Source organism: Talpa occidentalis, unplaced genomic scaffold, assembly GCF_014898055.3.
Source record: "Talpa occidentalis isolate TD23 unplaced genomic scaffold, MPIMG_talOcc4v2.1 talOcc4.7, whole genome shotgun sequence".
NCBI classification, from domain to species: domain Eukaryota; kingdom Metazoa; phylum Chordata; class Mammalia; order Eulipotyphla; family Talpidae; genus Talpa; species Talpa occidentalis.
In genome coordinates, this window is record NW_023605083.1 from 78,231,930 (window position 1) to 78,297,077 (window position 65,148).

A 65,148-nucleotide genomic window follows, 5' to 3' on the forward strand; every position below is an offset into this window, starting at 1 on the left:
GTCCTTTATCATTAGTGTTGGGTGCAAAAATGTTCTCCCAGTTGGTGGGTTTCTCTTTGTTTTTGTTATTGTCTCTTTTGCTGTGCAGAAGCTCTTTAATTTGATGTAGTCCCAGCTGTTTATCTTTCTCTTCACTATCACTGCTTTGGGTGATGTGTCTGTAAAGATGTCTTTGATGTGCAAATCCCGTAGTGTTTCGCCTATATTTCCTTCTATGTATTTTATGGTTTCAGGTCTTATGTCTAGTTCTTTAATCCATTTTGAGTTGATTTTTGTGTATGGTGTGAGGTAGTGGTCAAGCTTCATTCTTTTGCATGTAGCGACCCAGTTTTCCCAGCACCATTTATTGAACAAACTTTCTTTGCTCCAATGCATAGTCTTTGCCTCCTTTGTCAAAGATTAGTTGACCATAAATCTGTGGGTTTATTTCTGGATTTTCTATTCGATTCCATTGGTCTGTATGTCTGTTCTTGTTCCAATACCATGCAGTTTTGATGATTATGGCTTTGTAGTATAGTTTGAAGTCTGGGAGGTGATGCCTCCATTTCCTTCTTTTTTTTCAGTAGAGCTTTGGCTATTCGGGTTTTTGGTGATTCCATATGAATTTCATCAATAATTGTTCTATTTCTTTGAAGAATGCCATTGAGATTTTGATTGGAATAGCATTGAATCTGTATATTGCTTTTGGTAGGATGGCCATTTTAATAATGTTTATTCTTCCAATCCATGAGCAGGGGATGTCTTTCCATTTCTTTGTGTCTTCTTCTATTTCTTTTAACAGTGTTTTATAGTTTCTCTGTATAGGTCCTTTACCTCTTTTGTTAGATTTATTCCAAATATTTGATTTTTTTTGTTTCGATAAAAAAGGGTGTTTTTTTGATTTCTTCTTCTTCAGATTTATTGTTTGTGTATAGGAGGCTACTGACTTTTGCGTGTTGATTTTGTATCCTGCCACTTTACTGAATTGATTGATGAGTTGAAGTAGTTTTTCTGTGGAGATTTTGGGGTTCTCTATGTATATTTATCATATCGTCTGCAAATAGTGATAGTTTGACTTCTCTTTTCCTATTTGGATTCCTTGGATGTCTTTCTCTTGTCTTATTGCTCTGGCTAGGACTTCCAGTATTATATTGAAAAGCAGTGGTGAGAGTGGACATCCTTGTCTTGTTCCAGATCTTAATGGAATTGCTTTCAGCTTTTCACCATTGAGAATGATACTGGCTGTTGGCTTGTCATAGATGGCCTTTATGATGTTGAGGTATGTCCTTGTATCCAAGAATTTCAAGGGCTTTTATCATGAATGGGTGTTGCACTTTGTCGAAAGCTTTCTCAGCATCTATTGATATTATCATATGGTTTTTATATTTCTTTTTGTTGATGTGTTGGATAACGTTGATTGATTTTCGGATGTTTAAACATCCTTGTGCCCCTGGAATGAATCCAACTGGTCGTGGTGAATTATCTTATGGATACATTGTTGGATTCTGATAGCTAAATTTTATTGAGGATTTTGCATCAGTGTTCATTAGGGAGATTGGCCTATAGTTTTTCCTTTTTGTGTTGTCCTTATTCGGTTTTGGTATTAGTGTAATATTGGCTTCATAGAACGTGTTTGGTATTGTCCCTTCCTCTCAATTTTTTGGAAGAGTTTGTGAAGGATAGGCACTAATTCGTCTCTGAATGTTTGGTAGAATTCATTTGTAAATCCATCAGGTCCTGGCTTTTTTTTTTGGGGAGTTTTTTAATTACCATTTCAATTTCGCTGCTTGTAATTGGTCTGTTTAGGTGTTCTATTTCTTCTTTATCTAGCTTTGGGTGATTGTAGAGTTGTAGGAATTTGTCCATCTCCTCTAGATTGTTGAACTTGTTTCCATATAACTGTTCATAGTAGTTACTGATTATTCTTTGATTTCTGCTGTGTCCGTTGTGATTTCTCCTCTTTCATTTATGATTCTGTGTATTTGCTTTCTCCCTTTTTTCCTTTGTGAGCCTGGCTAGGGGTTTGTCTATTTTATTTTTTTTCAAAGAACCAGCTCTTGGTTTCATTGATCTTTTGGATTGTTTTTTTTAGTTTCAATTTCATTTATTTCTGCTTTGGTTTTTATATTTCTTTTCTTCTACTGGTTCTGGGGTTTTTGTTGTTCTTTTTCTAGATCTTGAGCTTCGAGATTAGGTTGTTTCTTTGAGTTCTTTCTTGTTTTTTGATGTGAGCTTCTATTGCTATATATTTTCCTCTTATTACTGCTTTTGCTGCATCCCATACATTTAGAATATGGTGTCCTCCTTGTCATTCAATTCAAAGAATTTTTTAATTTCTTCTTTGATCTCCTCGTTAGTCCAGTGGTCTTCCAGTAGTGTGGTTTTTAATCTCCATGAGGTAGGATAGTTCCTTGCCTTCTTTTTATGATTTATTTCTAGTTTGATGCCTTCGTGGTCAGAAAAGATGGTTGGTATGATTTCAATCTTGGTGTATCTGTTGATGTTTGTCTTGTGCCCAGTATGTGATTGATCCTGGAGAATGATCCGTGTGCGCTTGAGAAAATGTGTACTCCGTTTTTTTTGGGTTTAGTGTTCTATAGATGTCTGTTAAGCCCAAATGCTCTAGGTCCTTATTTAGAGCTTTAGTTTCTTTACTTATTTTTTGTCTTGTTGATCTATCCATTGTTGATAGTGGTGTGTTGAAGTCTCCCACTACATATGTGTTTTCTCTGATGTCTGTTTTCAGAGAGGACAACAGTTGTCTGATATATTTTGGTGCTCTTTCCTTTGGTGAGTATATGTTAATGAGTGTTATTTCTTCTTGAAGTATTGTCCCCTTAATCATAATGTAGTGACCATTGGGGTCTCTTTTTATTTTTTTGAGTTTGAAGTCTGTTTTATCTGATATATATAGCTGTTCCTGCTTTCTTTTTTGGCCCAATTGGTTGTAGGATTGTTTTCCATCCTTTGACTTGAGCCTATTTTTATCTTTTGTAGCTAAATGTGTTTCCTGGAGACAGCAAAGGTTGGGTTTTGTTTCTTAATCCAGGCTGCAACTCTGTGTCTTTTTTATTGAAGAGTTTAGTCCATTTACATTTAGAGTTAATATTGATATGTTAGCATCTGTATTTGCCATTATGTTGTCTTTCCTTTGATTTTTTATTTATTCTTTTAATAACTTTTTTTTTTTTGGTTTCTTTCGTTGTTATTCGTCCTCTGAGGTTCTGGCTTTAGGATTCCTGTAGTATTTTTTGGAGTGGGGGTTTAGTCGCAATGAAATTCCGGAGTTTCTCTTTGTCTGGGAAGGTCCATATTCTTTCTTCATGGAGGAAGAGAGCTTTGCGGGATAGAGTATTCTTGGTTTGCATCTGTTTTCTTGGAGTCTGTTGACTATGTCCCTCCACTCTCTCCTTGCCCGTAGTGTTTCTTCAGAGAAGTCTGATGTCAGCCTGATTGGTTTTCCTTTGAATGTTATCTGTTTCTTCCCTCTTGTCAGCTTCATTATTTTTTCCTTGTCCTGGATTCTTGGGAGCTTTACTATTATGTGTCTTGCTGTGTTTTTCCTTTCGTCGTGGAAGTTTGGTGTTCTTCTTGCTTCTTGTATATCAATTTTCAGCTCCTTCTTCTCATTTGGGAAGTTTCTCTTCAATTATATCCATGAATATTTCTCTGTTCCTACATCTCTCTCCTCTCCTTCTGGAATTCCTATAACTCTTATTTTCCTTTCCTCATGGAGTCAGATAGTTCCCGAAGTCTTTCTTCATTCTTTTTTCCTTCGTACTTCTCTTTCTTTTCTGTTTTGGTTCTTTTTATTTCTGTGTCTTCAAGATTACTTATTCGTTCTTCCATTTCATCTATTCTGCTTTCATTGCTTTTCCCAGAGTTCTTTAGTTCCTCCATTAATTCTTTGATCTCCTGCATTCTCTTACTTCCCTCTTTAGGGACTCAATTCCTTCTTCTGCTCTATCACTTTTTAATCATGGCAATTTTAAATTCTCTTCTGGAAGGCTCAGAAGTTCTTCCAAGTCGCTGTCGTTGCAATCTGGGGAGTGGTTTTCTTTTTGTGGTGTGCTTCTTTCCTGAGGAGTTTTAGGTTGCGTGTGGTTCTTCTACTCTACTGTCTGTTTTCTAATTTGTCGTATGCGTTGGGACACTGTGTTGCTCGGACTGACTGACATCTTGGGTGAACTTCTCCGCTCCCCTCTGGCTCTTCCAGGAGCCATCTCTGTCTTCTGGGGGAGCTTTTCTGCTGGTTTTAGGCAGTTTTTACTGAAGAAATGTCCCTGTTCTCAAATGGCGAAGCGGGATGCAGTCCCTGCGCCTCCGGTTTCAGGCACACTCTTCTGCGCCCCCGGTCTGCCCCGGACGTGGGTTGCTCCTCTGTGGGCTCAGACTGCTGGTCGGAAGGGGCTGGCGTGGATAACTTCCCGGCTGGCCACTGGGTCCTCCAGAAACCTTCTGCCCTTTTCAAGCAGTCTTAAGAAATGTCCTGTTTTATAGGGTGTTAGTGACTTTTTTTTTCCTGGTCGCTAGGTGGCGCCAGATATCTCTCCTATTGTCCTTGGGGGGCTGTTTTCGCCTCCCCATCCCGTGGGACAGAGAACAGAGCGGGAATGGTAGGGTACACCTCAACAGCTTTGGGGTGCTGTGTCTGCCTTGTGCCCCACCGTCGTGGAGAAACCACGCCCCGAATTTTCGTGCCCCGGGTCTCAGTTCAAAGCCCTCAGTTCCAGGACGCGGGCTGTAGCCCAGTTCAGTGGCGCGGGAATGGCGCCTTTGCACTGCTCCCGTGCCTGGGCGCCTGGTTCCTGCTCACTCAGGGAGGGACCTTCACCTCAGTGAGGACCTCCGTGCGTCTCCCCGCAAGCCTAGGTCGTCTCCCTGCAAGCCTAGGTCGCAGGCGCGGGGACCTGGGCAGCCGCGATCCAGGTCTGCACTTGCTTTTCAAGCGCGCCGAGCGCGCCGCTTTCCCGTGCCAGCTTACCGGCAGCCCAGGCTGTGTGCGCGTCTCCCGGGTCTTTGTTCTTCTCTAATGGCGCCCGAGCCGTTCCCTCACCGCCGCGGCGGATCCTGCAGGGTTCTCCACAGCTCCCGTTCACGGGGTGTGGTGGCTGCAATAGTTCCTTTCCACTCACAGTCCCGCTTGCTGCTTCGTTTGTTCTTGTTGGCCGTTTTGGTTTGTTGTTTCCTCCTCTCTGCCGGTCGGAGAGTGCCGCCTCTGTGGGCGGGGAAGGGAGCAGGGTTCTGTGCTTCCCTCCCCTCTAGTCCTCTTTTATGGCCACTTTCTTCTTCGGGCAGTTCGCTGGCGTCACCCGTTTATCTTCCGTGTCCGGTTCTCACTGGGACCTGCTGCTTTTCCTCCCTATTCACTTTTTTTAATGGGAGATCTTACTCGCAGCGTCTCCTCGCCGCCATGTTCTGCTCCGCCCCCTTAAATTTGTCTGTTTAAAAAGGCCTGTCCTAAATTTTAAAGTTATGCCCTTATACTTTGCATTAAAATTCTCTTTGTTTTAAGAAATCAAGGTTAAAAAGACAGTTTAAATTTTCATTTTATTTTAAATACATTTATGTCTTTATTTGAGCAACCCTTCTACCCACTCCCGAAACAGCACAGCCTAAATTTTGGTGTATCAAGTGTTCTGCATGTCCACTGGTCCAATCAACATTAAGGTCTAGGTCATTGCTCCAGTTACATCCAACCCCCATGTGCTGGCAGTAAAGCTGATTTGGGTGGAGGCAGAGAGCTTCGGGCTTGTATCTGGGTGTTGAACAGAGGAGGTGCCCTGGATCCCTCTGTATTCATGGGTAGAATGACAGTGATCTCCTCTGGATGTCAGCAGAGCAGTTCTGGGAGCTCTGCAGGGTTTCCTGGGAAGAGAGGGCAGTGGGGCTCCTCTGTTTAGTTCTTGTGTGTGGCGATGACTCCGGGTACCCACCTGTGCACTTACATGACCAAAGGTCCTCACAGAATGGACAAGGGCGTGAGGTTCCTTCCAGCCACCCTCAGACTGAGGAGGGCATCTGTGCAGCCAAGGGAATGCCTGGGTGGTGGTGGTGGCAATGCTGGCACCTGCACTAAAGTTTCAGGAAAATGTGCTGGTAAAACCAGTGACGCGCTAAGACCAGTAAACGCCACATATTTCCAAGAAAATGCAGAATACAGAAATACAAACCCTCCAGAAATGATGAACCTGACCTGAAGCTTTTTTGTATATGGAGGTACCTGGCAGCAACAATTAGCAAAAGAGGTTTTTATCAGCATCTAAGGCTCAGCATTTCCCGGGGTACATTGTACCCTGGTTTACATCATAGAAACATAAAATCCTATACAAATGAAAGTGTCTTTTGTCTGAGCACTCAATATTTTTTTCAGTGTATTTCTGGAGAGTAAGGACCACAGAAGATGACTCCTTTGCTTCTGGATAAACTCCCTCTACAACCCCTTTCCATAGGGACATTATGTTGGGGGACCTTTGGGGGAAAAGCAAGGAACCCTCCCCTTTCTGCCTTTTTGCCTGAACTGATGAGAAGACTTCTGCTCACATCAGGGCCTGGAGCACCCCTGCATATATCACAGAGGAGACAATTTTGAAGCCAACAAAGGAGCCATTTCAGGTATTTGTGCTCAGCAGAACACATCTCAGGGGTCTGACACACATGTCACAGGCAGCAATTCACTGATAACAAACCAGGGGTTGAGGCCAAAACCAGGGATCACCTTTACTAAAGAGCCAGAGACCATGCTGAGCATCTCACACGAATGAGGTGAGTTACGCGTGTCCTCAGCATATAATGTGGAAAGTGTCAGAGAGGTAGAGTGAGAGGGAGTCAGGATTCAAACCTGTGTGGCCTTGGCTCTGACTTTATTGATTTGTGCACCTTGGGGTGTGTGGGGGGGTGTCCTGCAAACAAGCCCTCAACCCCTGTCACGACAGTGAGTACCTGCCCGTACACTAGATGGCCTGCACGGTTCAGCCTGTTGTTCATACACAGCACAGCTCATTGTGTCCCTGTGTCCCAGACAGCCATTGCCCTTCCCCAGCTGGGCTGGCTTCACACACTGGGCTTGTCAGGGAAGTGCCGCAGGAGCTGGTGGATTGTGGTTGGCAGTCCCCAAGTGTCCTCAAGTGTTCAAGGAGGGTATGAGAGGGGATTCCTGTTTGACTGGGGGAAGGTTGAAATGTCCCTTCTTGGGGAGGAAAATGAAATGCTTTTCAATAAAGCTGGAATTTGTGTTTCTTCTTAAAAGGAGGGGAAAATGCAAAGCACGCATTTCTCACAGATGGGTTTTTTATGAATTATTTTATTTTATATAATTCTTACATCATTTTTCATTTTTGCATAATGTATGCATTTTCATTTTGGTTATATTCCCATATAATTCCCACCACCATTTTCTGACCCTAATTCCTCTTCTCTTCCCCCCCCCTACTGTAGTGTGTCTCTGGTCTATAGTTGCTTGTTGATTTTGATTTTTACTTTATTGCAATTAGTCTTTTCCTGGGCCCTTATTTAGGTTTTCTAAATTCCTGCTATGAGTGAGACCATCCGGTATTTTTCTTTTTCTTTCTGGCTTATTTCGCTGAGCATGATCCCTTCCAGCGCCATCCATGTTGCTGCAAATTGCAAGAGTTTACCTTTTTTGAATGCTGAGTAATATTCCATTGTGTGTATTTACCACATCTTTTTGATCCAGTCATCTACTTTGGGGCATTTGGGTTGTTTCCATAGCTTAGCTATTGTAAATATTGCTGCTATAAACATAGCGGTGCAGGTGCCCTTTTGAATTAATGTTTCTGTGTCCTTTGGATAAATACCTAGGAGTGGAGTTGCTGGATCATATGGAAGCTCTATGTTTAGTAGGTCAAGAAATCTCCACACAGCTCTCCATAGTGGTTGGACCATTTTGCACTCCCACCAACAGTGCAGGAGAGTTCCTTTTTCTCCACATCCTCACCAACATTTGTTGTTGCTGGTTTTTTTAATATGTGCCATTCTCACTGGTGTAAGATGGTATCTCATGGTAGTTTTGATTTGCATTTCCCTGATTACAAGTGATGTTGAACATTTTTTCATATGCCTGTTGGCCATTTGCATTTCCTCTTCAGAGAAGTTTCTTTTTAGCTATTCTGCCCATTTTTGACTGGATTATTTGTTGTTGTTGAGTCTCATCAGCCCTTTGTCGTTTTTTGGGATCAGTCCTTTATCATTAGTATTGTGTGCAAAAATTTTCTCCCAGTCATTGGGGTTTCTCTTTGTTTTGGTTATTGTCTCTTTTGCTGTGCAGAAGCTCTTTAATTTAATGTAGTCCCAGCTGTTTATCTCTGCCTTCACTATCACTGCTTTGGGTGATGTGTCTATAAAGGTTTCTTTGAGGTCCATGTCATTTAGTGTTTCACCTATATTTCCTTCTATATATTTTATGGTTTCAGGTCTTATGTCTAGTTCTTTAATCCATTTTGAGTTGGTTTTTGTGTATGATGTGAGGTAGTGGTCAAGCTTCATTATTTTGCATGTAGAGACCCAGTTTTCCCAGCACCATTTATTGAACAAACTTTCTTTGCTCCAATGCATATTCTTTGCTCCTTTGTCAAAGATTAGTTGACCATAAATCTTTGGGTTTATTCCTGCATTTTCTATTCAGTTCCATTGGTCCGTGTGTCTGTGCTTGTTCCAATACCATCAGTTTTGATGATTATGGCTTTGTAGTATAATGTGAAATCTGGGAGTGTGATGCCTCCATTCTCTTCTTTTTTTTTTTTTTCAGGAGAGCTTTAGCAATTGGAGTTTTTGGTTATTCCATATGAATTTCATCAATAATTGTTCCATTTCTTTAAAGAATGTCATTGAAATTTTTATTGGAATAGCACTGAATCTGTAAATCGCTTTTGGTAGGATGGCCATTTTGATAATGTTAATTCTTCCAATCCATGAGCAGGGGATGTCTTTCCATTTCTTTGTGTCTTCTTCTATTTCTTTTAACAGTGTTTTATAGTTTTCTTTGTATAGGTCCTTTACCTCTTTTTTTAGGTTTATTCCCAAGTATTTGATTTTTTTTTTTTTCAGTAATAAAAGGGATGATTTTTTTTATTTCTTCTTCTTCAGATTTATTGTTTGTGTCTCACAGGTATTTTTGTGGTTAAACCTCAGTCAAGGATAATGCCATGATCCCTGCCTCATAAGCTAAAGCACCACATTCCTCGGGCCATGGTGATGGGCTGCTTAATGTTTAATAAATATTTCTGTTCCCTCTGAGGTGCTGAAGCATCAATGCCTGATGAACTTCCAGGTGCCATTTTATACTGAGAACTCAGAAGAGAGCAGCTATATTAGAAAGGTCATCAGCAATCCATCCTGTGAGTCAACTGCCCCTCTATAGCCTGGTGCCTTCTAGGGCCTGAGAAAGAAGAAACCATCCTCATGCCCCTCACACCACCCTATTCCTGCATTTCTATATAACCTTCCTTTCCTTCTGTGCTGGTGCCACATGTTCAAGGACTTCCTGTGTGGAAAACATCTTGTAGTTCAGTGTCTGGATTTCTGAGTCTGAACCCTATCAGTTTGGTAACATTTTCTCAAAATTGCCACCAGTCAAAGCTTGCTTTTAGGCTGTTTCTGTGAGGCTGTTCTGGTTGTCCTATTGCTGACTTTTCTCTGTTGTCAAGTTCGGGTGAGATCTACCTCCCCTGGCTTACATTCATTGGCTTTTTAAACAATTTCAAAGAGTCCCCCTGGTGGCCTAAGGCTTAAGTATCAGTGCTATCACACTCTCACCACTGTGGCCTGAGTTCCCTTCCAGGTCAGGAAACTAACCCTCAAAGGACACAGCAGCCCTCTCCTGTCTTGCCCCCTTCTCCCCTTAGCAGTGTATTTCAGTAAATCCGCTTGTTCTGTTTCCACTCTGTCTCTGGTGAATTCCCTTACCTCTGTATCTCTGGCCTACACCCAGTTCTTCTGTGCAAAAAATAAAATAATAATAAACAATTTCAAGTAGGTAACTTTGGGCTTGTATGTCATCTCAGAATAATCGTTCTTCCACTCTTTGTACTCTCCCTGACCTTATACCTGCTCACCGGGCTCTAGGATCAAACTTGGAATGGATGTTTATTTGCTAATAACAATATTTCAACTTTCATATGGTGAAATCTTTTTCATTACATCCGTTGAGCTAACTTGAGATGCAGACTAGGCTAGGAACTTTTGAGAACATATATTTGCAAGATGAAGAATTAAGGCATAATATATCATGTGTTCACATATCATATATTTATATACATCCAAACCAGAAGTTCTTTATTGCACAGTTATGTCTGTTTCATTAATTTGATTCCCTTGTTTACAGTTCATTTTAATCAGTTGCTGTAGGTGGCGCTACCCATGATGTCTCTTGACAAGGTCTGGACATTGGGGGAGACTCCCAAGAAGAGGGGAGTTTCTACACTTCCCAGAAGATGTGAACACAGGAGTTTCCACAGCAATGCTTACTAATACTCTTCTGTTTGTTTTTTGGTTAATGCAAAAATAAGTTAGTTATAAATTGGCTTGTGAAAACCTAATTCGGATTAAGATGTTAATTGCCCTGTTGTTCTTACGCATGAACTATTACAAAAGAAAGAAAAATTGCTGAAGATATAGTTAGGAAAGAAATGTTTTGGCCCTGAGAACTATGGAGAACAAGCTGCCCTGAACCAGCTGTGCTTGGAAGCCATGGCCTAACCCAGGGGGTACATATTTGTGGCAGCAGTACATTTCCTGGTGTATGCAAGAGGTCAATAGTTCACAGGTTGTATGAAGGTTAGGTATTTCTAGTTAAGAGTTAGACTTCTGCAGAAATAAAATAGATTTGATGAGTTACTTTAGGCCACCTTGAAGTAATTGATAAATTAGCTAGACTATTTGAGTGCTAGGGAAATGAGTTACTTTAAGCAACAAAGTATAGGATAAGACATCCACGCCCATTCTGGTATAAAGGAGTTTGAAAGAATGATTAATTGTTTCCAAATATTGTGCTGTCTTAGGTGATTGATCATGCTGGGAAAATGAGTTGCACCAAGAAAACTAATTGTCCCTGATGTTTTTCTTAAGATGATGGAATACGTGCCCTTTTTGGTATGAGACCAAGGGAGTCTCCATATGCCCATGAGAAAATATGTAATGATTGTCTTTGTTTTGCTTCATTGCTTATGTTAATGTAATCTCCCTGCCCGCTTTGCTGCATAAATAAAGACTTGCTGAGACCCTCAGAAGGAGATACTTGCACCCTGATCAAGAGTCTGTGTCTCATTCCCTCATCCCTCCAGGGACCCCTGATACGACATTTTGCTGGAGCTGGGTCCGGCAGTCAATGGCCAATACTTTTCAATAGAAAAAAATTAAGAAAATTAATTAGGTTTTTTAAAAGTAAGCCATTTTAGTGTCAATTAAAATAACAAGCATATAAAGGATTTAGAAAATCACCCTGGCACACAAAAGATTAGATTCTAACTAGAGATTGTAGAACATGAATTTCATAGCCAATCCTAAATGAGAGATATATGTGCACATTTCATAATAATATATTTATTGTAACCTTGACAGTCAAGCTAAAAATATTTTTATTATTTTATTTTCATAATTATTAAAAGATGTCTTAGTAAAAACAATCTAAGAACTCAACCTATTACAGAAAATTTGCCTATTTGATGCATTATTATAATTATTTTCATTTCAGTTTATTGTCTCTTTTGCATGTACAGGTTTCCCTGCTATCTGAAAATGAAATTTCTATTGGGTTTGGTTTGGAAAATTATTTCTGGGGTCTAGGAATATTTAAAAAATTCTCTCCCTACAGGTACTACCAAATATATTTTATGAAGCCAAAAACCAAACAAGGACAACACAAGAAAAGAAAACTATAGGTCAGTCTCTCTAATGAACACTGATGAAAAAATTCTCAATAAAATCCATGCCAAAAGAATCCAACAATGCATCAAAAAGATAATTTACCATGACCAAGTAAGATTTATTCCAGGGACACAGGATGCCTCAACATCCAAAAATCAATTAATTTAATCCAACGCATCAACAAAAAATTGAAAAGATATGATCATATTGACAGATGCTGAGAAAGCATTTGACAAATTTCATCATCCATTTATAATAAAGGCCCTCGATATTCTTATGATAGAAGGAAAGTACCTTAACATAGTAAAGCCATATATGACAAACCCATTGACAATATCATTCTCAATGGTGAAAAACTGAAAGCCTTTCCCTTAAGATCTTTAACAAGACAAGAATATCCACTCTCACCACTGCATTTTAATATGATACTCGAAGTTCTAGCCAGAGCAATAAGACAAGAGAAAGACATACAAGGAATCCATATAGGGAAAGAAGTAAAACTATCACTATCTGCAGATGATGTGATGATATGCACACATAACCCTAAAAACTACATAGAAAAACTAATGAAAATAATCAACCAGTTTAGTAAAGTAGCAGGATACACAACACACAAAAATCATTAGCTCTTCTATATGCAAACAATCTGAAGAAGAAGAATTTTTTAGCTAAGCTTTGGAAACAGCCCAAATGCCCAAAAATAGATGACTGGATCAAGAAGATGTGGTACATATATACCATGGAATATTACTCAGCATTCAAAAAAGATAAACACATGCAATTTGCAGCAACATGGATGGCGCTGGAAGGGATCATGCTCAGCGAAATAAGCCAGAAAGAAAAAGAAAAATAGCGGATGGTCTCACTCATAGCAGGAATCTAGAAAACTTAAATAAGGAACCAGGAAAATGAATAACTATAAGAAAGTGAAAATCAAAATCAACAAAAAACTATGAACCAGAGACACTTTTTGGGGGGTGAGGGGCGGGAGGGGAGGGATTGGGGTCAGAATTGGGAAAAAAAAAAATAAAATAAATAAAATATGTTTTATTGCAAAAAAAAATCCCCTTTTATAAGGGAAACAAAAAAAAAAATCAAATACTTGGCAATAAGCCTAACAAATGAGGTAAAGTCCTAGACAAAGAAAACTATAAAACATTGTTAAAAGAATAGAAAAGACACCAAGGAATGAAAAGATATCCCCTGTTCATGGATTGGAAGAATTAACATTATCAAAATGGCCAAACTACCAAGGGCAATCTACAGATTCAATGCTATTCCAATGAAAATTTCAATGACATTCTTCAAAGAAATAGAACAAATATTGATTAAGTTCATATGGAAATTCCAAAAAAACCTTGAATAGCCAAAAATCTCCCGACTGAAAAGAAGGGGAACAGAAGTATCACAATCCCTGACTTCAAACTATACTACAAAGCAGACTAATTGAAACTGCATGGTATTGGAACAAAAACAGACACACAGACCAATGAAATCGAATAGAAAAACCAGAAATAAACCCACATATTTATGGACAACTAATCCTTAACAAAGGAGCAAAAAATATGCCATGGCACAAAGTTTGTTCAACAAATGGTGCTGGGAAAATTGGAATGTTACATGCAAAAGAATGAAGCTAGATTTCTACCTCACACCATTCACAAAAACTAACTCAAAGTGGATGAAAGAATTAGACATACTACTTAAACCATAAAATATATAGAATAAAATATAGGCTAAACACTACATGACATACATCTCAGTAACTTTTTAAAGACACATCACCTAAAGCAAAGAAAGTGAAGGAAAAGATAAACAGCTGGGTATATATCAAATTAAAGAGCTTCTGTACAGCAAAAGAGATGGCCCATTGATTGGGAGAAAAATTGTGCACTTCATACAACTGAAAAGAGACTGATCACAAAGACCTACAAAGAACTCACATAACTCAACAAAAACAAAGTAAACTATCCAGTCAAAAAATGGTGAGAGAACTTAAAAGACACTTCTGCAAAGAGGATATGCAAATGGTGAAAAGGTATATGAAAAATCATTCAACATCCCTCATAATCAGGGAAATGCAAATTAAAACCACAATGAGATACCACCTTACACCAGTAGGAATGGCACATATTAAAATAACTAGTAACTACAAATGTTGATAAGAATGAGATGAAAAAAGAACTCTTCTACATTGCTGGTGGGAATACAAACTGGTCCAACCACTGTGGAAAGCTGTAAGGAGGTTCCTCAGACTACTGAAAATGGAGCTACCATAATACCCAGCAATTCCACTCCTAGGGCTCTACCCAAAGGATTCAAAAACAGTAACACAAAAGAATACACGCATCCTTATAAATGTTGCACCACTATTTATAATAGGTAAGACTTGGAATCAACCCAAATACCCCCAAAAGACGACTGGATCAAGAACATGTGGTATATATACACAATTCAGCAATCAAAAAAGATAAACTAATGTCATTCACAGCAACATGGATGATGCTTGAAGGGATTATGCTCAATGAAATAAGTCTGAAGGAGAAAGAAAAGTGCTACATGATTTCACTTATAGGAGGAATATGTGGATCAAGGGGAAAAATAACAACAAAACAAAACAAAACAAAAATAAACAGACAACTATAAATCAGAGACATTCTGCAGGGGAGGGGGAGGGAAAGTAATAAAAATGAGGGTGGGATGAGAACAAGGGACTATGGAGACTGTGCATAGGGGAAGTGGTGGTGGAAATTCTATGGGGACTACACTGAGAAAAGAAAGAAAACATTGTACAAATAAATAAACAGATTAAGAAAAAAAAAGAAAAAAAATAACTTTCCCTACAAATTAGTAATAATTCCCTTGTTAGATTCCCAAAATAACCTACCAAATCCTAACAACTAGGAAATTTGCACTATCAGATAGTTGGGTAATAAGCATAAAAGTAATGAGTCTATTGGTGCAGGGGAGGGGAGAAATGACTGATTTTTTAACAAGTGTGTCTCTGGTTTATAGTTGTTGTTGATATTGATTTTACTTTATTATAATCAGTCTTTTTCCTGGTCCCTCATTTAGGTTTTCTAAATTCCTGCTAGTATTTAGTGATACCATCTAGTATTTTTCTTTTTCTTTCTGGCTTATTTCACTGAGCATGATCCCTTCTAGCTCCATCCATGTTGCTGCAAATTGCATAAGTTTATGTTTTTTGATAACTGAGTAACATTCCATTGTGTATATATACCACTTCTTCTTGATCCAGTCATCTATTTTGGGGCATTTGGGTTGTTTTTGCTTGTTTGTTTGTTTTTAAAGATTTATTTATTTATTTATACAAGAACCGGGGTACAGGCCAGATGCTCTGGAGGGTGAGAGGATTCACCAGAGGCAGAGTGGGGAACAGAACAGGCAGACTGACGAAATACATTGCCAAGGGGATCGGCAGGCGTGACAGGAGAGGTCTGCCTCACCATGTGGGACCCTCGTGTGCCACCGGATCAAAGCGGCACTGCAGAGGCTGGGCACAGCTTCACATCTTTGTGCACAACCACCTGCACCACCAGGGGAGGCCTGCAGTTGGGTTGTTTCCATAGTTTAGCTATTGTAAATAGTGCTGCTATAAACATAGGGGTGCAGGTGACCTTTTGAATTAATGTTTCTGTGTCCTTTGGGTAAATACCTAGGAGTGGAATTGCTGGATCATATGGAAGCTCTATCTTCAGCAGGCTGAGGAATCTCCACACAGCTCTCCATAGTGGTTGGACTAGTTTGCACTCCCAACAGCGCGCAGGAGAGTTTCTTTTTCTCCGCATCCTTGCCAACATTTGTTGTAGCGAGTTTCTTTAGTATGTGCCATTCTCACTAGTGAAGATGGTATCTCATTGTAGTTTTGATTTGCATTTCCCTGATTATAAGTGATGCTGTTGGCCATTTGCATTTTCTCTTTGGAGAAGTTGCTTTTTAGCTCTTCTGCCCATTTTTTGACTTTATTATTTACTTTGTTTTTGTTGACTCTCTTCAGCTCTTTTTAGATTTTTGGGACTACATCAAATTAAAGAGCTTCTGTTCAGCAAAAGAGACATTAACCAAAACAAAGAGACACCCCACCAACTGGGAGAAAATTTTTGCACACAGCACTAATGATAAAGGACTGATCACAAAAAAATCTACGAAGGAGCAATTTTTTTTCTTTTCTTTTGCTTTGTTTTTTAAACTTTTGCACTTTGTTTGCACTTTTTTTAAATAAATTTTATTTTTATATTCCCCATACAATTGCAACCCCTTTATTTTGACCCCAATCCCTCCCCTCCCCGCCCCATCCCCCACAGAGAGTCTCTGGTTCATAGTTTTTTGTTGATTTTGATTTTCACTTTCTTATAGTTATTCATTTTCCTGGTCCCTTATTTAAGTTTTCTAGATTCCTGCTATGAATGAGACCATCCGGTATTTTTCTTTTTTTTCTGGCTTATTTCGCTGAGCATGATCCCTTCCAGCGCCATCCATGTTGCTGAAAATTGCATGTGTTTATCTTTTTTGAATGCTGAGTAATATTCCATGGTGTACATGTACCACATCTTCTTGATCCAGTCATCTATTTTTGGGCATTTGGGTTGTTTCCAAAGCTTAGCTATTGTAAACAGTGCTGCTATAAACATAGGGGTGCAGGTGCTCTTTGGAATTGATGTTTCTGTGTCCTTTGGGTAAATACCTAGGAGTGGAATTGCTGGATCATATGGAAGCTCGATCTTTAGTAGGTCCAGAAATCTCCACACAGCTCTCCATAGTGGTTGGACCAGTTTGCACTCCCACCAACAGTGCAGGAGAGTTCCTTTTTCTCCACATCCTCGCCAACATTTGTTGTTGCTAGTTTTTTTAATATGTGCCATTCTCACTGGTTTAAGATGGTATCTCATGGTAGTCTTGATTTGCATTTCCCTGATTACAAGTGATGTTGAACATTTTTTCATATGCCAGTTGGCCATTTGCATTTCCTCTTCAGAGAAGTTTCTTTTTAGCTATTCTGCCCATTTTTTGACTGGATTCTTTTCTTTGTTGTTGTTGAGTCTCATCAGCTCTTTGCAGATTTTTGTGATCAGTCCTTTATCAATAGTGTTGTGTGCAAAAATGTTCTCCCAGTTGGTGGGGTTTCTCTTTGTTTTTGTTATTGTATCTTTTGCTGTGCAGAAGCTCTTTAATTCGATGTAGTCCCAGCTGTTGATCTTTGCCTTCACTATCACTGCTTTGGGTGATGTGTCTGTAAAGATGTCTTTGATGTGCATATCATGTAGTGTTTCGCCTATATTTCCTTCTATGTATTTTATGGTTTCAGGTCTTATGTCTAGTTCTTTAATCCATTTTGAGTTGATTTTTGTGCATGGTGTGAGGTAGTGGTCAAGCTTCATTCTTTTGCATGTAGCAACCCAGTTTTCCCAGCACCATTTATTAAACAAACTTTCTTTGCACCAATGCATAGTCTTTGCTATGAAGGAACAATTTTTTGTCATGGAAACCGGATACTCAAATTGTCTGGGGCACATGTGACGTGCATCCATAATGGCTGATGGCGACCTGGGTTCAAACTGTAGGTTTGCTGCAGTTCTGCAGGGCTGACTGAACTGGAGGGGTGAGTGAGGGGGCACTTTCACACATCATGACAACAAATAACACCCAACATTTGTCTGGTTTTGGACTTTAGGGCACACTGAAGACCTTTATTTCAAAAGATTAAATAAGGATCATTTCCTTTCTCCCAATAAAATAGTCAACTTGACTAATACATCCCACTCTTTGTACAGCATTTTCCTTTGTGGTTGAATTAACCTTATTTATAACATTGTATGGGTTTCAGGTGTGCGGATATGTATATCAACGTCACATATACTGCAAAGCATTTCCTCAAGGAAACTTTTCCCTAATTGCTTCTATTTTGTCCTCTTCATTAAACTTAAGGTGATCAGAGGAGGCTTGCTCTCAAGATGTTCAGAGCTAGCCTCCCCAAAAAGACCCCATTTTTATGCAGATGGTTGCCAAATAAGGTCAACAGAGACCTAAAAGAATAAGTGAACAAGGTACCACCTCACTGACTACCTAGAAGAATGAAAATTTGGGGTGTTACCCAGGTTAAAGTTTCACTCCAGAAATAACATTTCTATCAGGGAAATCTGTCTCCATACCAGGGCAAAGTGTAGAGAGCACAGGTTGACGTCAGATGCGTTCGCCCTCTCTTTCCATGAAGTCCCAGGCTCCCACCCCATTCCTTAGCTCAGGATGTCTACCCTCCAATTCCACACTGAAAACGGAGTCCTTTTCTCTGTGTAGATCACCCAAATGTATGCAATTAAGTGGATCCTTTCCTTAGCTCATCTGTCCAATGTTGTTTTCATGACTTGTTCAGCCCAAAAAGAACCTAGAAAAGAAAAGGAAAGCGTATCCAAAAATGTATCTGCATGGGTCACAGGTAAAATAAACAATGCAATGCACTAGACTACTCAAGGACACCCATGACTCATCGCCCATCATTTATGATTCAATGGCATCAGAAGGGAGTAGGCAGAGAAATAGTCACAAATCTGCATATCATGAGAATCAAAGAAGGGAGTTTAGTGTGGAGCAAATAGGCCAAAAGAACACTTATGTCAGCTCTGCTCCTGCTAGAGAAAGGACAGTTACATGCCTGCTCAGTGGATAATCTGAGAGACCTACCTGATTTTAACAAGGGCAAGGAAAAGGAATTGCTTATAAGCAAGAGCAACTCCAGATGCCTTTTGCTGCTCATTTTATTCCTAGAGCTTATTTCCTGCAGCAGGCATTAACTTATCATCAAAAGAAAGGGGTGAGCTTCCTTGAGGTCATATTGGGCCCCCTTGAATTGAAAAAATATGACTTTGACCCCATTTGGATGATAGTGAAAACTGGACAAATGCATTATTTTCTCTACTTAGTGTTGGCAGAATTTGACTCATGTTGAAATATGTGATTCTTTGAAGTGTGGGACAGAGATCAGCCTAATGAAAAACTGTGGTAGAAAAGGTTTTTACAAGTATACATGTCAGATACACAATGCTTAGGCTCAGAGACAATGCATGACAAAAGGACAACAATTGGTGTGCCCCAAGCAGGGAGTGCCAGATGGAGCAACACCTATGGGGTCTGAGTGTCTTGAGGTCTCCGGGCGGGTCCACGGAGTCACTGATCCTCCTCCTGTGCTGGCAGCTGGCTGAGTCCACCCTCTGTGAAGCACCTGCCAGTGGAGGATGCTCAGGCACCCGGAGAAGGCCCGTGAGGTTGCGCCAGGTCTGTGAGCAGGCTCTGGGTGGAGGGCTGCGTGTGGGAACCTCTGCCTGGGGTCTCTGTGCAGGCCTGGGACAGGGCTTGGTGTGTGTCTGCAGGGGTCTCTGTGTGGGTGTCTGCCCAGGAGGGGCCCAGCACAGGCTTCAGGGAGAAATTGGCCAGAGCCTGTCTGTGTCCCTCTGCCCGATATCCTGGTCCAAGTCCCAGGTGAGGGTCACTGACAGGTGCTGGGGGCAGGCTGATCCCCCTCATGGGATGAGGAAACTGCTGGAGGGAACCCAAAGTGGGGAGTGATGCCCAAAATGGGCCCACTGCCCCATGCATGTGACACTGCAGTAACATTCTATGTATTTCCAGCATCCAGGAGCACAGGCAGTTAGGAGACAGGTAGGCCAGTGTAGGAGCAGCTCAGGGTCACCCTCACCTGCGCCCATTTGGACAGGTGCCTCAGGCCTGTTGTGACAGGTCCTGTCTGAAGGTGTCTTTCCACACTAGTCTCTGCAGCAAGCGGAATGGAAGCCCAAAGAGACATGCCATGAAAGGCCAGCCCCTCAGCCATTGAGGCCTCTCCTGTCCTCTGGGAGCCATCCTTGGTGGGGAGTGAGACCCGTGAGTCCTTCCTGAGCTCCCCAGTCCCTTTCAGATTTCTTAGATGTCCTTGAGAGGGTGTGACCCTTCCCTGCTTGAGCGCTCTGCTCCTCTGGGAACCTGACGTACTCTTAGGAGCTGCAGGTGGCTTGTCGGATCTGGGCTCTGGTGTTGGGCTGTCTGGGGAACCTGGGGGGCCATGCTGGTGGCTGGCCCCAAATGTCTCCTTCACACTCTGCTTGTAGCAGGCAGTGGGATGAGAACTGGGTCTTGCAACTATTTCTGGGCCACCCTGGGCCACCTTGTACCTGCCCACACGACCCACTCTGTTCACAGTGATCCACACTCAGAGGGAGACAGGGCACAGTCTCACTACTGCTCCATTGCCCAGGAGGGTCAGACCCTCCTCTGGGGCAAGTGGACATGGTCCTCAGCACCTCCCTGCACTCCCACCACACCCCTGCCTCAAGACCTCAATCCTTGTCATCATGGAGAGAAGGGATCCCCAGCCAGGTGCCACCTATTCTCAGAGACATGGGGGTAGATTTCTCCTGATTCTGGCTCAGGCCAGCACCCCAACTCCATGCAGCCACCTCCCACACTTGTTGAGGCCTGAGGGGAATTTCAGCCTGTGCACACCTGTCCCTTAGAACAGCACCAGTTCAAGCAGAGAGAAACAGGACACAATGGCTGAGTCAGCTCCTGGCCTGAGTCAACTCCTGGTCTTGTTCATCTTGGCAAGTTCTCTCTCTTCCCATTGTTTTTATCAGTAGGGTGATGTGAAACCCTAGGGTGCACAAGGGTCTAGGATGAGGACAGGCAAGCCCCACAGCGGTCAGCCTCCCTCCACGGTGCCATCCCACTGAAGTCAGAGCAGACACTAAGAAGAGGGAACCTGACCCTGCCCGTCCACACAGACAGGGGCCACCACCACATCTCAGGGCTCCAAAAATGTATTTTGACAAACAAATATTGGGATGTTAAAACAACTGTAATATACAGATGTGCTCATACGTGTATCCACTGTACTTCTGTGCATGGTACACAACTGACCCTGGAGGAAGCATTTTCATTGGGAAAGCTGGGAGAAGTGTGATGTTGATGGACATAGTGCCTTGGGCAGTGGGGGTGGTGGCGCAAGGCCCTGGCACCCTGGACCTGTGCTGGCAGCGTCTGGCTTGGGGCCTGGGTCCCTGCATGGTACCTCCATTTTCTGCTCCACTCACTAATCTTCGGGCAGCTGTGGCCTGAGAGCTGTCCACTGTTGCCACGCTCCGAGAGGAGTCAGGTGAGCTGCGACCCTCACTCTCCTCCCTGGGTCCTCTGCGGCCATTACTGAACTCGGGCTTGCCTCTCGGCAGCCTCCCTCAACCCCTAGGTCATTCCGTCTGCGCCAGAGCCTGCCCACCCCGTTATGTGAAGACCTGAAAAAGGACCATTCTTTCCTGCCCAGTAGCAGGGGCCGCTGAGGCACCGTGGCCACCACCAAGGGTCCCTGCCCGAGCCTCCTGGGAGGCCTCACCGGCAGGTGAGGGGGCTGGGAGGGAAGCCACCCAGGTGGGGGTGGGAACTGACATGTATTATCAAGTTCTCCCTCAAAGGCCCCAGTGGGTGGGACTCCCAAGGGCCTGATCAACTTGCCTTTTGAGCCAGCCAGATTATGGAAAGGGTGAAGGTCGAACATTTTCCACTCGAAAAGACTGAGGAACTTGAGTATTTTCAGGGCAAATACCACTCATGCCTCACCCAAAGCCTGCTGGTATGTTCTTACAGGAGAGTTCGGGTGAGTGGGCTAAGCACAGACCATCCCAGGGAGGCGTTCTTGTTACATACCTCCCCAGTGAGGAGACCAAGAGTCCGCCCCAAGCCTCTTGCTCCTTACAAGCCCCGGACTGTCTGGGAAAGTACAAGGCATGGCTGGTCCCAGCTTGGAGAGATGACCACCCCGGGGGACCTGACCATGTGGAATCTGCCTGAACTTCCTGACCAAACGGGCTTGGAGGGGTCTTCTGGGGGCACCTAGGCGAGGGCCTCATTACCCTTCTTTTGACAATGACCTTCAGGCTTGGGATTCCCAAAAGTCCTGGGAGCTTTAGGGGGTTACTTTGCTGGTGGATTCTATGATGTTTTTATGCACAGGAGCTGAAGTCCCAATTTCTAGCTGCTTCTGCAAGTGGTGACATTGCACGTTTGAATTGCCATTGGTATGAAGAAGGGTGAAATATTACGGGCAGCAAGGCTGATTAAACTACTTGTCTCTAGCTGGACTTGGAGGACCCACGTCCCTGGCCACCCACTGCTGGTCCACTCCTGCTGTGTGTCCCTGCCCGCAGCACACATTTCCTAGCCTGTCTTCTGTGCCTGGAATCTGGGAGGTGTCAGGGCTCCATCTCATCCCATGAGCCTCCCCCATGGCTCTGTGCCTGAGGTATGAGCCCTGGCATCCTTGGAATTGGGAGTAGGGACTCAGAGTCAGGAGAAATAGGGTGACACTCAGTCAAGCTGACCTACAGCCACTTCCCTTTCAAAACTCAATGTTTCTTTCAGCTTCTATCCCTCCCTTTCAGCTCCTTTTGATGCTGAGAAATGAGAATAAAAGAGAGATGGGATCCATTTCTCACTGTCCTCTCTAGCTGCAGACAGTCAGTGCACATGAACGTGACTTTCCACATTGCTTCTCCCTCTCCTCATTTCTAAAGTGTTCCTTCGTGGAATATCACAAAAAGGATCTTCTGTGTTAGACCCATCATAGGTCTCTCCAGCCCTACCCAAGAAACACAAATCCTCAGACCTCCAGGTGCTGAGCTCCATGAGTTCAGATAGGACCTGTTTCCGCTGACCAGCGCTCTACTCTGTCCTGCTCAGAGGCTCCAGGGTCTCTGCACAACCCCCAGACCCCATTAACCTCAGATGAGGATAAGCTGGCCGCACACACCCGCCACAGCAAGGCACCTGGGGGACAGTGCTCAGGGCCTGGCTTCCCTCAGAGGTCACCCCTCTCAGGCACCCTGTCCCTGGGCGCCATTTGGGACTTTGCCCTGGAACCTCTACTGACCTGGACCCCTGGTCTGACACCTTCAGACAGAAATCCTAGTGAGCCACTCACACCCCGGCTGGCCTGGCTTGTCTCCAGGATCATGAGGTTCTATTCTTTCCTGAGAAAAGATGATCTGTTCTCTCCCTTCCCAGGAGTCTCTCACATGACTGTGGACAGAAGAGAGAATCCTGTGGCACTGGGTCGGGCCCAAGGGCTTCTTACCTTCCTGGAGTTTCTGTCCCTCCAAGGTGGTGGTAAGGATGGAGTACTCTGGAGGCAGGCAAGTAGCAGGAAGTAGAGCCCCCACCCACACAGGAAGACGAAGATGGGATCCGTCACCCAGCCACTGCAGTTGGAGCTCAGCCCACAAGGCACAGCGCTCTTCAGAGACAAGAGATAATTCTCCATGGTCTGAATCGCACAGCTGCTCTTGAGCAATTGAACCCTGGGAGTGCACTTGGGGCCTAAACCCAGGCCCTCATCATAGGCTCCTGAGGACAAGGGGGTGAGAGTCAGAGGAGGAGGGGAAATCCCAGCCCCTCCCTTAGTTTGCTCCACCCTCTGCTGACCCTTCAATGCCGCCCCTTACCCTGTTGAGAGTCCACAGTCACAGTCACGTCACTGGTCATTCCACCTGGAGCCCAGTTGTTCCTGGATCCTTTGCCATCGCTGCTTGAGCTTCATCAATTTCATATCTTTGGAAAATCTGGGGTTGCTCCTGGAAGTTTTACTTATGTCTCAGGGACTATACTCTCAGGAAACTGTCTTAAAGGCCACCTTTTCCCCATAATGGTTTCATTGTCCCTCATAATGTCCTTTCATTGATGCAAACTCAGAATATAAATTTCCTTTATATTTATTTGTGAACTTTGAGGGAAAAAAATACAAACTTTCATTGCAGTTAATCTCCATTCTCTTTAACAAGAGAATAATTGAATAATTGCCCAAAACTTAGAAAGATAAAGACATAAACAATTAAAATATTCAAACCTTCTCTCTCTCTCTCTATATATATATATATATATTCATAAGTTTCTAGAATTTTTGCTTCTGAAATTAATAAAAGTTAAACTGAAAATATTTCCAACACTCTGTACTCATAGACATATGTCACAGCCCCCCACACACACACACTCAAACACAATCCTCTAAAACATCCTGCATTTTCAAATAAGAATCAAGCATTTCAGTTCAAAAGGCCTCCTGCAGTTACTCTTGTAAGTGGGACTGCAAGCAGCTCTTTGAATATCTCATCCTTCCCACCAAATTTCCTGATTAGAAGTTTGATCATTCTTATTGTGGTCCCTCTGGATATGAAGAACTGTTTTACTCTTGCTATTTAAAAATTAACCCTTTGTTTTCCCACAGTCTGTCCTATAACAGTTTGACTATGAGACAAAAGGTGGATTTCTTTGTTTTTATCTTGCTAGAGGTAAACATTGTCTGTGGATTAATCGTTTTCATCATATTTGTTAAGTTTCCAGCCAGTAATTCTACAACATTTTATTTTCTTTTCCTTCCTTTCTTTCTAGCACTCTCATTCATATGCGTGGTGTGCCTAAGGATGTCTCACAGGACAGTTTTTTTCAAACTCTTTTCTCTTTGTTCTTCAGAATGCTTAATTTTTATTACTCCACCTTCAAATCTGATGATTCTTTTTTCTGCATTTCAATGTGCTGTTGAACCCCTCCAACCAGTTTTTCATCTCTGTTTTTGTCATGTTCATTTCCAGATCTCCCCCCCCCTTCAATTCACACATGCCCACACCTTACCTCTCCAATTCTCCCATACCCTCCTCTCTCTCCCCTGCTCACTCAGGTAACCATTAGCTTCATCTTGATAAGTTCAAGATTTGTTCCAACTCTTCAGTACAAAACAAGTGTTTTGTGTATTTATATTCCACAGATAAGTGAAAGTGGTATCTGCCTTTCCCTGTTTAACTTGTTTTACTTAACATAATCCCCTCAAGGTCCACTGATTTTCTTTTATCCCCAAATGCAAATATTTCATACTTTAAAGAAGATCTAACCTCAACCCTTCAAAAAATCATTGAACAGTAAGGAAATTTCCATATCACATTTTAAAAGGCCAAATTAGCTTGGTCTCAAAACCAAACAATGACAGTACAAATGGAAAACATAGGTCAATATCTCTGATGAACATAGATGCAAAAGTCCCCCAGAGAATTTTGGCAGATTAATCCAGCAATACATTAATTGAATAATTCATCATGGCCAAGTAGATTTAACTGCAGAGATACAAAATTGTTTCCTATACATTATGCAAGCAACGACATTCACCACATCAACAAGGGAGAAAATTCACATGGTCATTTCAATAGACACAGAGAAAACATTTCACAATTTCCACACCCATTTATCAGTGAAGTTTCTCATAAATTGTGAAGGGGACATATCTCATCATAATAAATGCCATATAGAGAAAAGCACACTTAGTTAAAAAACTGAAAGATTTGGGTTCTCCCTGGTGGTTCAGGGGTTAAAGACACAGCATATCAAGTTATCTCAGCCACTGCAACATGAGTTCGATCCCAGGCCAGGGAAATACCCACATGGTGCAGCAGACCTTTCCTATCTTGCCTGCTGCAACCCTCAGCAGTGTATTTTATTTTATTTTATTGGAAAAAATCATTTTTTTTTCATTTTATATAATTTACATCATTTTTTCATTTTGTACAATGTGTGCCTCTTCATCTTGGTTATAGTTTCGGTAAAATTCCCACCATCCTTGTTTTGATCTGACTCCTTTCTCCCCTGCCCCCACAGTGTGCCTCTGGTTTATAGTTGCCTGTTGATTTTGATTTTCACTATATTAAATTAGTCTTTTTCCTGATCCCTTATTTGGGTTTACTAAATTCCTGCTGTGAATGAGACCATCTAGCATTTTTCTTTCTCTTTCTGGCTTATTTTACTAAGCATGATTCCTTCCAGCTCCATTTATGTTGCTCTTCTCCCCACTCTGTCTCTGGCGAATCATCTCATCCACCACTCCACAGGCCTACACCCAGATCTTGTACGCATATTAATTTAAAAATACTGAAAGGTTTTCCCTAAGAATAGGAACAGGACAGGTATGTCGGGATCTCATCAGTGATATTCAACAAAGTACTGGCAGTCCAGTCAGCACAGTCAGTTAAGCAATGGATAGAAATAAAAGGAATCCAAATCAGAAGTGAAACCAACAATATTTGCAGTCCTAAGATACTTAACCTGTCCTTTTTGTCCCTGACCACTTGGGACTCAAGGATTGCCAAAGCCTTGAGACTCTCAGCATGGTCACAACCTGGGTCCCTTTGACAGCCCCTTCCCAGCCCCCTATCAGGTGCACTATTCTGGGTAGCACTAGAAAACGACAGGTGGAGGCTGGTAGCCCAGGTCAGCCAGGGGCAATGGAAGGAGACTGGGATACGGGTGCCCATGCTGCCTGTCCTGCCTGGGCCTCCTGGTTCCTCTTCTCTTGGCCATAGCTTGGGCCTCCTGTCTTGTGCAGCCACCTGAGGATGCACCATGAAAAGGGCACTGCCATCAGCCCTTAGGTCACGACCCCCTGAGCAATGGGTGGAAAGCAGCATCTGCCAGAGCCCACCAGCATTCAGGGAAGTGTGTGGAAGTTGCTACTCCTGCCATGTCCCTGTCAGCTTCTCTGACCATGCACTCCTTACCTCTGGCCTCCACCCACTCATCAGGACCCATGTTTTCCTTACTTTCTGTTAGTTCAGAGTCATACTGACCGCTTCTGAGCCATCATACACTCCTCGTCCCCTGGAGAGCCTTTGCCCCCATTTACCTGCTCCTTCACCTCGCCACTCAGCGCCCCCTGGTTCAGAGGCCTGGCCTCCATCTCTGATGGCCTTTGCTGGCCACCCATCTCCAGGCTCCAGCTTGACTCTTCCTCAGTGTGACTCGTTGTCACTGCCAATGGGCACTGCCCCATACTCTTCTCCCATATCCCTTGGACACAGTCTCCCATCTAAACCATCTCAGGCCTAGGATGCTCAACCCGTCCTTTTACGTCCATGTCCTGGTGGGATTCCAGAAGGGCCAAAGCCTTGAGCCTCTCAGCGTGGTCACATCCTGAGTCATTGAGAGGGGGCCTTCCAATCCCCTAACCAAGGGCCCCATTCTGGGACAACACTAAAAACCACCAGGTGGAGGCTGGTAGCCCGACTTTCATCATCCCTGACTCCCGGAAGCTGAGAGTGCAGCTGAAAGGACAAAGAAGCAGCAGAAGGGTCAGTCACCTAAATTCTTCAGGGAATATGCTCAAGTCGCTGGATGACACAGAGGATATCATGGGTGGCCCGCCATTCTGGAGCATGAAAGACAGATTAGAGCAGCTGCTGGGTGCTAGAGAGCTACCATGTCCTGAGATTTTGGGGGACCACTTACAGAAAACCTTGGGATCTATGAATCTGCACAGTGAGTCCTTAATGGATCTGTCATGGTCTCTGGATCCCCAGATCTTCCCTCCATTCTGTTGGAACAACTGTTTAATGTCTTACCTGGGCAAATTCATGAAGTAGTAGTAGCTTCACATCACTCTCTGGTCCAGCCCTTAGTCCAGTCCCCTGTGGTCCAACCCCAACACTAAACTCCTTCTGCAGCCCAATCATGGGCTGGATATAAGGCTCAGGTTGAAACTCAGCCCCACTTCTAATGCTCCTTTCCATTCCCACCAACTTCACGACCAATCTAGAGGGGTTGCTGTAGGGTATCTAGCCCTGTGGCTCAGAACAGGTCACAATCCTTCATGCCAATGACAATACAAAACCTGCAATGTCACCTCTAGCAGAAGCTGCTAGGAAGCAGGAATTCAGCCTCTGTGCATAAATAATTGCAAGAAGCCACCAGGAAAGCCACCAACATCTCCCAGCATTTTGGGGACTCCCAGGCTTGAAGGTCATTGTTAAAAGGAAAGATAATGAGGCCCTTAAACAGTTGCCTGCAGATAACACAGAAATCATCCTGGAAGCCCATTTCATCAGGAAATTCTGGCAGTCTCTAAAGGGTCAGATTCCCCTGGAAGGTCATTGCTCCAGGCTGGTGACCAACATGCCTTTTCCCTTCCCAGACAGTCCACCCTCCCAAGGAGCCTGGACATGAGTCTCCTCCGCCAGCGAGTTACACAACTGCCTGACTGCAGTTGTCTGTGCTCAGCCGGCTCACTAATACAAGTTAGTGTGAGGCCCAGGAGGCACTTGCCCTTCAGAATACTGAAGTTGCTAATCTCTTCAAGTTGAAAAAAGTTCCAGCCTCAGCCCATCTGCAGTCTTTCTTTTCTAGCTTAGCCTTCTGTGTATCAGGGATGGGCTCCAAAGGCAAGTTAATTAAGCCCTGGTATCAAACCCTACACCATTAGAAGCACAGCTTGATAATAAAATATCAATTCCAACCTCACTGAGGTGCCTTTCTTCCCAGCCCCCTTTCCTGCCAATGAGGACTCCCAGAAGGCCCAGGCAGGGACCCCATGTGGTGATGACCACAGCACCTCAGAGACCCCTGTTACTGGACAGGAAAGAAGGGCCCAATCCCAACCTTAACGTACCCCTTGGTGGGCAGGCTCTGGGGCAGATGGAATGTCCTGGGGGTTGAGGGAGGCAGCCTAGAGCCAACCCAAGTTCAGTAATGGCCACAGATGAGCAAGGGAGGAGAGTGAGAGTCTCATCACCAGACTCCTACCAGAGCGTGGCAACAGTGGACCTCATGTTAGGATCCCAATGTGCAGAGGTCAGACAGCAACTTACATGTGAAGGGATCAAAGATGTCCCTGCTGGTAAGGAACCATGAAATTGAGTCACACCAGCAGTCACCTGAGTACCCACATCCAACCCAGGGGATCCAGAAAGAGCCCCGCAACACCCAAAAAAATCTACGGAAGCAGATAGGGAAGAATCATGTCTAGAGGTGTGGTTCAGGAAGGGCCAATATCAGAGGTTTACAGCGTCTCAGAACCAGTCTCCAGGCTGCGTCCCTGCTGTGCTCCTTCAGGACTGTGCCACTGACAGGCATCCCCAAGACTGCCAGGCTGAAGAGTTCCCTGCTGCAGACACCTGGCTTCTCAGGTATCAGCCATTTTCCGAGCTTAACCGGTGGAGACGGGCCAGGATCTTGGGGGCGGGATGCATCTCATCCAAATGAGAGAGTTGCCAAAGGCAGCACAAGTCCCAGCACCTGTGGAAAAGTAGCAGGGGTCAGACTCATGCACCCACTCATGAGGAAAAACATTCCTAGCGGTCCCAAGAAGAAGAACTAAAGTTGGCAGGACAGAGGGCTCTAAATCCAGAGAGATGCGATACCCTCTTCTGGGTGAGGGCAGCGACCCCAAGAAGCAAGCCCTGCCATCTCCTGCAGAGCGACAGGCACCTCAAGAAGTCCCATCAGGAAATAATGAGCAACTTTCTGCTGTGGGTCTTTCCTGGCAAAGACAAAACAATGGAAGACACCCAGCAAGCCTGCCGCCACCCCTACCCAGCTCCTCGGACCACCCAGAAACAGTTCACTGAGGGATGATGAGGGTGCTAATGCCCTGGAAAAGAAAATGGACCTTCACCAAGGTCATCCTCCCTCTGAGAGACTCCAGGCCCCAGAGGGTGGGCATTTGTCCTGCCACAGAGCTCTCACCTATCAGAGCAAAGGAGAGGGATGAGCAACAGCCCCTATGCTCACCAAGGCAGCTCTCAGGTCCATAGCTGCCCTAACAGGAGTGGGTGGAGCAGAAGTAGGGAGGTGCCACCCAAGGACCCAGGACACCAGCCAGACCCTGACAACACAGGTCCAGGGTGCCTGGGGCATCAAGCCACCACCCCCACACCCTAAGGCACTCTTTCCATCAAAATCATGCTTCTCCCAGGTTTCCCAATGGGACAGATTCCTCCAGGGACAGATGCACACCATGCACAGTACGTGGTGACGCATGTGAGCATGTCTGCAGAGTAAAGTGGTTTTAGCATCCCAATATTTCTCAAAATACATGTTTGGTCCCCTGAAATATGGTGGTGGCCACTGTCTATAGAGACGGGCAGTGGTCAGGTTCTCTTTTGAGGCCCCTCTCTGACTTCATGGGATGGCACCTTGGGATTTCACAGCACCCTACTGAAAGAATTGAGGAAAGCAGGTAGAAGTTGACAATATGAGCAAGTTTCTTAAGACACAGGCCAAGAGAGGGTCTGGCATCATCTCCTGCTGTCTCTCTGCCTGAGCTGGTGATATTTCAGGGAGGATAGAGCAGAAACCGAAATTCCTCTCAGGTTTCAACAAGTGTGGGAGATGTCTGTATGGAGCTGGGGTGAAGGGTGCTGTCCTCAAGCCAAAATGTAGGAGTACTCTGCCCCCATGCCTTTGGGAGAATAGTGGACATCTTCCCGGGACCTCTTCTCTCCTAATGACAAGGATTGAGGGTAAGAGGCAAGGTCTGTTGGGATTGCAGGGAGGTGCTGAGGATCATGTCATCAATTGCAGCAGAGGGTCTGACCTTCTTGGGCAGTGGAGCAGGGATGATCCTAAGTGCAGTCCCGTCTGACTGTGGAACACAGCAAATAGAGTGGGAGGTGGGTGATGGAAGCAAAGTGGTTCTGAGTTGCTCATAGTTAGTGCAGTGAGGGAGGCTGGCACATCACTGCATTCAACAAGCAGAGAAGGGAGGAGACATTGGGGGCCCAGCAAAACCACAGACCCCCTAAGGTCCCCACAGACTACCACCAGCATCCAGAGCAGACTTGCCTCCTACAGCTCTCAAAATAGGTCAAGTTCCCGGAGAAGCAGAGCCCTAAAGCAGGGAAGTTTGATGTCCCTATCAACAGACCTCTGGAAAATCTGAAGGGGGACAGGGAAGCACAGTAGGTACTCACAGCCTCATGCTTTCACTTAACACCAAAGACAGCTCCCTGGAGACAAATTGAGACCTCATGTGTTGAGTTAATTTCTCAGAAAGTGGCAGAGGCCCAAATAGCACCATGACAGATTCCCACAGTGACCACCAACAGACTCAAAGGGAATCCTGCCAGAGATCTCTGACTCAGGTGTGCAGGTGCCTCTGACACAGTCCAACACTGAGACCCCTAAAGGCTCACACAGAGAACCCCAATCAGAGCTTGCATGCAGAGACCTCATGGGTCACCGCTAAGTGCCTGAGTGTCCTCCATGTCTGGTCCTACACAGAGGTTGGACTTAGACAGCGAGCACAAGAAGAAGAGTATCAGTGACTGTGCACCCCTGAGACTCGGATCATGGCAACAATGGACCTGACATTAGGGCCCCGATGTGCAGAACTCAGAGAACATGGGGGGGATGTGGACATCAAAGAGGTCCTTGCATTGGAGGTCACCATTAAACCCAGTCACTTCAGAAATAACCTGGGGAGTCACATCCATAGCACGAATATGGACCTTAAGAGATCAAAACCTCCAGGATCCAGGAAGAGCCTCACACCAACAAACAGTTTATACAGCAGATGCAGGAGAATGATACTCAGAACCAGACACTGACAGTGTCCCAGAGCCAGTCTCCAGGATGCCTTCTTGCTGTGCTCCTTCAAGGCTGTGATGTGCTTCTTGAAGTCCACCAGGCTGATGTATTCAGTGCAACAGACCCTTTGCCTTCCCCAGGATCAACCAACGTCCAGAGGGCGACCAGTGGAGACTGGCCAGCTTCTCAGGGGATCGATGACTTCTCATCCAAAGGAGACAGAAGCCGGGGTGGCTTGAGCCCCAGTGCCTGTGGTAGCAGAAAAGGAGCCGAGGCCAGACATGTGCCCCTACTCATGAGGGGAAAAGTTGCAAGAGGTCCAAACACAGACAACAAAATGAAAAAAAAAAATTGCAGGACAGAAACCTTCTGAAGCAGTGAGATGAGTCATTCTTCACTGGGTAAGGAATCAGAGTCCCCAACAAGCAAGCCCTTCCATCTCCTGCAGATGAAGGGACAGACACCTCAAGAACATCAGGAAAAAAAAGAAGAAATTTTCTTCAGTGGATTTTCCTTCGCCAAAACAAAGGTCCGGAAAATGCCCAGCAATATCATAAGCATCAAACCACCATTGCCTAGAGCAGAGACCAGTGAGAAGCAGCTCCTTTATGGGTGACTGGGACACTGATGCTCAAGCACTCATCAGGCTTCTTGGGCATATCCTAGAGGGGAAAATGGCCCTTCACCAAGGTCATCCTGATTCTGGCAAAGGGAGACTCCAGGACACAGGGGGTGGACATTCTCACTACCACATGTTTCTGTTGTTTCAAGAGCAAAGGAGAATTATGAGTAACAGCCCCTAAGGTTACCAAGTCAGATCTCAAGGCCAGAGTATTTGTAACAAATGGGAAGACCCAGAAAAAGAGTCTTGCCACTGAGGCAGTCCAGGCCTCCAGTCAGAACCTTCCAGACAGGTCTAGGGTCCTATGGGACTCAGGCCACCACCCTCAGTGTTCATGGCACTATCTCCTTCATAATCATGGCTCTCCCACCTTTCCTTGGAGGACCACTTCCCTTTTCAGTCTGCAGAAACTATGATTTTTTTTGTCATGTGAGCATATCTTCTAATATTAATGTCATTTTTCTGTCACATTATTGATTTTCAAAGGAAATTTTTTTTCTCATGTGAAGTGGTAGTGTCATCTGTCACTGGGGAGGGGAAGGAGTTAGGGTTCACTCTTCTGGGGGCCTGCGCTGACATCAATAGGGATGCCACCATAGGGGGAGGCTTTCCACAGGGAGCCAAGCCTGTCTTCACCAAATACAACATTTGCTGGTAGGATTTCATATTCCCCTACTAAATAAACAAAGGAAAGCAGACAGAACTTGCCATAATGAGCAAGACTTCTTAAGAAACACGCCAGAGAATGGGTCCTCAATGCTTTCCTTCTTTTTGCTTGAACTAGTGCTGCTGTGTGGGAGGAATGTGCAGAAGCTGATATTCCTCATACCTCAACAGCTATGGGAGATGTTTTCTCTGTGTCATCAAATGTGACATTTCTGACACATATCTTTGTGGAAATAGATGACCCTGAACGGGGTCCCTTCTCTCCTGATGAAATGGACAGAGGTTATGAGCATGGGTGTGGTGGGAGTGATGAGAGGTGCTGAGGACTGTGTCCACCTGCCCCAGAGGAGAGACTTGCCCTCCTGGCCAGTGAAGCAAAGGTGAGACTATGTGCAGTCCCCAGAAGACTGTGGAAAACAGAGTGGGAGGCAGTGGAAGGAAGCAAGGTTGCTCTGGTTTGCCAGGAAGTAGTCCAATGACCCAGTTTGGGTATCTCACTGCATTCTACTAGCAGAGAGCGGTGGAGACATTAAGGGACCAGCAACTCCACATGGCCCCCTATAGTCACCACACAGGTATCCACCAGCATCCAGAGCAGACTTGCCAACTGCAGCTCCTCAGAGAAGGTTAAGTTCCCCAAGAAACAAAGCCCTCAAACAGGGAAGCTTGATGACCCTCTCAAAGGATCTCGAAAAAGGCGGAATGGGACTTTGCAACTCATAGGGACTCTCAGCCTCCTGGTTTTCACTTGCAACCAAGGACAGATCCCAGGCAACCAGGTGAGAATTCTGAAGTTGAGACACTTGCTTGATCTGAATTCATCCCACCACGAGGGTAGTTTCTTGTTTGTGTCTTCTTTTATTTTCTTTAACAGGTTTAAATACATTTCAATATGCAATTCCATTTCTTCCTTCATTATGTTTATTCCCAGGCATTTCATTTGTTTTGTTGTGAATGTAAATGCAACTGCATTCCTTATTTCCCTTTCCTCTGATACATTTTTTGCTTACTGAAATACAACTGATTTTTCTTTGGTTTTGTATCCTGTAACTTTAATATACTCATTCACCTGAAAATCTTGTGAAGAGCTTTTTTTTTTCTAATTATATTAACATATCATCTTGAATTTTGAAAGTTACACTTCTTTTCCTATATGGTTCTCTTTATGTCTTTTTCTTGTCTATTATTTCAGCTAGAACGTCCAAACCCTTGAATAACAAGGGTTCTAGTGGACACCCTGTCTTGATCCTGATCTTAGTGGCAATGGATATTATGTAATGACCACGAGGACAATTCTTCACTGTGTGAAAACTGTTACTAGTAGTTGTGCACCAGAGATTCACCCAAAATTATAAAGCAACATGAATAGACCTAAACAACACATTGACAGTAACACAATACAGAACATCTCAACCTACTACTTAACACCAATGACTTCATAATCAAGACAGAAAATGAACAAAGGGACAACAGCCTTCATAGAGTATTGGATCAGATGGAAGAAAAGTACAGAAAAGTACACTTTCCATTCCAAAAGAAATGGAACACATATACTTCTCAAGTGCACACGGGACATTCTCAGGGATTGATCATATGTTAGGACACAAAATATATCTCACAAATATATGGAACTTAAACTTACATCCTGTATTACATCGTGTATCCTTTTGATCACACAAGGATAAAGAACCACAAGAGGAAAGAACCACTTAGTGAAACATGGAAATATCGAAACATGGAGGGGCTAAACAAAAATAATGAAATCAAAGAACTTGACAATTATTTTGAGACCAATGAATATGGAAAATAAAGTTCTAGGTCCTCCTAATACAAAAGGAATTTTAAGAGAGAAATACATGATAATAGAGGTCCACATCAATCAATAAAAAAAGTCTCTAATAAAAAACCCCACTTAACAACTGAAGGAACTAGGATATGAAAATCAAATGAAAGTAAAAAAATCAGGCATTGAGTAAATAACAAAAATTAGAGCAGAATTAAATGAGATAGAAACCAAAACATTGTTGCAAATTATCCATGAAATGAAGAACTGGTTCTTTGAAAGTATATGCAAAATGATTAAGCTCTTGTTACACTACAAAACAAGAGTATAAACCAAATAAAAGAATAAGAAAGGAAAGATGGCAAACAATAATGCAAAGTATCTTAAGAGGTAATTCGAAAATGCACATGCAAGCAAATTGGATAATGTTTAGAATCACAACTTTCAAAACTCAACTGAAATAAAACACAGCTTGAAAAGAATACATGCAAGCCAAGAAATCAAAGAGTAATCAAAAGTCTCCCCAAGAACAAAAGCCCAGAAGAGATGGCTTCACTAGATAAGTCTCTCAAACTCTTAAAGAAAACCCAATGCAAACCCTCAAACTCTTCTAAAGGAATTGAAGAGTGAGTTATATGCCAGTTATATGCCATTTTATAAGGCCATGATTAGCTTAATCTCACAACCAAACAAGGGCAGTGCAAGGAAGGCTGACTGTGGAACAACATCTCTGATAAACACAGATGCAAGAAGATCTTGGGAGATCAAATTCAGCAATATAATGTATATAAATTGTATAAAATACATATACTAGACATAAGACCTGAAACCATAAAATATATAGAAGGAAATATAGGCGAAACACTACGGGATTTGCACATCAAAGACATCTTTACAGACACATCACCCAAAGCAGTGATAGTGAAGAGAAAGATAAACAGCTGGGACTACATCAAATTAAAGAGCTTCTGCACAGCAAAAGAGACAATAACAAAAACAAAGAGAAACCCCACCAACTGGGAGAACATTTTTGCACCCAACACTAATGATAAAGGACTGATCACAAAAATCTGCAAAGAGCTGATGAGACTCAGCAACAACAAAGAAAATAATCCAGTCAAAAAATGGGCAGAAGAGCTAAAAAGAAACTTCTCTGAAGAGGAAATGCAAATGGCCAACAGACATATGAAAAAATGTTCAACATCACTTGTAATCAGGGAAATGCAAATCAAAACTACCATGAGATACCATCTCACACCAGTGAGAATGGCACATATTAAAAAACTAGCAACAACAAATGTTGGCGAGGATGTGGAGAAAAAGGAACTCTTGTGCACTGTTGGTGGGAGTGCAAACTGGTCCAACCACTATGGAGAGCTGTGTGGAGATTTCTGGACCTACTAAACATAGAGCTTCCATATGATCCAGCAATTCCACTCCTAGGTATTTACCCAAAGGACACAGAAACATCAATTCCAAAGAGCACCTGCACTCCTATGTTTATAGCAGCACTGTTTACAATAGCTAAGCTTTGGAAACAACCCAAATGCCCAAAAATAGATGACTGGATCAAGAAGATGTGGTACATATATACCATGGAATATTACTCAGCATTCAAAAAAGATAAACACATGCAATTTGCAGCAACATGGATGGCACTGGAAGGGATCATGCTCAGCGAAATAAGCCAAAAAGAAAAAGAAAAATACCGGATGGTCTCACTCATAGCAGGAATCTAGAAAACTTAAATAAGGGACCAGGAAAATGAATATAAGAAAGTGAAAATCAAAATCAACAAAAAACTATGAACCAGAGACACTTTTTGGGGGGTGGGGGGGCGGGAGGGGAAGGATTGGGGTCAGAATGGGGCGTTTGCAATTGTATGGGGAATATAAAAATAAAATACATATACTTTACATATGTACTAAGAGACTCATCCACCATACCAAGCAGGTTTAACTCCTGAGATGTGAAGTTGTTTGAAAATCCACCAATCAATGCCATTCACCACTACAACAAAAAGAGAGATAAAAATCATATGGTCATTTCTGGGCCTCCCCAGTGGCACAGCGGTTGAGCACTGGGTTGTGAAGCTGCCCGCAGACTCTGCAGCGCCAGTTCTATCCCCAGCCACCGGGCGAGGATCCCACATGGTGCGCAGACCTCTCCTGCCGCCCGCTGCTCCCCTCAGCAGTGTACTTCATCACTCTGCCTGTTCTGTTCCCCACTGTGACTCTGGTGAATTGTCTCACCCTCCTGCGCTTCTGACTGTACCCAATGTTTGTATAAATAAATAAATAAATCTTTTAAAAAAAATCATATTGTCATTTCAATACATGCTGAAAAAACATTCCACAAGATTCCACACCCACTTATGATAACAACTTTCAATATGTTGGGAATAAAAGGAGCATATCTCAGCAATATCAGTGATGAGGCGGTTAAGAGGGGCCCCTAGGATACCTGCAGCAGATGGATCTTAGGACAGTAAAGTTTTGGAAATCTGGTTTCTTTCGTATGCCAGTGGATACTGGAACCCTGATTGGGGATGCCCTAAATTGGACCATCAGTTCTTTGCCACCACCATTTTAAAAATAAATACCATGTGTAATGAGCATACCGTAGGACACTGACATCCCACAGCTAACATCAAACACAATGGTGAAAAACTGAAAGGATAGCCCCTCAGATCAGGAATAGGACAAAGATGTCCACTCTCATCCCTGCTGCTCACCAAAGTATTGGCAGTCCTAGCCAGGGCAACTAGGCAAGAGAAAGATACAAAAGGAATACAAATTGCAAAAGAATAGAAACTATCACTATTTGCAGATGATGTGATGATATCCATAGAAAATCCAAAGACTCCACCAAGAGGTATTGGAAATAGTGCAGTAACATTAATGTGCTATTTTCCATATGGAGTAACATTGATGTGCTATTTACTATGTGCAAGCTATTTTCTATATGCACTTTTCGTATATGCAAACATTAATGTGCTATTTTTTATATATTCTATATAGAGAATAGGGAAATGGAAAAATAATCCCATTTCCAATCCTCATCTGTTTCTACCAATGCCTGCATGGGAGACCCCACAGCCCAGAGGAGCCCAGAGTAGGTGCCAAGCACACTGTGCACTTGCTACTGTGAGACAGATGTCAGCGTCTACTCAGTATCCCCAGGTATTCAAGGACAACAGATCTGTGAAAGCAAAAAGAGAGCTGCCTCCACACTGCTATGTGTTAAGCTTTAAAAACTGTCAACAGATTTTATGTTCCAAACTTTTCAAGTAAGGCGCAGGTGACAACTGACATTTGCTCTATGTCTGCTGACACAGGATTATTATAAAATTATGTTCAGATATTTTGCTTGCAGATGCGTATATGTGAGGATCAATATTTTTAAAACTAAAATATTAGGAATGATCAGCACATTAAATAACTGGGTTACATATCTGCTTCAAGGCAAATAATCTTTTCAAAAGATTATTTGAAATACCAAGGAGAAAAACAGAGATGGCACAGTCTTATGGCACTGCTGCCAGAAGAGTCCTACGGTATGCTCATTACACATGGTATTTATTTTTAAAATGGTGGTGGCAAAAAACTGATGGTCCAATTTAGGGCATCCCCAATCAGGGTTCAAGTATCCACTGGCATATGAAAGAAACTAGATTTCCAAAATTTACTGCCCTAAGATCCATCTGCTGCAGGTACCCTAGGGCCCCTCTTAAGCACCTCATCACTGATATTAACAAAAGGACAGCAGCTGCCAGTCAGTGAAACCAGGGAAGCAACTGCCAAGTTTTTCTGGAATTCTGCTCTTCTCCCACTTTCTCCTGTGAATGCTCCAGGAGCAACGAGAAACCCAGTGCTCCATCTTTGCACCCTAGTCAATGCTGCCTTGGCAGCCAAAGTTTTAGAAGTTTGATTTGGGGCCTCCCCTGGTGGCGCAGCGGTTGAGAGCTAGGTTGAGAGGCTGCTGGCAACCTCAGTGACACCGGTTCGATCCCCAATTCGATCCCTGCCATCTCAGGGCAAGGGTCCAGCATGGTGCGCAGACCTCTCCTGCCGCGCCCACTGCTCCCCTCGGCAGTGTACTTAGGTCCTTCTCTGTTCTGCTCCCCGCTCTGGCTCTGGTGAATTCTCTTACCCTCCCGCACTTCTGACTGTACCCAGTGCTTGTATAAATAAATAAATAAATCTTTAAAAAAGAAGAAAAGAAAAAAAATAGAAGTTTGATTTGGACAACGTCCCTCCCAGTCCCCATCTCCTAAGCATTCTGGCCCAGGTCATAGGAACTGGACTGTGAACAACCCAATGGACAGAAGGGACTCTGCAGTCAAACCTGCTCTTCCCCTCTCTCCCAGGCTACAGTGACTAGTGCTCCCAGAGTGAGTGGAAGGAAAGTGACCCCTGTTAAGACATTCCACCTTCACAGTTCCTATGCCAATCAATGCCATCACCACCACAACAAAAAGAGGGCCTGAGCTGCATCCCTCACCATACAGGACACATCAGCATCCCATTAGGGGTTGGGGAAGGGACAAGGTTTTCCAACTCTGAATTTTCTATATGAAGCCCACAGGGAAAATATCATTTGGGCTTCAGAAACAGCTGTGCTTGACCCCAAGCAACTCAGGGAATCCTGCATGTGGCTAATCAGAATCCAGCAGTCTCCATGCTTTTGTGAGAATGCTTTTCACACCTAGCAGTAGGTAGAGGCCAGTAATAAGCTTTATCTCTGGGTACTGACTTAATCCCCGGCTTCCCCTATTTTACCTTCCCTGATAATTCAGTCCCCTGAGATTACACAAAATATTTTAGCTTATATATTTAAGCCACCACATGCTATTTTTGAAAGATATAGAAACCATAATCATACACTGAATAATAATTTTTAGAAACATTTCAATCTTTAATTTCTTACCTATATTTAACCTTTATTTTGCGTAGAAGAACTGGAGTGTAGGCCAGAGGTGCGGGGTAGCAGGGGTGCTGGTGAGACGCTTCACCAGAGACATGGTCGGGAGCAAAACAGACAGATTTCCCAAAACATACTTCTAAGGGGAGCCTCGGGTGAGACAGAGAGGTCTGTGACCATATGTTGTTTAGCTCCCTGTCCGGGCATGGAAATCAAGCCAAATCAGAGATAGTGCTGAGATTGAACCACTCACTGGGCCACCAGTGAGGACCCAATTTCTTACCTGGATGGTGAGGTCTGATGGCTCCTGTAACTTGCTAGTTTTAGAGAAGTTTGATTATCCAGAGTATTTAAAAAATCTTCCAAAATAAGACGGGTAAGCAGGAGCCTAAAGTGAGTTTGAAAGAAAAACCAAGAAACGAAGTCAACATTTTGAATATCTGAACATAAAATGTAATGACCTGCAACAATGCCTCCCAGGACCTTTAACCTATTTATGAATTCTTTTTTTAAAGATTTATTTATTCAAAATAGCACACCACAAAAAGAAAACCATCTACCAGATTGCAACGACAGTAACTTGGAAGAACTTCTGAGCCTTCCAGATAGAGAATTTAAAATTGCTGTGATTAAAAAACTGACAGAAGTCATAAAGGAAAACAATGATAAGGGGAAAATAATTAATGACCAGAAGAATGAAATTGAGTCCCTAAAGAGGGAAGTAAAAGAAATGCAGGAGATCAAAGAATTAATGGAGACGCTAAAGAACTCTGGGAAAAGCAGTGAAAGCAGAATAGATGAAATGGAAGAACGAATAAGTACTCTTGAAGACACAGAAATAAAAAGAACTAAAACAGAAAAGGAAGGAGAAGTACGAAGGAAAAAGACCGAAGAAAGACTTCGGGAACTATCTGACTCCATGAGGAAAGGAAATATAAGAGTTATAGGAATCCCAGAAGGAGAGGAGAGAGATGTAGGAACAGAGAAAATATTCATGGATATAATTGAAGAGAACTTCCCAAACGCTAAGAAGGATCTGAAAATTGATATACAAGAAGCAAGAAGAACACCAAACTTCCATGACGAAAGGAAAAATACAGCAAGACACATAATAGTAAAGCTCCCAAGAATCCAAGACAAAGAAAAAATAATGAAACTAACAAGAGGGAAGAAACAGATAACATTCAAAGGGAAACCAATCAGACTGACATCAGACTTCTCTGAAGAAACACTACGGGCAAGGAGAGAGTGGAGGGACATAGTCAACAGACTCCAAGAAAACAGATGCCAACCAAGAATACTCTATCCCGCAAAGCTCTCCTTCCTCTTTGAAGAAAGAATATGGACCTTCCCAGACAAACAGAAACTCCGGAATTTCATTGCAACTAAACCCCCACTCCAAAAAATACTACAAGGAGTCCTAAAGCCAGAACCTCAGAGGGACGAATAACAACAAAAGAAGGCCAAAGAAAGTTATTAAAAGAATAAATAAATAAAATCAAAGGAAAGACAAACACAATGGCAAATTCAGATGCTAACATATCAATACTAACTCTAAATGTAAATGGACTAAACTCTCAATAAAAAGACACAGAGTTGCAGGCTGGATTAAGAAACAAAACCCAACCTTTTGCTGTCTCCAGGAAACACATTTAGCTGCAAAAGATAAAAATAGACTCAAAGTTAAAGGATGGAAAACAATTCTACAAGCAAATGGACCAAAAAAGAAGGCAGGAACAGCTATACTCATATCAGATAAAACAGATTTCAAACTTAAAAAGATAAAAAGAGACCCCAGTGGTCATTACATTATGATCAAGGGGATAATACTTCAAGAAGAAATAACACTCATTAACATATATTCACCAAACGAAGGAGCACCAAAATATATCAGACAACTATTGGCATCTCTGAAAACAGACATCAGAGAAAACACATACGTAGTGGGAGACTTCAACACACCACTATCAACAATGGATAGATCAACAAGACAAAAAATAAGTAAAGACACTAAAGCTCTAAATAAGGATCTAGAGTGCTTAGGCTTAACAGACATATATAGAACACTAAACCCAAAAAAATCTGAGTATACATTTTTCTCAAGCGCACACGGATCATTCTCTAGGATCGATCATATACTGGGGCACAAGACAAACATCAACAGATACACCAAGATTGAAATCATACCAACCATCTTTTCTGACCATGAAGGCATCAAACTAGAAATAAACCATAAAGAGAAGGCAAGGTATTCTCCTACCTCGTGGTGATTGAAACCCACACTACTGGAAGTCCACTGGACTAATGAGGAGATCAAAGAAGAAATTAAAAAATTCTTTGAATTGAATGACAAGGAGGACACCAATTTCCTAAATGTATGGGATGCAGCAAAAGCAGTAATAAGAGGAAAATATATAGCAATAGATGCTCACATCAAGAAACAAGAAAGAACTCAAAGAAACAACCTAATCTCGAAACTCAAAGATCTAGAAAAAGAACAACAAAAAAGCCCCAAAACCAGTAGAAGAAAAGAAATAATAAAAACCAAAGCAGAAATAAATGAAATCGAAACTAAAAAAACAATCCAAAAGATCAATGAAACCAAGAGCTGGTTCTTCGAAAAAATAAATAAAATAGATAAACCCCTTGCCAGGCTCACAAGGGCAAAAAGGGAGAAAGCACAAATAAATAGGATAATAAATGAAAGAGGAGAAATCACAACGGACACAGCAGAAATCAAAAGAATTATTAATAACTACTATGAACAGTTATATGGAAACAAGTTTAACAATCTAAAGGAGATGGACACATTCCTATAACTCTACAATCACCCAAAGCTAGATAAAGAAGAAATAGAACACCTAAACAGACCAATTACAAGCAGCGAAATTGAAATGGTAATAAAAAACCTCCCCAAAAACAAAAGCCCAGGACCTGATGGATTTACAAATGAATTCTACCAAACATTCAGAGACGAATTGGTACCTATCCTTCACAAACTCTTCCAAAAATTGAGAAGGAAGGTATAATACCTAACACGTTCTACGAAGCCAACATTACACTAATACCAAAACCGAACAAGGACAACACAAAAAAAGAAAACTATAGGCCAATCTCCCTAATGAACACTGATGCAAAAATCCTCAATAAAATTTTAGCTATCAGAATCCAACAGTGTATCCATAAGGTAATTCACCACGACCAAGTAGGATTCATTCCAGGGACACAAGGATGGTTTAACATCCGAAAATCAATCAACGTTATCCAACACATCAACAAAAAGAAATATAAAAATCATATGATAATATCAATAGATGCTGAGAAAGCTTTCGACAAAGTGCAACACCCATTCATGATAAAAGCCCTTGAAATTCTTGGGATACAAGGAACGTACCTCAACATCATAAAGGCCATATATGACAAGCCAACAGCCAGTATCATTCTCAATGGTGAAAAGCTGAAAGCAATTCCATTAAGATCTGGAACAAGACAAGGATGTCCACTTTCACCACTGCTTTTCAATATAATACTGCAAGTCCTAGCCAGAGCAATAAGACAAGAGAAAGACATCCAAGGAATCCAAATAGGAAAAGAAGAAGTCAAACTATCACTCTTTGCAAATGATATGATAATATACATAGAGAACCCCAAAAACTCCACAGAAAAACTAATTCAACTCATCAATCAGTTCAGTAAAGTGGCAGGATACAAAATCAACACGCAAAAGTCAGTAGCCTTCCTATACACAAACAATAAATCTGAAGAAGAAGAAATCAAAAAAATCATCCTTTTCTTATTGAAACAAAAAAAAATAAAATATTTGGGAATAAATCTAACAAAAGAGGTAAAGGACCTATACAAAGAAAACTATAAAACACTGTTAAAAGAAATAGAAGAAGACACAAAGAAATGGAAAGACATCCCCTGCTCATGGATTGGGAGAATAAACATTATTAAAATGGCCATCCTACCAAAAGCAATATACAGATTCAATGCTATTCCAATCAAAATTTCAATGTCATTCTTCAAAGAAATAGAACAATTATTGATGAAATTCATATGGAATCACAAAAAACCCCGAATAGCCAAAGCTCTCCTGAAAAAAAAAGAAGGGAATGGAGGCATCACACTCCCAGACTTCAAACTCTACTACAAAGCCATAATCATCAAAACTGCATGGTATTGGAACAAGAACAGACATACAGACCAATGGAATCGAATAGAAAATCCAGAAATAAACCCACAGATTTATGGTCAACTAATCTTTGACAAAGGAGCAAAGACTATGCATTGGAGCAAAGAAAGTTTGTTCAATAATTGGTGCTGGGAAAACTGGGTCGCTACATGCAAAAGAATGAAGCTTGACCACTACCTCACACCATATACAAAAATCAACTCAAAATGGATTAAAGAACTAGACATAAGACCTGAAACCATAAAATACATAGAAGGAAATATAGGCGAAACACTACGTGATATGCACATCAAAGACATCTTTACAGACACATCACCCAAAGCAGTGATAGTGAAGGCAAAGATAAACAGCTGGGACTACATCAAATTAAAGAGCTTCTGCACAGCAAAAGAGACAATAACAAAAACAAAGAGAAACCCCACCAACTGGGAGAACATTTTTGCACCCAACACTAATGATAAAGGACTGATCACAAAAATCTGCAAAGAGCTGATGAGACTCAACAACAACAAAGAAAATAATCCAGTCAAAAAATGGACAGAGGAACTAAAAACAAACTTCTCTGAAGAGGAAATGCGAATGGCCAACAGGCATATGAAAAAATGTTCAACATCACTTGCAATCAGGGAAATGCAAATCAAAACTACCATGAGATACCATCTTACACCAGTGAGAATGGCACATATTAAAAAAACTAGCAACAACAAATGTTGGTGAGGTTGTGGAGAAAAAGGAACTCTTCTGCACTGTTGGTGGGAGTGCAAACTGGTCCAACCACTATGGAGAGCTGTGTGGAGATTTCTGGACCTACTAAACATAGAGCTTCCACAGGATCCAGCAATTCCACTCCTAGGTATTTACCCAAAGAACACAGAAACATCAATTCCAAAGAACACCTGCACCCCTATGTTTATAGCAGCACTGTTTACAATAGCTAAGCTTTGGAAACAGCCCAAATGCCCAAAAATAGATGACTGGATCAAGAAGATGTGGTACATATATACCATGGAATATTACTCAGCGTTCAAAAAAGATAAACACATGCAATTTGCAGCAACATGGATGACGCTGGAAGGTATCATGCTCAGTGAAATAAGCCAAAAAGAAAAAGAAAAATACCGGATGGTCTCACTCATAGCAGGAATCTAGAAAACTTAAATAAGGGACCAGGAAAATGAATAACTATAAGAAAGTGAAAATCAAAATCAACAAAAACTATGAACCAGAGACACTTTTTGGGGGATGGGGAGCGGGAGGGGAGGGATTGGGATCAGAATGGGGGGATTGCAATTGTATGGGGAATATAAAAATAAAATTCATTAATTAAAAAAAATAAATAAATAAATAAATAAAAGAGAAAAAAATAAAGATTTATTTATTCAAATTATTTATTTATTCGTTTGTTTATTTACTTATTTATACAAGCACTGGGTACAGTCAGAAGCACGGCAGGGTGAGAGAATTCACCAGAGCCAGAGCAGGGAGCAGAGCAGGCAGAAGGACCAAGGTACACTGCTGAGGGGAGCAGCGGGCTGCAGGAGAGGTTTGTGCACCATGTGAGACCCTCCTCCTGTGGCCAGGGAGCAGCACCAGGGAGGTCCTATTTATGAATTCTTAACCTTTCTTTTGAAGGACTATTGTTTATGTTCATTCCCTTTTTCCATTTCTAAGAGTAAATTTCTCCTACACATGAAGAATCTCCAGTAAGGCAATTTAAAAATCCTTAGTAAATTTTTTTTTTAAATCTGGTGAAGAATTAGTTAGACGATAGAAACTATCAGATCGTTTATGTAACTTCAATGTATGTGTACTGGCGGGAAATAGCTGTAAATAACATTTCACAGATTCACAAGCCTTCTACTACCCCAGTCTACCATGATGATGTGCATAGCTGTAAAGCAGTTCCCACAATGCTTGAAGACTTTTGCATATCGTACTGTATTTTCTATATCCCAAGCCACTTGAAATCCTTCATGGAACATGGTAGAGAACAGTGCTCAAAAGTACAGCAGATTTCTTTCCTACCAGAGTTCCCCAAAAGTATGGAGTGTTTGCCTGCCAACAGGCATAAGGTAATTTAATGAAAATAACCATGTTAGATGTTCTCAGCTGAACATTTGCAGGATAAAGACCAGGTTGACTGTTGTTTTATATTTTGTATCACTAACCACACTAAGTATATGTGGAAGCTTCCAGATATCAACTAACTCAGATAGTTGGTTAACATGGTGATATAGAGGAAGAGTTTATTATTGCCAATTATTTAAAAGACGTATTTAGAAACATAAATATAAATTTTCAAACATTAGAAAGTGATGATGTTTCACCATTTTGTTTTTTTTTAATTAATTGATGTCATTTTACTTATTTATATACCTGTTAGTTAAGTACAGTATGACAAAGGACTGAACTTTAATTTCTTTACAGTAAAAGCTGTCAAGATTCCTCTCTAATTCTTACTTCCTTTACATCCATCTAAAAATGTTTCGTTATACCTTAAATGTACTATGTAGTTGTCAAATTATCAAATACATAATGTACAAAATATCTAGGATTATAGCAAAAGTGAGAACAGTCTCGCCACACACACTTCTTTCACAGACCTCCTAAGACTACAATTTACATCCTAAGAGTTCTCTGAGGTACTCGGCAAAGCTTTCATCTGTATTAACAAAAATGGAAATTAAGTTGATTCACTGTAGTCTAAAAAAATTTGGTAATGTTTAACAAGGAAACTGCTGACAAATCTGTATGTAAACTTTCAAGACAATGCACTAATAAGTTTAAAACTACATATAAATTAATTACATACACACATTTCTTTCCTTTTTGGGTATACAACAAGATTACTCAAATTGTAAACACACGGTGAATAAGGAAGGTCCCATGAATCTCTTTAAAATGACTTACAATATGCTGACCCCTCCTAAATATAATTCATTTTAAAAAGGAGGAGGAGTCTGGTCTAAATGTCATTTTGGTACACTCAATAATTACTGTAGTGGGCAAACATCCATTACACAAAACATCACCCTAAAAAGTTAAGATGCTGTCTAATAAAATAACAAAAATCACAACTGTCACTTCTGTTCCCCCTGGGAAATATTACAAATACAAGACCATTTCTCAAGTCTCCCTCATGGTCATTTTTAAGGTATGAGAAGTCACATAATCAAATGTACTCTTCAGAGAGGCAACAAGTGACAATAGAAAACTGTTACTTTCCAAAGAAGACTTCAATTTGAGTAGCTCTTGTCTTAGTCACTAGAATTAACCTAAGACTGGAAGTGCACCCCACATTTGTTTCCCACACCAGTTTTCAAGAAGACCTAATGCATCTGGCATTGGAAGACACCATTCTCACGCCAGCCAGTAAACAGCAATTTTTAATTTGTAAAAAGCTATTGAAAGAAAAAGGAAATTCACTTGAATTAAAGTAAGCTCTATCTGCATGCGGTGTTCTGCCTGTTCTCTTCACCATCCCTACTATCTAACCTGTGCTCTCCAGTACCATGACCACCAGTTATCAAGTGGTCTGTTTAGGTAAACATGAAATTGAGTTTATTTAATTTAGACTTGTGTCATTCCAAGTGTCTGATAGTCACATATGATTAGTGGTTACAGTACTGATCAGAGAAAATGCAGACACTTAGATTAGGACAGGGAAGCTCAGCCAGTAGTCAAATGATGAACATTCCCGAAGACTGACACTTTACTTCACATCATCTTACATACCTGAAATAGTGAGCTTTTCAAAAAAACTCCTAACTCCTCTTACTATAAAAATCTCAAACAGTCGTACCTCTACAATTTAGAAAATGGCTCCTACAGAGAAGAATGCCAATTTCATAGTCCTTAAATCCTAAACCATTACCACACCTGAGAAGAGGCAAACCGCAGCGTAGTGTAACTCTTTCCCCTATTACCTCCCGCACAGACCCATGGACCAGTGTCCCTAGAAAGTCCCTGGACTGACCTGTCCCGTCTGTTCCCACCACCGTTTGACCTTCAGCTCCAACTCTGGAGTCCGAGGACCAGGCTCCTTCCCCTGCGCCCTCCCCAGGTCCCTCCCCGCGCCCAGACAGCACCCGGGGGCTCAGCTCCCCAGAGCTCAAACTGCCACCCTAGGGTCTGGCTCCCGCCCCGCCCCCTACACTGGGCCACTGGGACCGTTGAAAGGGGTGGGGCCCGGAGCCCCCCAGAGAAGGTCGCCAAGGGTGGGCAGAAGCCAGGCCCGCCCCAGCCTCAGCCCCAAACCCACGCAGCCCATCCCACCTCCCCAGCGCTGGGAGTTTACTCAGACCCACCAGCTCACCTCCTAGTGCCGCCCCATCCCCAGGAGCACCAGATACCCCGCCGCCTTAGCTAAGATCTTAGGAGTATCAGTGCAATTCATGCAATAAGGTCTGCCCCAGCGCAACACAACCTCCTGAGGCCTGGGCTGGTGTTCTTACCGTTTTTAATTCCTTGTTGTCCCTGTCACCTATTTCTGAATGAATGAAAAACTAAAGGAATGTTCACATAAACGTAATTTTTATAAGATTGTGTGCGTGTGTGCATAAAAGTGAATTCTTAAAATGACTGGACATCCTCAACTGCCTAATGGTTTTGGAAAATGAAACATTAAAAAGTTGATTGGAAGGCCTTTGTGGTTGTGTGGCTCCATTGTTGTGCTTCCTTTGTAAGTGATCAGTGACCTTCAGATGTCAGTGTGTGTATGTCATTTCTCTGGAGCCACATTGCCAGAAGGAATCTTCTGCCTTTTCACTCTAGTGTGTGTATAGATTTGATTTAGTAGGTTTAGATAGAGGTTTGGGCGTCTTAGTTCTAACAGGTTCCTAGTTCCTACTCAGGGTTACACTTTGAGTTGCAAAGCTGTTAATGGGGGTGGGAACGGGGTGTGTGTGTGGTGGAGGAATGTGGTGGTATTAGCTTCTGCCCTGGCATTTTCAGAGGTAAAGTGGGGAGGTAGATTTGGAAGTTGTCGTGGTGGGAATCATCTTTTTTTTTATAATTGTCAGAGCAATGATAAATTTTGTAAATGTAAATGTTTTGAAAAAAGTCTAGAAATACAACAAGTTTTACATGTTCATGTCCAATGGGAAGGGAAGTGTAAACAGGGATGTGGGTAAAAGCAGACTTTTTTATTTTCTCTTTCTCTGTTCAACTATTCCTTGACTCTATTACAAAACGAATGCATTCAGATATTATTTATGCAACAGACACATAACCAGACTTCTCATTTCTGGCCCTGCATGTGAGGATCTTAGAAGTCACTGTTCCACCATAATGACAAGCTGAACAAACTGAGACATCAGCCACTCTCCTTGGGTCCATCAGGTAAGTGAGGTCACAAGACAAACCACTGCCCTGTAACTGGAGACAGACAGGCCTCTGGAGAGAATCCCAGCTACTAGAACAGAAACTCATGAGCAGTGCCAGGGTAGAGAGCCTGTCATCGATGAATTACAGGACATGCAGCATGGATGAGAGTGAAGGTCAAAAACTCCAGCACAGAGAGTCACTGGGCACCCGTGTTTTTTGTGAATTTCATCTTCATGGACTCCACCAGGACTTCACAGTAAAGACTGGAGAAACTGGAGAATAGTTCCCTGTGCTTCTGGCAGGGGAAAGAACTGACTTTGTAATACCAGGGTACTCTGATCTTCTTATCAAAACCTACAATCAATGGAAACTAGTTGACCAGAGGTTCACCTGCTAGAGGTCACCAAACCTAACCCAGCTGGGGAAGTGAAGTATTCAACTCCAGCCCCTCTGGCCATCCTGCCCCACCTGAGGGTGGGGGCTGAGCAGCACTGGTAAAGTTCACAGTGCACAGGCTCAGGCTCACAGGAATACAGGATGCCTCCCCTCTCCCACACCTCACCACGACATTACCAAGGGCTTCTTTCCTGGGCCCTTTACCCTGTGTTTCCTGTCTAGCTACCGAGCAAGATGATCTACCAAGAGAAAAGACTTACCAGAAGACAACATAACACAGCTTAATGAGACAGTGTAATCATCAGCACCAGGCTCAGATACGTCAGAAATGTTAGAGTTATGAAATCCTGGAATTTAAAGCAACTAAAAGTAATATGCTGAGAAATTAATGGAAAAAAATGGATAATATGCAAGAACAGCTGGGCTTTGTAAACAGAGAAATGGAAATTCTCACAATCAAAGGGAAATGCCAGTGTTCTCCTGTCCATGCAGGCTGTGTTTTCTCTACCCAGTGGATCCATATGTGTGTCTATGAGCAGCAAAGGTCCATTTACATAGGGACAAAAAATGCATGTTAAAAAGGTCTGTCCTAATGGCCTCCCTGATGAGGCAAAGGGTTAAGTCTCAGCACAATGAAGTTATGGGCAGCCACTGAAGCAGGAGTTCGATCCCTAGCCAGGGAGCTAACCCACATGGCACAGAAGACCTCTCCTGTCTTGCCCACTGTTTCCCCTCAACAGTGTATTTCAGTCAATACACGGGTTCTGCTCCCCACTCTGTCTCTGGTGAATCCTCTCATCCCCCACACCTTTGGCTAATACCCCAGTTCATGGATACATAAATAAAAATAAATATTAAAAAACAAACAAAAGCCTGTCCTAAAATTTGAGATTATGCCCTTAAACTTTGCTTAAAATTCTTTCTCTTAAGAAATTAAGGTTATAAAGACACTCTAAAGTATAATTTTCCTTGAAATCCCACCCTATTCCTTAGCTCAAGATGTCTAGCCTAGTTTCCACCCTTCAAACAGATTCCTTCTCTCTGTGAAGATCACCCAAATGTATGCAAATAAATGGATCCATTTCTCCTGCTCATCTATCCAATGTTGTTTTCACTACATTGTTCAGCCCAAGAACCTAGAAAGGAAAAGGGAAATCCACTCCCCCAACCTCACAAAACTTACCTGCATGTGTTGCAGTGTAAAACAAATAATACAGTGCACTAGACTACTAGGGGACATTCTGCAGGGGTGGTGGGAGGGAAGGGACTATGGTGATGGTGCATGGGTGAACTGGTGGTGGAAATTCTATGGAGACTACACCTGAGAAAAGAAAGCAAACACTGTAAAAAAAATAATAAATAAATAAATATATTTTTAAAAGAGAGGGGTGCCCATCTGCCCCCCAACCCCCTCTGGCATTGTCTGGTGGTCTCTTCTTCTCATATCTTCTTCTTATCCTGCTGCTGCTCACCACTGAAATGCCAAGAAGGGCACACAGCACACTTTCTATAATTGGAGCAGATGGGTAAGGAGAGTCCAGGAGCCGTTGGTAGCTTTTCCAGTGTTTTATAGGGATTTTGCCAGGTACATGGCAGGTAGGCTTGCTGGGGCCTCCGGGGGAGGGTGGGGGAGCAGTAGGCTTCCCGGCCCCAGGCAATTCTCTTCTATTTCCAGGGTCTCTGGCACTCAAGCTCTCTCTCTCTTTCTTTTTCTCTCTTCTCTGCTTCTCTTGGCGAATATAAATACTGCAGCCATGGCCCACAAGAGTAAACAATACAGGGCCTCCCCTGGTGGTGCAGTGGTTGAGCACTGGGCTGCGAAGCTGTGAAGCTGTACGCAGCCTCTATAGTGCTGGTTGGAACTTGGATCCCCGGCCACCAGCCAGGGTCCCACATGGCGCGCAGACCTCTCCTACAGGGCCCGCTGCTCCCCTCAGCAGTGTACTTCGGTCTTTCTGCCTGTTCTGCTCCCTGTTCTGGCTCTGGTGGGTTTTCTCACCCTCCTGCGCTTCTGACTGTACCCAGTGCTTGTATAAATAAATATATAAATCTTTTAAAAAACTATTAAAAAAAAAAAAAGATGAGCAATATGTGCACTCTAAGAATCACAGAAAGGGTTTGAGATAGAAAAAAAAAAAAAGCAGAAAATTTATTCAAAAGATATAGCTTGGAAATGTCCCTGACCTGGGGAGAGGAACAAACTTCAGTACCCAGTAAGCTCTGAATGTTCAAATAAGGGTGAATCCAAAGAGACACACAGCAAGACACATTATAATAAAAATTTCAAAAGATTAATGTAAGGTAAGGTAAACAGGCTTTTCTGCCCTCCCGCCATTAGGCATAATGATAGAGCCTTGCGGTCCTGAAAGCATGCCTAATAGCAGGCACCTGGAGCAGGGTGTGGGCCTAGGTAGATGGGATTCACCTGGGCCAAGGCCAGGGCTTATAAGGGTGGCACAGAGGAGTGCAGTGTGGTGGTGCGGTGCAGAGGACGGAGGAGTGCAGTGGAGTGCACGGAGGTGCGCGGAGGAGAGTGGTGGAGCACGACAGAGAACAGCAAAGACGAACAACAGAGAGCCTGAAGACAACATGGCTGCTAGAACTGGCAAAGAACCTACCCAGTATGGGTTGGTTGCATTACATTTGGTGTAGACGACAAGACGGTTCAAAGCAGGACGGCTCTATGCAGAAGGAAATGGAATCCTTTGGAACCTGGGGAGGGATTGCCAGGTGGCCAGCCACGAGCAGATGGTACTCAGTGGCCAGCCTCCTCTCCCGGTGGGTACCTCCCCAGGAATGGCCAGAGGTAGCTGGATCCCCAGGGCAGTTGGAACAGGCCCTGTATGAAATAGAAGAGACCCTGGATGGATACAGTGTCCGTGAGGCGGCAGGGGCAGTGGGGTGGGTGTTTCTCACAGCTTGGCGAGAGTCTAGGCAGAAAGAGCGATCCAGAATCCAGCAAGTATGTGATGAGATGCGGGAAGAGATGCGGATACTGCAACAACGCTTGAGGATTCTGGAGGAAGAAGTTTGGAGAAACCAACCCACCATTCCAGAGATGCCAGACTCCTTAACAGGAGAGGGAGACTGGCCCTTTGCCCGAGTCATAGCCAGTGGTGATAAGCCACCAACCTGCGACTCTGGAGATGCCAGACCCCTCCTCAGGAGAGGAGGAGGGGGAGGCTGGCCCTTTGCCTGAGTCTCAGCTGGTGGTGGCAAACCAAACTGCGACTCTGGAGATGCCAGACTCCTCTGACCCGGTGGTGACTCAGAAAATGAAGTGACAGCGACCCATGGCCCCAGGGGGCCAGGCTGCTGGACCTCCACAAATGACAGAAATTACTACCTACCAACCATACATCCAGGCGGAACTGGTAGACTTGGCCAAACAGTTCTGCCAAAAAGCAGGGGAAACCTTGGCAGCCTGGCTGCTACATTTGTGGGACCTGGGGGTGGATGGGATTATTTGCACAGTACAAGAGATGGAGAGACTGGCCTCAGTGACTTTACACCCTTGCTTGAGGCAGAGGCTGCGGAGCACCTGGCGGTATGGCCAGGGCGATCACACCCTCCTGGAATGGATAATGGTTGTCATACAGACAGTATGGGCTGATGCAGGAGACGTGCCAGAGACAGTGAGCAGATGGCAAAGGTACGCCGAGCTGGTACAGGTACTTGGGGAATTGGGGATGCGGCAGGCCATGTTTAATGTGAATGCTCAAGGTCCTGACAACGAGAGTTTAACAGCAGGGATGAGAGACTTGGTATTAAAGAGTGCCCCCTCATCCTCATTTGGATCCCTCATGGCAGTTTTAGCATCTTAAGTGGGACGTCAAATACACGACGTCACAACTATGATAGCCAGCTTGGACGAAGTTGAGAGCCGGCGCTCTCAAACTCAGAAAGGAATACGGGTAGTTGTTGAACAGTCAAAAGGATGCCAAGGAGGGCAAGGAAGTCTCTTGGCATCACAGAACCTGTTAAAGTTACCCGTAACCAAATGTGGACAGATTTAGTGAGAGCAGGTATAGATCACACTAAAATACATGCAAAGCTCAATGCATATTTGTTAGAATTATGGAAGCAGCTACAAGACCAGAGGTTCACGCCCATGAGAAGGACTGCTGCTCAGGGGAAGCCTGGAAACTCCAGGCCTCAGGCACAAGCCTTGCACCCAGAAGACCATTTGCTGCCAACCCCGTCCTCAGCCAATGGCTTGATTGCTTTCAAATAGGGAGAATTGAACTTAGTTATATTGTGATATATACTGTTTGCTTTTGTGGGCCATGGCTGCAGTGTTCATATTGCCAAGAGAAACATAGACTTGTATATAGACTGTATATGTACATATAGACTTGTATATGGACTGATATAGACTGTATGGCAGAAAACCCTGAGGGGGTGGATTGTAAGGTAAGGTAAAAAGTATCAGGCTTTTCTGCCCTCCTGCCATTAGGCATAATGATATGTCCTGAAAGCATGACTAATGGCGGGCACCTGGAGTGGGGTGTGGGCAGATGTAGATGGGACTCACCTGGGCCAAGGCCAGGGCTTATAAGGGTGGCACAGCGGAGTGCAGTGGGGTGGTGCAGTGCAGAGGACGGAGGAGCGCGGCTGAGAGCAGTGGAGCACCACGCAGTACAGCAACGATGAACAGCAGAGAACAAATGGAAATTATAAAAGGGAACAAATGGAAATTCTGGAACTGAAAATTACAAAAACTGAAATGAAAAACTGGTTAGAGGGGTTCACAGCACATTTGAGATGCAAAAGAAGGAATCAGTAGACTTGAAGCTGGATTAATAGATGGAGAGTTTGAATAAAATTGACCTCTGAAACATCATTCAGCACACCAACCCATGTTGAATGAGTATCTCAGAAAGGAAAGGAAGGAAAACTATGTAGAGAAATAATGGCTGAAACTTGACTTGATGATAAGCATTAGTCCACAGAGAAAATGGTAACCTCCAATAAAAGAGATCAACACTTTGGTTCCTATTCAAACAGTGGGAATACCAAGGGGAAGTCCTGGAAGTCGCAAGAGAAATAGTGTTCTTATGCACAAGGGAACCACAATAAATATAGACAATCTTCTAATTAGAAACTTGGCTGGGGGCTGTGGGATGGTATTTTCGAAGAGCTCATAGAGGAAAATTGTCAACCAAGGATTCCAAGTCTGGCATATCTCTCCTTCAAAAATGAAGGCAAAATATATCCCCAGATAAATGCTAAATTAACTGACTGAAGACCAACAAAAATAATAGAAAGAAGCATTTTGAACTGAAATATCTGATTCTTAGATTTGAAAATACTGAATTTGATAAAAGATGTGTGTGTGTGAGTTTGTGTGTGTGTGTATTAACACACAATATTCCATGTTTTCAAGAAAACTTTTAAATATATCAAAAACAAAAATTCTAGGGCCTCCCCAGTGGCGCAGCGTTTGAGCACTGGATTGCAAAGCTGCCCGCAGCCTCTGCAGCACCGGTTCGATCCCCGGCTGCTCCCCAGAAACCGGAGGAGGGTCCCACATGGCGTGCAGATCTCTCCTGCCGCCCGCTGCTCCCCTCAGCAGTGTACTTCGGTCCTTCTGCCTGCTCTGCTCCCCGCTCTGGCTCTGGTGAATTCTCTGACCTTCCCACGCTTCTGACTGTACCCACTGCTTGTAGAAATAAATAAATGAATAAGTAAATAAATAAAAATAAATCTTTAAAAAAATTCTAAAAGTACATGAAAAATACATTTTGAATAATTCTTTTTTTTTTAAGATTTATTTATTTATTTATACAAGAACTGGGAGGGTCAGAAGCGCGGGAGGGTGAGAGAATTCACCAGAGCCAGAGCGGGGAGCAGAGCAGGCAGAAGGACCGAAGTACACTGCTGAGGGGAGCAGAGGGCAGCAGGAGAGGTCTGCCTGCCATGTGGGACCCTTCTCCGGTGGCGGGGGAGCAGCCGGGGATCGAACCGGTGCTGCAGAGGCTGCGGGCAGCTTCACAACCCAGCGCTCAACCGCTGCGCCACCGGGGAGGCCCTTGAATAATTATTTCAATTTGATTTACATGCATTTTGCTTTATAACTTTTGAATAATTAATTTTTGTATAAACCTTTCTAGCTAAAGGTAATGGATATTAATTACAATGAAGTTAATTATTTTTCAAAATTAAAAAGTGAAATAAATATAGAAGAAACTTTATTCTATGTTTGTGTTGATGCAAAATAAAACACAGTATGTGGGGAAATAGAGTTGCAGAGAGAGAGCCTCCTAAGAATAAAGTCCCCTGAGAATTAAGTGAAAATTCCAGGAACAAACCCAGACTTTGAAAAAGCATGAAATTGATGGAACTCAAGTAGAAATCTCCAAGCAACAAGGAAACAACTGAGCTCCAGGTGGAATGACCAGTGACGTGACCGTGGACTCTCAACAGGGTGAGGGGCAGCACTGAAGGGTCAGCAGAGGGTGGAGCAAACCAAGGGAGGGGCTGGCATTTCACCTCCTCCTCTGACTCTCACCCCCTTGTCCTCAGGAGCCTTTGTGACAAGGTCCCAGCTCTGTGATGAGGGCCTGGGTTTAGGCCCCAAGTGCACCTCCAGGGCTCAGTTGCTCAAGAGCAGCTGTGCGATTCAGACCATGGAGAATTATCTCTTGTCTCTGAAGAGCGCTGTGGCTTGTGGGCTGAGCTCCAGCTGCAGTGGCTGGGTGACGGATACCATCTTGGTCTTTCTGTGTGGGCTGTGCCTCTTCTTCCTGCTAGTTCCCTTCCTCCTGGGTCCGTTATCCTTACCACCACCTCGGAGGGACAGAAACTCCAGGAAGGTAGGATGCCCTTGGGCCCAACCCAGTGCCACAGGATGCTCTCTTCCGTTATTTCTGCTTTTTCAAATCATATGAGAGACTTGGGGGGTGGAAGGGAATAGATCATCATTGTCAAAAAAGAATAGAAACACATGATCCTGGAGATAAGCCAGGCTAAGCAGGGTGTGAGTGGGCACTAGAATTTCTATCTGAAGATCTCAGACCGGGGTACAGGTCAGTAGAGGCTCCAGGGCAAAGTCCCAAATGGCACCCAGGCACAGGGTGCCTGAAAGGAGTAACCTATTGGGGAGGCCAGGCTCCCGAGCACTGTTCCCCAGGTGCCTTGTGGCCAATGATTTGGGCCAACTTTTCCTCTGCAGAGGTGATGGGATGTGCTAAGACCCTGGGAGCCTCTGGGCAGCCCTCAGGAAGCAGGTCCAACCTGGCCTGATGGAGCTCAGCAGGAGGGCTGAGGATTTGTGTTTCTTGAAGACCAAGAAAGAGATCCGTGGTGGGTCTCACACAGAGATCCTTTCTTGTGATCTCCAAGGAAGGAAGACATAAAGTATTTCTATACATTTTGGAAATGAGTAGAAGGAAATGAAACCAGATCTCCACTGGTTTAAAGGCAGAAAGTAGTGCGTGAGCACTGAACGTCTGGAGCTGGTCTAGAGAGAGGACAGGGAGAAATGAGTCCCGGCCTCTGTTTTATTTTGTCTTTCAGCGTCATAAGCAGCTGAAGGGGAGTAACAGAAGAGGAAAGAAACACAGAGCTTTGAAAGGTGAGCTGCTGTAGGTCAGCCTGACCAAGTGTCACCCCGTTTCTCTTGTCCCTGAGTTCCAGCTCCTGGTTCTCAGATAACCAGGGCTCACCATCAGGAAACAGAGCTATGCGGAGGCTCCTGGAAAGGAGACAGCCCTGTCATAGCCCAGAATCCAGGCTTAGAGGAGGCCAAAGGAGCCTGGAAATGGCTGTTGATTGTGGGCCAACTGGCAGGAGTGGACCAGCAGGGCCTGGCCTGGGAGGTGGGTCCCTGAGGTTTAGCTGGATTTAAGTTGTTTAACCTGCTCAGATTCCCCTTGGAGGCCCTGCCCATTCTCCCCCACAGAGCAGTGAGGAGGCCTCAGGATCAAAATGACTTGTAAATGATAAGGGCCCCCGTCTTGAGCCTTGCTATCACGTTCAGGCATCAGGTGGCCTTGGACTGAAGAGTCAAACCCCCAAAGGTCTCCTAAAGGGACAGGTCCTCAGCCTCCTGTCAGGACCCTGGGTTCCTGCCTTTCCCATATGACTTGGTGTCCTGATTTCCAGCTTGCAGAGATTGTCTGCAAGAACTGCAAGAGGTTCGAGAACTCATTTCACTTCTGTATAGGTAAGGAATCTTTCCTATTCTCCTGTATTCACCAAATCCCAAAAGGTGACACCGGAACTGCAGGCAATGTAGTTACCCCAGGAGGGAGAGCCCTGGGCACAGAGTATGGTTAAAACCCTGGGGTGCCAGAGCAGGGGCATTGTGAGGTCAGCCTGGGGGCAGTGGAGGGATCCTGGGATGGGGATGCCTACCTCACCTGGCCCTCCCAGTCCCTCTGCTCTTGACTGTAGCTTGTGCCTCCTGTCTTCTGCAGTCACCTGAGGAGGCACCCTGAAAAATGCAGCTCCCATCAGTCCTTAGGTCAAGACCCCCCAGGCAAGGTGTGGGAAGATGAACCTGCTGGAGTTCTGCAGCATCCCAGGAAGTGTGTGGAAGATGCTACTCCTGCTGTATCCCTGTCAGCTTCCCCCATTTCTCTCACCTCCACAAACGCACCAGGACCTATGTTTTCCTCGCCTACTATTACTTCACCGTCATCTCTAAGTGTGTCTGAGACTCCAGAACCTTCTCCTCCCCTGGAGTGCCCTTCCTTCCAACCACCAACATTTTCACCTCAACCCTCAGCTCCCCCTGAATCAGAGGCCTGGCCTCCATCTCTGAAGGCTGCTTCTGGCTGCCCTCATCCAGACACTATCCTGTCCTGTCCTCAGTGTGGCTCAAAAGCACTCCCAATGGGCACTACCCGGTACTCTCCTCCACGTACCCCTTGGCTGCCTTCTGTCCGAACCCTCTCAGGCGTAGGACGCTCAACCCATCCCATTTCATCTGAGTCCTGGGGGCAGACAACTGCCAAAGACTTGAGACTTTCAGCCTCATCACAACCTAAGTCACGGCCAGAGCCCCTTTCTAACCCTTCCCAAAAGGACTCATTCTGGGGGGACACTAGAAACCCACTGGTGGAGACTGGTAGCCCTCCTTTCATCAGCCCTGACATTCGAGAGCTACTGAAGATTCTAATCAACAAGCAAGTTGAGCTGAAATTGCAGAAGAAGAAAGAAGAGAGAAAGGTGCCAGATAGTCACCTATTTGGGGGAGTATTTCCAAGTCAATATTCACAAGCAGAAAGTCATGGGTCTCCGATGTTCCTCAATCAAGACAGAGAAATCAGAGCAGCTGCTGGGTCCTAAAAAGCCGCTTTCAGAAGTGAAGTAGCTCTGTTGGTGTCTCCCCCATCTTAAAGGGAATCCCTAATGGCTCCTAACAGTGTTTCTGGGTCCCCAAAATTATATTAATCTGTCTTATTCAAGCAATTGTCTATTTTTTTTAAATTTTTTTTTAAATTTGTTTATGCATACAAGAGCTGGGGTATAGGTCAGAGGTACAGGGAGTGAGAGGATTCACCAGAGACAGAGTGGGGAACAGAACAGGGAGACTGACTGAAATACACTGCTGAGAGGAGCAGCTGGCAAGATAGAGAGGTCTGCTGCATCATATGGGTAGCAACCTGGCCTGCTGGAGATCTAACTCATCCTGTACAGGCTGCGGATAGCTTCACAGTGCTGTGCCTAACCCCTTGTGCCACCAGGGAGGCCCCAATTATCTTTCTTATCTGTGCAAATTCAGCCAAAAGTACTTTCTCATCTTTCACTGATCCAGTCCTTGGTCCTGTCCTTGTGACCAAACCCCAATACTGAATTTTTCCTGGAACCCAATTCTGGGCCCCACCTCAGGCTCAGGACCAGACCCAACCACAGTTCTCATCCTCCTCCCCAATCCCACATTTTTTTCCTGCAACCCAGATTAGCTACCCCAGATTGCCTGTACTCCAGATTACCCAAGATAGATACCCCAGGTATCTTGCCCTGCAGCCCAGAATAAGACACAATATTTCATGCCAACTGTAACCCAAAACCTGGAATGTCACCTGTTGCAAATCAATGAGGAAGTAGGACTTTTCCAGCTGTTGATAGAAAATCACAAGAAGTCCTGATCAAAGTGACCCCAAAGCCCCCAAGGACTTTGGGGACTCCAAGGTCCATTGTCCTTCCAAAAGTTTTTTTTTTAGATTTATTTATTCATACAAGAACCGGGGTATAGTCCAGATGCGTAGAGACAGAGCAGGGAACAGAACAGGCAGACTGATGAAATACACTGCTTAGGGGAGCAGCGGGTGAGACAGGAGAGTTCTGCCTCGCCATGTGGGATGCTCGCCCACCGGCCGGGATTGAACCGGCACTGCAGAGGCTGCAGACAGCTTCACATCGTGGTGCTCAACCGCCTGGGCCACCAGTTGAAGCCCCTTCCAAAAGTTTTGAGCAGCCCTGAGCAATAGGAGAAATTGGGGTTACCGCTTCAGAAGAAAATCTCCCAAAGATGGGTTGGCTTGTCCCACTAGATTCAGGTACCTGTGGACCTGAGGCAGACTGAGGGCATGCTCCCAGGGGCTTTTCAGGAACAGAGCAGGCAGAGGCAATCATTGTCCTCAGTGTTTATAGGCCAAGGCAGCCAGAATACACAGAAGATGGGGCCAAGTGTCCATCAAGTATTTCACCAGAGAAGGCTATGAGCAGAAACCTGGGGGATTGTGTGGGGGAAATCCTAACAGTTCTCTACATTGGTTCAACAAGCTTCCCAGTGAATGTTCTAGAAAGAAATTATGGTGAGTCAAAAGATATGCAAAGCCCTCTACCAGGGGCACACAGAAGCATGGAGAAAATATCCTGAATGCCCATTTGGTCAGGAAGATGGGGCAGAGCAAAGAGGGTGGATCTCCCTGGGTGGTCATTGGTCCAGGCTGGCAAACAGCCACGCTGTGGGGCTTCCCAGACAGTCCAGGGCTCACAAAGAACCTGCACATCCATCTCCATGGTCCAGGTTCCCAACAATAATGCCTTAATGGAGTTGCTGTGCTTGGCCTACATGCTCATAACTTGCTGGAAGCACACATTATAAGGCTTTGGGTAAGGCACAGGTGGTGTTTGCCCCTCAAAATACTCAAGTTCCTCAATCTTTTCAAGTTGAAAAAGGTTCACCTCTCACCCCTTCCACAGCCTGTCCTTTCAAGCTCAACCACCTGTGTATTAGGGGCTGACTGGAAAGGCAGCTAGTCAAGTCCTTAGGAAACTCTCCTCCAGACAATTTGGGAGAGAACATGGTAGCAAAAAGCTCAGTCCCCTACTCCAACCAGGTGAGTCCCCTCCCAGTCCCCTTACCTGTGAGTGAAGAACCCATAAACCCCTGGTAGAGACCTCACTTGGTGATGGCCATGGGCCAGTAGAGGCTCCTGTGACTGGTGACTGGACTGCAGAGACGGTTCCCTTCTCAGATCTTCACTCACACCTAAATGGATTGAATCTGGCAGAGACGGACTCTCCTGGGGGATAGGAGATGTAGCCTAGACACAAGTCCAAGTTCAGTAATGACCACGGATGAGCCAAGGAAGGAGGGTGGGGGTTGCACCTCACCAGACTCCTACCAGAGCAAAGCAATATTGGACCTCAAGTTAGTACCCAACATGCATAGGTCAGAGAATAAGAAGGAAGAAGAGATCAAAGAAGTCCCTGCTTGGTAAATTAACCATTAAATCCAGAGGACTGGATCAAGAAGATGTGGTATAGATACACAATGGAATATTACTCAGCAATCAAAAAACACAAACTCATGCCATTTGCAGCAACATAGATGGAGCTGGAAGGGATCATGCTCAGTGAAATAAGCCAGAAAAGAAAAGAAATATACTGGATGGTTGCACCTATAGGAGGAATGTAGAGGATCCAAATAAGGGATCGGGAAAAAACGTAATTATAATAAAGTAAAAATCAAAATCAACAGGCAACTATAAACCACAGATATTCTGCAGGGAAGGAGGAGGGAGAGGGATCAAAATGGGAAGGAAGAGCCCAAGGGACTATGGTGATGGTGCATGGCAGCACTGGTGGTGGGAATTAGACGGGAACTACACCTGAGAGGAGAAATCAAGCATTGTCCAAAAATGAAGAATGATGTAAAATATATATTAATTAGTTAATATAAAAAGAATGAGAAATTTTATGCAGCAGGTAGTCCCTAAAAAAGACAAAGGATTGGAAGAGGCCCAGCAAAAAGACAAGCCTTCAACCATCACCATCCAGAGCCAGAAACCAGTCAGAAGCAGGTTGCCTGTGGATGATGGAGATGCTAAAGCTCAGGCTCTCTTGAGAGCTGTTGAACACATCCTGGAGGACTAGATGGACCTTCACCAAGGTCGTCCTATCTCTGTGTTAAATTGGCACAAGGAGAGACTCCAGATCCCAACAGGCGGCCCTTTCTGCTATCAGTGTTTTCTCATTTCAAGAGCCAACTAGAGTGAGGCAAATGGGCCCTACAGTCACCCAGTCACTCTCAGGCCCAGAGCGGCTGTAACACCAGTGGGTGGACCAGGAACAGGATGTTACAACTCAGGGAGTCCAGGTCCCCCTCCAGACACTGCCAGCACAGGCCCAGGGTACTAGGGACCCTGCCCCTCTTATCCCTACTGCCCAAGGCACTAGCTCTTTCAAAACCATGCTTCTCCCCATCTTTCCTGATGGGACAGCTTCCTCCCAGAACAGATACTTACCATGCCTATGACAGTGGTTACGCGTGTGAGCACATGTGCATATTAAAGATATTTTAATATCCCAATATTTCTCAAAATACATGTTTGATTCCCTAAGATGCGGTGGTTGGCCCCATCTGGGGGATGGGTTGGAGTTAGGTTCCTCTTCTGAGAACCTGCTCTGACTTCATGGGATGGCACCATGGAGCGAGGCTGACCACTGTGGGACTTGCCTGTCCTCATCATGGGCCCTTGTGCTCCCTAGGATTTCACATCACCCTATTGGTGAAAAAAAAAAAAAAAAACAACAACAGAGGAACGCAGGTAGTACTAGCCAAGATGAACAAGACTTTTTAAGACCCAGGCCAGAGCTGACTCAGCCATTGTCTCCTGCTTTCTCTCTGCTTGAACTGGTGCGGTTCTACGGGACAGGTGTGCACAGGCTGAAATTCCCCTCGGGCCTCAACAAGTGTGGGAGACGGGTGAAAGGAGTTGGGGTGCTGGCCCAAGCCAGAACTAGGAGTCACCTGCCCCATGTCTCTGTGAGAACAGATGGCACCGGGCCAGGGCCTCCTTCTCTCCCTGATGACAAGGACTGAGGGTTTGAGGCAGGGGTGAGGTGGGAGTGCGAGGAGATGGTGAGGACTGAGTCCACCTGCCCCAGAGGAGGGGATGACCCTCCTGGGCCATGGAGCAGTGGTGAGACTGTGCCCTGCCCCCTCTGAGTGTGGGTCACTGTGAACAGAGTAGGAGGTGGGAGCAGGAAGCAAGGTGGCTCAGGGTGGCCCAAAAACAGTCGGATGGCCCAGCCTTCATCCCACTGCCTGCTACAAGAGGAGAGGGAAGGAGACATTCGGGGCACAATGACTTAGCATGTCCCCACCCTGGGTGGCCCCACAGTCGAACAGCAGAGCCCAGACTAGACAAGCCATGGAAGCTCCTCAGAGAAAATCAGTTTTCCACAAGAGAAAAGCCTTAAAGCAGAGAGTGTTGATGTGTGGAGGTTGGATTATTCTGTGCCCCAGTTTTTCTTTGTTCTTGCCTGGATTATTCCGTGCCCTGTCTATTCTGTGCCTTTCACCCAGAATACCAACAGGGAAAGCTTGGGATAAGGAAACTCTCAGGGCTAAAGTCCTGGTATAAGAACCTATCTGGGCTGAAAACAGCACATGCCGAAAACAGCAATGGAGTACACAAACACTGAGGCTTCACTTGACTCCCTGATTTCCCAGCCTTGGCTGGGGCCAGATGGTTGCAAGTTCCCCTCACACTTGTCCATCCCCATTTGCCTGCTTGCTGCTTTGATCTCTTTTTATCTTCTGCTTGATTCTAAATTAAAACGAGGCTGCCCTTGGAGCTAGGCTGCACCATGGACTCCCTGTTGTGGTGTCATTCTAGGCTTCTCACCATTCCCACCCACTTAACTCTGAGTAAGGTTTTCTCACCCTGCGACACACGTCATAACAAAACCTTGATGTCCCTCTAAAAGGACCTCTAAGAAGTCTGAATGGGACTGGGGAGTTCAGGAAGGACACAGTTGTGGCTTTCACTCTCCGCCAAGGATGGCTCTGAGGTGCTTGGGAAGATCTCAAGAACCTCAAAGTCTGAGGACTTTGAGATACCAGCCTAGGACCTAGCAGAAACCCTAACATAACACAAAGCCAGAGTCACTCATAGCCCCACGACAGACCCACACAGAGACCCTGGCAGACCTGCACAGAGAGCTCCGACAGAGACCCCCTCCGACCAACCCAGAGACCCCTAGAGACTTTCTCCATAGAGACCTTGCACACAAAACTTGCATGCAGAACTGGCAGAGACCTCATGGGCCTTCCTCAGGTGTCTGAGCATCCTTCATTGTCTGGTCCCTCACAGAGGGTCGACTCAGCCAGCTGGCAGCACAGAAAGCGTATCAGTGACCCCGTGACTCCCTGAAGAGCTCAAGACACTCAGACCTTGTCAGTGCTGCTCCACGCGGCACACCCTGCTTGGGGTCTGCCGCGGACCAGCCCAGAGGCGGCGGGAGATCGAGACAGTCTCAGGGATTGAGTGAGAACGAGCAAAAGGTGGTCGAAGGAATTAGGGCGAGGGACAAGAAAGAATGACACACAGACACACTCAAGGGAGAGTGAAAATCTGAGTGCAATTTATTGAAAGTATCATGCTCTTTTTATACATTTTCATAGACATTGCATAAGGTTGCTTTTGTACATTATGTGGTTAATCATACACCAAATCACCAAATCATTACATGCAGTGAAACATAACGAAGACAATATGCACTAAATCTAGCTTCTGATCATGCACAAGTGTCAATGACTCAGGTACATACCGAGACCTCTGCAAGAGGTCCCATTTTTCTCTACGCTATTCATGACCTCTAGGATTTTGGTAATTAACCCTAGCTTAACCATTGACTCAACTATTCAGAATTCTCTTGTACTTAGGATCTATGTTGACCTACATATTTTTGTTATTACTGTGACTGTTTACACAGCACAACTTAATTCCATTATTCTAGGCTCCCCACACCCACCAGATTCCTAATGCATTTTCCGTAAGCAGTCAAACTAGTTTTACAATAATAGTTTAATAAAGCTTCAACCTATTATAAGGAGCACTGGTGTGACTTCAGCAAATTGAGCAAGTTACTGAAACTCAATGCTATTGCCTTCTAGCAGTTATTTTCCATAGAGTTAAAAGGGCGGGGGGGGGGACACTTATAAATCCCCTCGGGGACTGCACCTGTCTTAGGTCGTCAGGAGTCACAAACCGAAGGTCTGTTCCTGATCTTACCCGTCACTGGCTGACCAGTCCAGCGCACAGGGGAAGAGGGTCTTACGTACTCTATTTGTGATCATCCGCAGTACAGCCACTCTTTATTTCATCCAATTACTGGCGATCAATGGTGGCAACAGTGGCATTGCCAACCATGGAGGCAGGAGCTGCCACAGGGGTCATGCTCATTTATTATTCTTTTGTAATCACATCGCCTCTCTGACAAGACTCCACACATAACAGGGTGGAATAGAGAGGCTGGGATCGACCATTCTCCTAAAATCAACTATAAAAACGGATTGGTACAAGCTCTTAGCAAAACCCAGATGCTTCCAACTAGCTATAAAGCACCAGGACTTCTCCAGGACATTCAAGAACCAAAAAGGAAAAAAAAAATGAAAAAAGGAGTCCACAATCTAGGGGCAGTTGGATGCATTGTGAAGCCCGCCAACTTCCCCCTGAAGTCTGGGACCAGAGCTCCCAGTGCCCCACTCTACATCTGGAACCTTCAGATATGCAC

At 43.9% G+C, this 65,148-nt stretch overlaps 1 protein-coding gene and 2 long non-coding RNA genes across 3 annotated transcripts; 2 read left to right on the plus strand and 1 right to left on the minus strand.

Moving 5' to 3' along the window:
• The first annotated feature begins 6,490 nt into the window (after positions 1 to 6,490).
• Positions 6,491 to 10,485, plus strand: LOC129144876 (uncharacterized). Its single transcript, XR_008549665.1, has 3 exons — positions 6,491 to 6,594; positions 9,236 to 9,335; positions 10,322 to 10,485. It is a non-coding gene; the product is annotated as an uncharacterized LOC129144876 (long non-coding RNA).
• Positions 10,486 to 23,534: 13,049 nt separating this feature from the next.
• LOC119232609 (uncharacterized) lies at positions 23,535 to 47,503 on the minus strand. Its single transcript, XR_005122166.2, has 3 exons — positions 47,423 to 47,503; positions 39,535 to 39,639; positions 23,535 to 28,965 (listed from the first exon to the last, which is right to left on the minus strand). It is a non-coding gene; the product is annotated as an uncharacterized LOC119232609 (long non-coding RNA).
• Positions 47,504 to 55,754: 8,251 nt separating this feature from the next.
• LOC119232602 (spermatogenesis-associated protein 31E1-like) lies at positions 55,755 to 58,567 on the plus strand. Its single transcript, XM_037494702.2, has 4 exons — positions 55,755 to 55,982; positions 56,686 to 56,743; positions 57,274 to 57,334; positions 57,588 to 58,567. Exons 1-4 carry the CDS (start codon positions 55,797 to 55,799, stop codon positions 58,459 to 58,461), a joined length of 1,179 nt encoding a protein of 392 aa, XP_037350599.1. The 5' UTR covers positions 55,755 to 55,796; the 3' UTR covers positions 58,462 to 58,567.
• The last annotated feature ends 6,581 nt before the right edge of the window (positions 58,568 to 65,148 follow it).

What these genes read in the sequence shown, in the direction of transcription:
- LOC119232602 (XM_037494702.2), top strand. Translation starts at nt 55,797, where the DNA reads ATGGAGAATTATCTCTTGTCTCTGAAGAGCGCTGTGGCTTGTGGGCTG. An exon ending in GGGACAGAAACTCCAGGAAG is followed by an intron (nt 55,983 to 56,685) that starts GTAGGATGCCCT and finishes TTTGTCTTTCAG; the next exon opens with CGTCATAAGCAGCTGAAGGG. An exon ending in CTCATTTCACTTCTGTATAG is followed by an intron (nt 57,335 to 57,587) that starts GTAAGGAATCTT and finishes TGTCTTCTGCAG; the next exon opens with TCACCTGAGGAGGCACCCTG.